The sequence below is a fragment of the Centroberyx gerrardi genome, chromosome 11, assembly GCF_048128805.1.
Source record: "Centroberyx gerrardi isolate f3 chromosome 11, fCenGer3.hap1.cur.20231027, whole genome shotgun sequence".
NCBI lineage: Eukaryota > Metazoa > Chordata > Actinopteri > Beryciformes > Berycidae > Centroberyx > Centroberyx gerrardi.
Genome location: NC_136007.1, coordinates 18,759,825 through 18,823,665, shown reverse-complemented (window position 1 = coordinate 18,823,665; position 63,841 = coordinate 18,759,825). Strand labels below are relative to the sequence as shown.

General features: G+C 39.2%; 2 protein-coding genes across 2 annotated transcripts in view; one reads left to right on the top strand and one right to left on the bottom strand.

The window, feature by feature from the left end:
- Nucleotides 1-4,192: 4,192 nt before the first annotated feature.
- LOC139931817 (protein phosphatase 1D-like) lies at nucleotides 4,193-14,030 on the bottom strand. The gene is made up of 7 exons (XM_071925422.2): nucleotides 13,407-14,030; nucleotides 11,453-11,681; nucleotides 9,782-9,906; nucleotides 9,499-9,680; nucleotides 8,871-9,098; nucleotides 8,410-8,497; nucleotides 4,193-6,666 (listed from the first exon to the last, which is right to left on the bottom strand). The coding sequence occupies exons 1-6, from the start codon at nucleotides 13,918-13,920 to the stop codon at nucleotides 8,414-8,416; spliced, it is 1,362 nt and encodes a 453-aa protein (XP_071781523.1). The 5' UTR covers nucleotides 13,921-14,030; the 3' UTR covers nucleotides 4,193-6,666; nucleotides 8,410-8,413.
- Nucleotides 14,031-49,027: 34,997 nt separating this feature from the next.
- Nucleotides 49,028-63,841, top strand: part of LOC139913266 (roundabout homolog 1-like) — a 92,204-nt gene continuing 77,390 nt past the window's right edge. The window contains exons 1-2 of the mRNA XM_078286412.1: nucleotides 49,028-49,144; nucleotides 51,548-51,634. Coding sequence (XP_078142538.1) covers nucleotides 49,028-49,144; nucleotides 51,548-51,634 — 204 coding nt within the window. The remainder of the gene's footprint in view (nucleotides 49,145-51,547; nucleotides 51,635-63,841) is intronic.

The window sequence follows — 63,841 nt, the reverse complement described above, 5'->3', positions numbered from 1 at the left end:
ACAGTATCCCATCTCATGGAATTCATTAGATCTGATGATTGCTCTGCATGGCCATAGGGACACTGCGGAGTGTGTCATACCTCGAAAGCAGCCAACGAATATGAAGCCATTTTACAGGACAGTGCAAACACTGTTCCCTCATGATGCTCCTCTATTCCAAGACGATGATGCCCCCATACACACTACTAAACAAATTCAAGAGTGGCTTCATGAAGACCAGGATGAAGTCAAAAGCTGTCCATATAAAAACTTACCAGGCCCTCTTTGTTGGACATAAATCAGGTGGACATTATGTCCTCTCCACTCTTAGATGACACTTTCTGGCAGATTACTTTCACTTCATGCACATGTGCTGCAATGAGATGAATAAGTGACTTTGTGCTGCAGGCACTGGGCATGAGTGTGTCTGTGAGTTTTTGTGTGTGAGCAGGACAGTGAATAAGTGAGTGAGAGGAGTGAGAGACCGGGAGAGAGAGAGAAAGAGGTTGTGAAGGGAGGGATTGGACTCTGTGAACAGAGCTGTGAAGGGCGAAGGGAGGGGCGGTGGTTGTGTTAGGGGTGAAGGTGCCGTGGGTCTACATGAGTGACTCTTGTTTGATTAAAAGTGTAGACAGTGGAGCCTGGGAAGTGGCCTGTTCTACCGGGAAGGTCCATGTGACCCTGGACAAGAGCACAGAGCGTCCAGTTTGGAGGCGTCAGTGTGGAGCCAGGCCGCATGCCCCACCACCAAGGGAAGCCATTGTGTTGCAACAAGTCCCTCTATTCAGCGACTGTCGCCAAGATCTGCTAATGAGCATAACTAGAAGCACCCTGATTCATCACAGGATGCCCATTCAGTCCATAAACCAGGCCACTACCACAAAGCAGGGCCAGAGAGAGAGTTGTGAGAGCTTAAATACGACAGGACATTTGTCACAGCAACTTACTATTTTGCTGCTCTGAAGACAAACAATGTTACAGGACAAACTGTTCTTCCAAAACCAGCAAACATCATTCTCTAACAATAGATCAGTGGGTAAAAAGTTCAAGAAAAGGAGGATCACAAGACTTGAAATTCTTGCCAGTATGTTACAATATCAGACTTATATGACATAACATCAAATTAATAATCAAGTTGATAATATCATGCATCAATTTATGATCCCACTGCATTAGGGGATGTGATTAACCTCCCATCAGGAGTATCAATCCAACCACATCCTCTGCTCCCTCCAGTCTTACTTCTCAAATAGACTAGAAAGGAAACCTGCAGTGGCTTCTTGGAACCAGCAGCAAGGGGAGAAAAGGAGGGCATGTCATCTCCCATCATCTAGAGAAGTCTTCTCTCCTCATAGCAGTTACTCCAGAGCCTCCCAAGAGTGGCAGAGGGCAAGCCATTAAAGGCCTGTTGAAACACTACCGATACTGTCAGAGGAGAGGCAGAATTGGAGTTAGACAGGCTCCTCCGATGGCCCAGACACTCTCACGCTCACAGCTCTCACTGCTCCTGTCCACACTAAGAGCCTGAAGGTGCCAGATGAACACCAGTCTAATTTCATCATCAAAATTTCATGGGGCACTCCGAGGGTGAGATGCATGGCTGAAAGCGTATCTACATGTAAATGTTTATGTGTGTGTGTGTGTGTGTTGTAGAGGCAGAGAGATGTGTGAGAGTAGCAGTCAGATCTTTGCTTTGGAGCATGACCTTCACCAACACCTTTTAGGATCCCTTTGTATCTCTTCCAGTACTGTTGGGCAAAACAAGTCCTCTAAAACACTTTAAACACTCTAAAAGAGTATTCTGGGATAGCATCTAACAACAAGCTGGACAAGACTCTACAGGAATTGTCAAAATTCAGACATTATTGTTTTGCATAATATAAGGTCACACTTCATTTGGATAGTCCAATACTGATACTTAAATTGACTGTAATATGTCACTAAAATGTGTCAGGTGATACTCACAATAGTGTGAAAAGTCTATCTACTGTCTATAGATATTTAGGCTAATGTCTGGGTTAGGGTTAATCTTAGGGTTAGGGTTACATAGTCTGTAGAGATGTAGCAAAGTGACCCTTGTCACCTGATAGTTAGTTGCAATAAAGTGCAATAAAATTACACTTTTATGAAATCTATGGGGTATGGGTAAGGAAGTGGAAATGAAACAGAGAAAACGGGGTGAGAAAGGGTTGGATAACTCCAAGCAACAGTAGTTGTGATCTGCTGAGAGTCCCGTCTCACCATGGTTACTTCTGTTTAAAATGTGCTACAAGTGAGGGACAAATAAAAAAAAAAAGTGCAGTGCAGAAAATCACTGTCCTTCCTGTCACAAAGATGTTGCTACTTGTCCCCCATCCCCCTCCTTGACATCACTCTGGATGCAATTGGTTTGTCTTTCAGTTTATTGAAAAGAATAAACATGTTGGAAGTAATTTCTTTCTTTCTCCATCGGCCTTTCACCTGTTTCACCATTTGCCATTGTGAGAAACTCTGAAAGCTTTAGCTCCATGTATGCTGGAAGAACAGCAGTCCTCTTCCTGTTTTGTGCCGTAAAGCAATCTCCCTTTGTGCAAATTTTTTCATGAAAACCAACCTGGGGGCACATAATATAAAATGCAGTGTAGAGGCAGGTAGAGGCTGCCAGTCTTCTCAGTGATGATCTCATTCGCTTACCGTAATTATACTAATATCTCAACATTATCCTCACAGTTTGGCTAAGGCAGAGAAACAAAACCATTAGTAATTCACACACACAAACATGTGCTGCTCATTAGTAATTAATTTTGTTTTTGACATGTAAAAATATGACAGTATTTGTTGTACATTATATGTTTTTTCAATTCATTTTTTGTGTGTGCGCAAAGTATGAATCCATTGTACTGTCAGGGACATAGGGGAGAAGAGAGTTTAAGTATTGTTTGAATGCAAAGAGAGAAGTGTACCTATATTTGTCATGTTCAGTTTCCTAGTCTGCTGTGATGATGCTTATTTGTAGGAAATAAGAGGGGGGTGGGGGGGTGGGGGGACAAGGGCTGGACGTTGTGATGCTCCACTGGCTGATGTGCAGTGACAGACTGTCACTGTCAACAGCATGTCAGGCAGGTCAGCAGATGCTAGGCCGACAGTCAATGAAATATTGAAGTCAAGACACTGCTATCATGGATCTAATGTCTCAGAAACAGGCTGTGGGTCGGAGAAGAAATATGTTCCTATATGTCACAGGGTTGTAAAAGGAGTGTCCAGTCAGTTACAGCCTGTGTCAAGTACAAAAAAACATTTCCTTCAGTTCATCAGACCAATACTGTACTTCTGGACGGTCAGGATGAACATAGACCCTATAATGACACAGATCACATACTCGCTACACAATAAAGGAATGTGCTCTTCTTGCTTTTGTTATGTCCTATTGCAAAAGAGAATAATTCTCTGTTGGTTAGTTTTATCCTCCAGGTGTGGACAGAGGCGTTGCTGAAGCCACTCTAAAGTAACCTAGATCCAGTAATCTAAATCTGACATTCACATAGTGGCAGCCATAGCTGGTTTTAATCTGGGAATTTGATGCACCTCCTGTTAAGCCTCCTATTGCCAAAAATGAAACATGAAAAATGTCAAAGATTAGATTGTAATCAAGACGAGGAACATTTATTTCATGCAATGATTCTTTGAATAAACACAAATTTGTGTTGATTGTGCATCCAACTTGTTACCCCACCTAAGAGGTAAGATGTAAGACTCCACTAGTTTTGTTTTCATAAATAAGACAAAATGGTTGTAGCCATACGTCCCTACTCTATATTTTCTCAGTAGGCAAGTTAATTGCTATTTGTTATATAAGTGGTATAGCTCTATGGATTTAAATTAGACATATGTAAAATTTCCTGATGAATTAAGAAAACATGTAACAAGGTAATGAAGTGTCTAGTCAGTACAAAGATACAGCTATGTTTAATCCCTTTACATTACTGCCATCTACTGGATCAAGTCACAACTCAAAGACTGCCTTAACTGGAAATATATTTTCTGTTACATACATATTCAAACTAGAGTGCAGCTATAGGCAAGATTTTACACAGCACTACATATATATTTGCCATACAGTCAATCAGCAAGTTACCTTAGTAAACAGAAACAAGCTAAAATTACTAATTCATGTAAATCAATTTAAGTAGTCATCCACTCTTGTTCTATAAACATCAACAACATAAACAACACCAATTGAAAAATGAAAACTTTATTACAACACACACAGATATCCAGTCACTTTCAAGGCAGGTAGCTAATACAGTTAGTCCTGAAAACTGGGTGTAGTGGATGTAAAGCCAGAAATAGTGATGAGATTTTCAAAACAACACATATGTCCATTAACATCTATCACCTCTGGACACTTTACAACATACAGAGTAGATCTGAGCATGCCAGACTCAATAAAAACCCAATTACTGTTTTGCATAATAATGTACTGCACAAACTTACTATTGCATAATGATGTACTGTACAAAATCAACAAACTGCCCTTTAAAATAATTGGAAAACATTGACCATATGGAACAGAGTTAATACTCAGCAGTGTCAATGGTACAATGGTGTTGGTGCATGTAAAGCAGAACTGACGGTGCATGATTCATGGTTGATGTTGGGCCACAGCTATTCTTACAGTGGCAGATTTTAGAGATGTTTATTATCCGTTTGGGCTCCCAATCTGAAAACGTGAACAGCACCTCAGACTCGTTTATGCTAAGGCAACCAAGACTGCCTTATGTACAAAGAAGGCAAAAACATCAGCCGGAGCAATAACCGGGCTGCCATATCAATACGAGTTAAAACTTTGCTCACTCACATGGGAATTTCATTATAATTCATAATCTACGACAAATCGGGCACTTTATTTGCCATGGGTACCTCCAGTGTTTATGTGAAGCTATGGATGTAAACAATACAGTGTACAATTGTGAGAACAAAGAGGAAGACATATTTAAATTGCTGTGTTACCGCCCAGTGAATGAGCATAAAATTAACGGAAAGTAACACAAACAAAAAAATCAAGGGAAAAGCCAATTCTAGACCACGTTCCATTGAGGCAAATGTATTGATCTCAGCTTTTATGATCAGTGGACATTTCAGACATTTCTCAAATAAAATATACACCCATTGCAGCTAAAACATGTACCTCTGGTTCTACCATTTAAAACAAATACACTTTTCGAAAGGCCAAGGGTTTAAAAATAATAACATCCAAAGGTTGATGAACGGTAATGCCTGCAAAGGTAGTGACTTGACGAATGAAGATGAAAGTACCATTAACACCTCTTGGCAAGCTAATATACCAGACATACCAATTAGCTGAGTAGTAGCAAACGTGATCATGACAGTACGCAATTGGCCATTAGGAAAGACACATAGGAAACAAATACGATACACTTAAAAACAATACCAGCATTCTTAACATGCCATTCTAACCTCAGACCATTGCTTGTCATATTTTAACGTTCATTTGGCATTTGTTATCCATTTTGGGCTGTATAATCACTACCAAGGCCTTCCACTGCAGCTGAGCATGTAGCTTAAGAATTTAAAAAACAACATCCATGACATGAGATGAAAACACCACACTAACCACCAAAGCATCCTCTTTTTCCATTATACCATAACACATTCTCTGAGAACCGTCTCAGCCAAAGAGAAAGATGCCAAACAACTGGTCTGAGGTATTAACCCAGATCAAGGAAAGACTGACATGTAATGGGACCCACGCTTGTAAAAAAAAAAATCCAGAATAATTATTTATTTTATAAAGATCTAAACTCAAAGATTGCATGCGTCACAACTCTAAACTAACGGGTGACCTGAAGTGATCTCAGATTCTAGTGATTAAAGATCTTGAAAATATGTCCTTTGGATATACTGTACATACTTATAGGTATGAAAATAGATTGCGTAGATCCAATATTTTTTAAAATCTTCATACTTTTCCCCCAAAAACTAATATTTAAAGAGGGGGTGGGGTGGCAAAAAACACCAATCATTATAATGAATTCATGTTAAAGAATTTAAAAAAATTACATTACAGGGACAAAACATTTATATTCTCACATATTTACAAAAAAAAAAAAAAAAACCTTCTATAAAAGTATACATAATCTATGAATAGGCCTGTTGCACACCAGGTACGACATGATGCATTGTTAGGCAAACGGATGCAGATCCTCGTCCTAGTCTCATGGCAATTTCGCCTCTTCTGCAAGACAAGATTCAGCACGCACACAAGGCAGCTTTGTGGTGCTGTGGTAGCATATTGCGTACATCGGAGGAGCTTTTCTGTCTCTTTTGAGCGCGCCTCCGACGGGTTTGTTCACTGTGTGCTCTGCTGTGAGGCGTCCTGCGGCGCAAACTTTTGTTAGGGGACCGGCCGAGGCGACGGCGAGGAGTTCTGAGCTCGGGGGAACTGAGTGGAGAACGACGAGGCCTCTTTAACAGAGGAGTAGGTGCGGCGGAGTCCGTTCGAGTTCTTGAGTCCTCATTTTCTAAAACGTTCACGGGACCCTCTGAGGGGGGCGGCGCGGCCCTCAGAGCGTCAGCGTCAGGTGAGAGCTGTGAGGTGGCACAGGAAGCAGCTCCACACGACCCATTCCTCTGCTCCAGAGTTGCGTTGCATTCACTGAACGGGGAGGGAGCATCCACTGCATGGCTCTGCTGGGGAAAAACAGCAAATCAAACAATTGTTGGGTCTGTTACTTTTTCTTTTGGAATTAAATGAAATAAATTTTGCCAACTTGCCACTGAAACAGTCTAAAGAAATATGACATATACAGATGAAAGCTATAAATATATTACAAATAGGCAAAGCCTCATGATAATAAACAATGGGTTAAAACAATTTCAAATTAAGCAAGACCTAAATAGATCTACAATGGGTTTTGTGCAGGCTGCATGCACACGTGACAATGTGGAGTGAATAGACAGTAAAGACAGATGTGACTGTCAAATCAAAGGAGAAATCTGGGTCATGTAAAACTGATAAACTGGAAACAGACTCAGAGCTGTCTCTCTAGCTGGCCTGTATCTATTCATTGATTTTTTTTTATTATTATTTAAAAGCTTTTTTTTACTACAGCATTATCAAAAGTATCACTACATCACAGAGGCAATAGGAGAAAGATCAAAGAGTCATCTTCTCCTCCCAAAGAAAAATCCCTCTCCTCTTAAAAGGATTATGGAAAAAACGCACCTACTCTTCAGTTACTCTCTCTCTCTAAAGTTAAATTGAAAGACTGAATGCAAGACACTGTGCCATGGGTGTGGTATGTAGAGGGAATTGGTTAGTGTTTTCTCATTGGCAGTGTTAATTAACTTAGCAAAATTAAACAAATGTCCTTTGCAGTATCCGTTTCTCTGGTAACACCCATGGGACAGACTTGGATCAAAACTATTCCAATCCCATTAACGACATGAGACTCTTATGCAATGGAGACTTTACTTCTACTCTAGGAAATAGCACAACCCTTGGTAGAGACCCTGCAACAAAAGTTTTCTAGTCTCATGTCAGCTGTGAGCTAGCTAGTCATTAATGTTGCTATTTTTACATGGTATACACCTTAGCCAGCTGAGCCATCAGGACGCCCAGGACATTTGTTTTTTAATAAGCAATAAACAAGTTAGTAATTTCATTGTCTCAAAAAATGTCAAGAATGTAGAGGTAAGCAACGGTGGAAATATTGATCAATGTTTAAATGCAGAAGGGTTATTTTAATGTGTTGCTACTACTTCAACTGTGGGCACTTTGGCCAGGCATTCGCTCCACCCACCTCCCAGTTGCTGAGAATTTAGTATTCAACTGAGTCATTTTATATAATAAAATTATCCAGTGGGCAAGTGGTTCCCTATACTGGCGCCTGTGACACAGCATCTTGCGTTCAGACTTCTAACTATGAAGTGAGATGAAGGTTTCAGGTGGCACTGATGATAACCAAGTTTAACTTATAAAAGACAGTTATTGAGTTGTGAACAGGTTATCAATCTCTCATAAATTATGTGGATATTACAAGAACAAAATGTTAAACATTTAAAGACAGAAGTCTCCTCCAGCTCAAGTAACTATTATTTAAATCTATATGAGCAAAACTTCCTCAATCAGAATAGAATACCACTACTACAATTACTATTACTACTACTACTGTTCCTCTACTACTACAGCTAATAATATTAACCTGCCTAAATAGAAAAGACTAAGCAGCTGTAATTATCTGTAAAGGTATTTGTTATTTCTGCATTAACCAACTTGATCTCCAAATACCTGAGAATTGTTTTGGCCAACAGGTTCAACAAGAGGAGCCTGGCCTTGTTCAAGTATTCAGATAAACAGTAAATTGGGTTAGTTCATTGGCTGGCTGTGTTACTGACACTTTGATACATTTTCATTTACTGAGCAGTCACCTCACTACCACTCCAGGCATGTCCACTCCTCATGTTCTTCTCCATATATTTCATCTTCTTCATAAAACATGCCATCCTCCTCTTCCGCCTGTTGGCCCCGAAAACAAAAAGTAACTTGGTAAACTCATGGTCCACTAATGTAAATCACTGGTGTGCCCTTCAGTCATACAGCTATTTGTGTCTAAGGAGCTGCTGAAATTGGGCTACATCGCCTTCATAGTCTAACTGGTGAAAAGTATCAAACAAAATAACCACAAATAAAAACTGGACTAATATAAAAGACACATAAAAATACATTGAATAAAACCAAATCAGTTATGTATATTGCTCCATTGCAAGGGTGGTCTTGAGGTATTTAACAGTGACCGACTCCGCATTTGGAAAACATCTGTCATTGTGCTATATGGTCGATCCTGATGATCCACTCCAAAAGGAGGATGCAACAAGGCAGTAGCACTGACCTTTACAACATTACATGTGTTGTAAGGGGTTCCTGGGAAGGGAACGTGATCAATTCCCATAGCCATGTCGACAACAATCTCATCTCGATGCATAGGAATAGGCGGACCCTCGCGATCCTGCAGGGCCAGGACAATAACTGTTGTGTTGTCTGCACGAAGCATGCGCTCTTTCCAAAACAAAAGGGCTGTGCATCCCAACCGGGTGGCACAGGACATTCCCTTTGGTCCCTTGGGAGCAAACAGAGAAATCAAACAGCTGAAGGACAATGATCATTTAATAAAACTTTGTTGGAATTGCAATTCCTGTAAAACCCATCCCATCTAGGCTCAAACAATGGCTGCAAAACCATGGCAAAAATAATACTTCTGTCTATTTTGCTAGAAAAACAAACGTATTTTGTTAGACTTTTTAAAAATCTTTTTGATCAAAATCTTAACTATTTTTGACCTAAATGGGAATTCTAAATGAAATGAAATCTTTCATTATTGCCAGTATCCCACCATTCTGTTTTTAATTGTAGAAACTCAAATTGCGATACAAAAATACATGATGAATTGTGCAACCATTGCTCAAACTCAATTAAGAATGGATGGCATTCTAAAAGGTAGATATTGCAAGATCACATACCACCATTTTGTCATGACTATGACACATATTGACAGCATTCTTAGGAGGCATCATGTTCCATAGCCCGTCACTGCCAAGGATGATGTAGCGATGGTGCTTTGGGTCAAGGGTCACCACGGTGGTATCAGGCTCTGGGGAAACCACAAACTCCCCACTGTAGAAATCATAGCTCCAGAGATCACCTTTCGAGAGAAAAGGAAAAGATATCATTATTGGATGAATAATACAGTATACAGTCTAATTCTGTGCACACCGATCCCAGCGACAGGGCTGCTTTGTTTACCTAATGCTCGGGCCACGGCCAGGAAGGGGATCTGGTCAATGACAGTGCTTCTCCTTACAGGGCCATTGTGGGTCAGCCTGGGTCTCTTCCACACAACACGGTTCACCCCAGACTTCTTCATTACACTACAGTTACACAAGCATGACACGACAAATTTCAGTGCATAGGTACATTTTTAAGTCAGACTGAAAATAAAGCAAAATGTCTCAACAAATCTGCCGTGATGAATCGTCACAGAATTCCAAGGTTCATGCTTAATTTGTGAATTGAGATACCAGCTTTTAAAAACTGTGGAAAGACAAAATGCGGCCCCCGTCTTTTATGTGGTAACAGAGGTGCAGAATGTCTAGCTGCCATGGATGAAACATTATTGCATTATTTGATTTATCTGTCAACAGTGACAGCGCATGAAAAATCATTGTTATGCCTTCCATGTCCTATGGGAATACTCCATTTCACACTAAAGGGTTTGCAACGTTCAAAATGCAGAAATTATCTTTACGATAACGGCTGTACATTATTTTTCTTTCATTTGGGAGGACCTTGTATTATGGTCCTGTCCTCTCCTCATAAGTTTCTTAGGTCCTGTCTCCTGTTTTGTTAATCTGTTTGTTGTTGTGGTATTTTTGTATGTCTGAAAATCTGAAAATAAAGTTTACAAAATGCAGAAATTAACCTCCCAAAAATACTCAGTAAATAATAATATTCTTTTAAATAGATTACTAGACTATTGTCCATTAAAATAACATTTCAGTCAAATTTGAAAGAAAAAAAAACAAAAAAACATGATTAGCTTGTCAGCTGCTCCGTTCACACAGAACCCCGATTATGCTCATGGCTTTTCTCCATGTAATAGGTACTACTCTCTGCTGAATTAAATCCTTACGCATCTCCTTAACAGTTAGGCTAATTGGGGACATACGAGAGAAGCCAAGGATGTTCAAACATTGATTGTGAAGCTGACTGCTGAGATACAGACATCACGATTGTAGCAGTGGATGTGTTTCTTCACAAAACTTTAGCAAATCTGTGTTTTAGTGTTCTGATGGGAAACTGGAATGGAATACAACATTCTACAACATTCAGCAGACACTCGAAATTGACAAGGTTAACTAGAGAGAAAGGTCGGCCAGCCAGAGTGATGCATTTGGAGAGTACTTGTGTTGTTTTAATTGCTCCCACATCATCACTCGACAACTTATCCTCGTTTTGGTTTGCGATGTCTTTTGTACAGTAATCTGTTAACTGTTAGTTCAAAGTAACCAAATAAAGTGCCTCTACGTCAGCTGAGCAAGGAATACAAAGCTAAACAAATACTACAAATACTAGTGCACTTCTGTCATTTTCAAACAGCTCAACAGTACGCACTCCAAGCTCCTGCCAATGCAGGGGCGGGCAGCCTCACATGAGTACTGGGGCTTAGCAGAGGCGCACTTCTCTGATACCGAGCTCATGCATCAGAGCCTGTACGATACTGATCCTGCTACACGCCTGCTGAATACTGCACCCTCTGTATTTTCATATAGTGTTGGAAGAGTGGTATTTTATTTTCTTGTGAATTTGAAAAAGACTTGAATGTAGTCTAATAGTGAAAGACATATTCTACGCTATATGCATGAGTATTGCAATGGAGAGTCCACTTTATATGAAGTTCTTTCCCCCCCAACTCACCTGCCACCCAGTCGCTCAATCCGCTCTTTTTCTTTAGGAAGTTCAGGTTTGTGGTCTTGTGTGACTTCAAGTGCCCGGAGGGTGATATCAGAGTCATTGTCTTGCACCCCAACCACCACTGCTGAATCCCCGACATGTGCAATGTACATGTGAATACCCCGGATCACAATCACGCTGGCTGTGGTGCCTGACGTACTTGGCAGGCCAGTAAGAGTCTTTGGCCACTCAGCTGTAAGAGAAAAAGATGGAAAAATCTTTAAAAATGATTGACATTACTTGCCTTACATTCCCTTTTAAACTTTGAACAAATTAATATTTGTTCAAAGTTTAAAAGGGAATGGTGTTGCAAGTATCAGTGGTGAGAATAATGGGATATGAAAAGCAAAATAGCATAATTTTCAAACTCCTTTAAATGTATCAATCCAACACCCCAAGACTACAACAATATATTAAAGGCAACACCAGTAGAGTGGAGTTTTTTAGATTTTGGTGTGATAAGGTTTCTTAGAATTAAGGCAATGTTTCCCTTGAACTACGCTGGTTCCTGTCCCAACAAAAGCATTGTTTTTGCTTTTTAGAAAGACAAACACTTGGTGAAGAAGGCAGTGAAATGCCCTGCTGGACTCATGTTTAATTTACACTCCACGCCAGTGGGGCACAATTAGATTAAAGAGGTAACCATAAACTAGGGAAACCAGAAATAGCTTAGAAAACTACAATAACGACAAGTGCGATGAAAGAATGACAAAGGTGGCTGAGGGAATATGACTGCTATTTGAACAATCATTAAGGTGCAGATATCCTCTAACAAGCTCAAGCTCACATGTAAACAAAAGCAATGGACCAGAAAAGGAAATGCTTTTCCACAAGGCAACACAACCAATCATGTGATGTTTTAACCAATTGCAGACAGTCGCGCACTGGGGGGCGAAGAATTCGACTAGTTCAATCTAGGCAATCTATGCTCACTGCGGAGTCTGAAACCAATGTGGCACTTTTTTCACAAACGTGTCCTTTTAAACCTGCTGAAATTCATTTCTGCAGCAAGTATTCTGTGGCCTTAAGAGCAACCAGTGACTCACCTGCCGAGAGGCTGTATGATGCTCATTGCAAACTGCAACAGTAATATGTCCTACAAGGTCATTATGTTTTGGATGAGGGTATCAAGCCACTGACATCTTTGCCCTAGATAATGGCCAGGAACCAGGCATTGAATAGAGGCAGCACAGATAGCCTACAATGTGCACATCTAGTATAGTAGTGCAGTCAACTTGGTGATGGAAACTGTGATCATCCTCAGCTGTTGTATCTGGAGGATTTAGAATACAGTATTAAATGTTTGAGGTTCCACAAGTTTCATTCTTTATAATTTTTAAATGGAAAGATACCACGTCATGTTTGCCTCCCCAAATAACCACAATGTTACTGTATAAGTTGTATAATTCTGGTTCAGTGAATCTGTTTAGCTGGTGCTGGTAGGTTATCTCAATTTAGTCCAGCAGAAAGTACAGATGACAGAAACAGGTTTGCCTACCATTGAGCTAGAGGTTTCCACTGAAGGGCGAATGAATAAACCAGGTTACAGTGTCAGTGGCGTTTAGACCTAAAAACTCCTTAATAACCATTTCTGAAATTTCCATAAGGTCCTAAAACATTTCTCTCATTTATCCATTCCTTCTACTGCTATGTCGAAAAGATTTGTCTGAGGAAGATTTGTCTTGAGAGTGAAAAGCTGGGTGTTTAGAAATGAGTATTTTAAGCAGCAGATGCATGGGATGGGACAGCTGGCAGAGGATTGGACGTCGTCATACCGGCTGAGCAGGTTATTACTAGCTGTGACACAGTATACCCTCTATAGACATTTTGGCAGCAAGGATTATGACCAACAAATATGACTTAATATTTGTCCAAGTATGCAAGAAAAGTGCATGTAACCTTAAGTTTGTTGACTTACGTAGCTCTTTCCACATTGCGTGGTGGCAGGCAATGAACCCTTTCCGAAGGGCAGCACACACTTCACTGTGATCCTTCGACCAAAATCCCCTTTGCCTTTTCAGCAAATCCCACAGATTATCTCTTGCAAAATGTGCTGCTTCTCGACCCCCGTGGCCATCAAATACAGCGAAAAACGCCACAGATTTCCGAGTGTCGACTGTATGCTCTGCGACTTTTTCGTTTGATACCGATGTGCCGTTGGTCTCGCTGTTCTCCTCTGATAGACTTTCTACCCACATTGCAGAAACTGGAGCAGGTTCGGGAGTATGACCGAGTGTGTCTTCTGCAGTCTGTTTGGTGGGTTCACTCTCCGCTTTTGCCTCCCCTCCTCCATGTCTCTGCGAATTTAGATAATCTTCCATTGGTGACGGCGTCGGCTCGTACTCGATTTTTATCTCGAGAACATCCTCCATGTATTTCCTCCCTCCTTGCTCGGAAAATGCACTCATACGAAATATTACTGTGTCGTCCATGATTGTGAAAACCTAGCGTTAGCTGCCTAAACAACAATAGGATACATGTAGTTGCTAACCAGTAGCTTGCAGGCTAAATATTTGAACCAATTTTGCCGCGATAGTGTTGCCGAAGGCTTCCTTCCTTTTTTGTTTATCTTCTCCGACGGGTCATAAATGTCCCGCTGTACGTAATGACGTCATGTTTTTCCACCTATCAACCTTGGCAAATGCTGCCTAGCAACTACGCACGGTACGCTTGACGCTTACGCTACCTTCAAGTGCTGTCGGAATTTACGGGTGATATAAACGACCCAACAAAGTAGTAAATAGAAAACCGTTTAATTTCTGATTTTTGCATGCCCCTCGACTTCCCCTTGGCCCTTCCTCTCAGGAGAATCCCCACTGCCATTTTACGTGCCATTCCATTACTCTGATTACTCAAGTGAAGTTTCTAAGTTTGACTCTGAGGACAGAGGGAGCGAGTCACAAATTTTGACCCTCTTTTCAGCTTTTATTCCTGTCTTAAACTGGTCAACCAATATATGGACAAAATGCAGACGGATAAATTCAGAAAGGCAAGAAAATAACACCGCCAGAACAACTTCGAATTTGAATAGAAAAAAGCAATTTTTTAGGAAAAGTCATGAAAACAGAGTGACAATTAAAAACAAAAAACATAAATTCCACTCCTCATATACATTTTCTCCTATTTATTCATGCATTTATTCAACCGTTGCAGCTCAAAGTAGCTCTGTACCACTTGATTTTTAAAATAAAACAACAGCCACCAAAAACTGCTTTCATCACAAGGTCTATTTTCTGGCTCAAGCCGCATGGATGCGCGGCAAGTCGTAGGCTATTTGCGAGTGCCAAACACGGTGAGGAAAGCTTCTGAGCTGAACTTGAAGGCAGCGTTAAGCTTTGCTTGACCTGTGAAATATTCAAGTGCCACTCGCTGCAGCGCACAGAATGGGGCGGGGTCAAATGTCTAATAGGCGGGGTCAAGACACAGCATGGTACACCTTGCCACTTCTGGCAAAATACCACCATCTGCTGGACATTGTGTGTATGTGCATGCTAGCTATTCTTGGTTGTTATTATAGCACTATTTGCTGGACATTGTATGTATGCTATTCTCTATTGTAGTTATGGGAATATAGTAATTTGTATAATTCCATGACTTTTTTGAGGGGACACAAAATAATTAACTCACCATGAAGTGCACGTGTTAACTTATTGTTCATCAGGCACATGTTTGTGGATGAGCCCATTGATGTCTGCAGTTGTGTATCCCCACGGTAAGATATAATGAAGCTGTATACCACACTTACAGCCACACACAAATATATGCAGAGAGTTTCTGTTGTGCGGCAACAGTAAAGTGGATCAGTGCAGGCACACAGACATTGTGTATTAGGAGAATAGAGGAGAGGAATCAGGATCTGTATTCCTGTGTCATTAAATTCATATGTCACTGTCAGCTGATTGGTCTGTCATTTGTGCCTTGTAAACTGGGTTTATAGCCCATATGGTCCCCCCAATTATTTCATTTATTAATAAAACCTGTTATTTAACACCATCAATTAATGCCAAATCATTATGTACAAAGGTGTAAGTCACCACCACTAACTAATGGTGAATGAGGTATGACTCATTCATTTGTTGATGTTGAGCTTCATGAATTCCTTATTATTTCATGCATTGATTCATGTTGATTCATGCATTCATGTATATTTCACATTTCATTAATATTTATTTGTGTACCCTTCTTATAAAGTGTTACCATAGAATTTAAAGTGAATTGATCCCAACCCCTCCCCTCCCCACACAGACTGTATTGCAGGAGCTCTTCATCAAGCAGTGATACAGCAATACCAGATGGAGGCAGTGTTGACCCAGTAAAATAAATATAACTATTTTTTTAATTCCCTAATTTGAATAGAAATTCAGTTTACAATTCAGTTAACTCTGTTTTCATCATCAGATAGATTATGAAATATTTTTTTTTTAACTAATTGACCGGTTTCAACTTGATTTACACAAGGCCATTTCTGAAGAAAGTAAATACAATTGACTTTTTTGAATATCAACAGTTTCCATGTATCACAAGCGTTTGTAATGGGTTTATTGACGGAAGCAAAAAAGATAACAGAGGTCAAACTATCTTCACCTGCCTACTGAGTAACATAACATTTACCGCTCACATAGGGCAGAGCAGGAAGCCACTGGAGGTGATGTAATTATCAGTGTCATCAGATAGCCGATGCCCTTAGGAGAGACACATTTTGACTCTGTCTTCCTCCTCAAGCTCTAAAATGAATGCATTTGATTTAATGCATTTACCTCCCTTAGTTTTGTTTTGTATTTACCATTCCACAGAACTCTTTTGTCATTGTGAAACAGCTGAACAGTTGTTGACTGTGTGCTTTGCCAATGCATGCCAGTGAATTTCGTGTCACGGGAGCTTTGAAGAAACCTGCATTATCACAGGAGAGGGAGACTGCCACTGTTCATTAGAAACTTGGTAATGCTGAAAGCACCCTGGTGGCCAAGTGGTCCTAAATTTAGATCATACCCCAACTGCTTCATGCAACCCCAAAAAGAACTCCTTAAACTGGATGCACCAGGGTATATTAACCAGTAAAGAGGAATACTGGACATAAAACACTGAAATAACATAGATTTTCTGACACCAAGTTTTTATTCGGTTTCTAACATGGGAGAGACAAGAGCATGTGTGTAAATGCAATGCCCACATGCCCTTCTAGTCCTTGCTTTTGAGATGCAGTCATTGTGATTGCACTGAAATAATAATATTGCCTTTGTTCCATGAAAATAGTCCAGAGACCTTTTCAAATCTTTGATTTGCTTTGTGATAAGCACCACAGAGAAATGATTAATGTTTGCAACACGTAGTTGATATATTAAATCTTCCCACTAGCTAAAGTGCATGCATGGTGGATTTTATGCATGTAATTCTATCACTTTCCAATCCTATCTCTGTGTAAAGGAGAAAGCAACACAGTATTCCAATATTCTATATTGCACTCCTGCAGAATCCAGGAACCCACGTTAATTCCATTCAACATGTACTCAGCCGTGTGCTTTGCAGGTGGATTTCCCATCTCATCTCAGGGAAAAGCTGTGCATCTCTCTCTTTCTCTCTCTCTCTCTCTCTCTCTCTCTCTCTCTCTCTCTCTCTCTCTCTCTCTCTCTCTCTCTCTCTCTCTCTCTCTCTCTAATTCTTTATTGGCATGACAGAGAAAGGATCTATGTTGCCAAAGCTTTTGCAAAGGATCAAGTCAAATATATAACAGATAACAGACAAACAATTCTACAGATTCTGCACATATAAACAATAGCGTGTAAAAGCATAGTAGCATATAAAAGCAATTCTACACATTCAATATAATTGAAGCCAATGTATAACAATACAGGACATTGCGAGGGATGGGGGAGCATAGAAAATCATTCTTAATATTTACATTTTCTCCCATATTTGGTGACATTTAGACACAAACTTTGCAGCAAGATTGATAGTTTTTTCCTTTTCTTCCAATAACACCTTGAGCTTTTCTTTCTCAGTTAATAAATGAAATGTTGGTGTATAATAGTAGGTAGGTAGATATCTCTGACCTCTTTGTATCTTATACAAGGATTTCTATTTTTCCTGACTGGGAGCAGATTCTGTCCTTCTGTAGGGTTTAAACATTGTATTTAGGGAGTAGTTTGTATCCACATTATTTTTCAGGGCCAGTTGATGTAAGGGGTCACTCTCTGGGCAGGAGCCATTACACTGAAAGGCTGCATGTTGTAAGGCGTTTGGATCTGATTTGACCAGGTGACACCAGAATTTGCAAGCTGTCTTCTCGATAGCGAGCAGCAGTGGGACTCTGCCAAGCTCTGCCCTCGCTGCGAGGCTCGACAAGCTTCATCTGATCTGCAGGGTGTGCTTGCTGAATTCAAGATGGAGCTGCTCTGTTGGGGTTTTATCCCAGCTTTTGTAATTACACTTTAGTAAGGGGCCCCATACTTCACTGACATAAAGTAGTATTGGCTGGATTACACAGGTATTTTCAAAATGTATATGGGGGATTGAATTTAGAGAGGTTTTTCCAAATTGCATAAAAGGTTCGTTGTGATTTTTCTACCAGTGCAGTGACTGCCATGCTAAACTTTCTGGATGAACTTATAGTCAATCCTAAATATGTATAGGTGGTGCTGTGTGATATTTTTCCCTAAGTGTTCTTCCCTTCACTTCCCTCTCTCTCTCTGTCTTGTGTGTGTGTGTGTTTATGTGCATGTGTGTGTGTGAAAGAGAGAGAGTATGTATGAGTGCAGGAATAGAACTTTCCCACATTATGCTTTCCCTCAACATCTCATTCCCTCCTCCATCCCTTCTCCAACTGCTCTACCCTTGACTTTAACCCTGAAAAGCTCAAGTTTCAGCATCTACACTCTCCTCCATGTGTACTAATGCATTCTGTCTCTTCTTTCTTTCTTTCTTTCTTTCTTTCTCCCTCCCTCCTTTTTTTATGCCCATTAATAGTCTAGCCTTCTGAGAGGTCCTGTCTGCACACAGGCCGCTATCAGAGATAAAGAGGCAAAGTGATTTCCATGTAAATGGTGTCAGAATGTCATTTTCAAGTGAAGCCGCTGAGAAAATGAATTCCAGAAGACGAGAGAGATTACCAAGGGGCAATGACACCTGGATTGCATTCCCACAGATACCCCATGCAGCTCTTGTATAATGGTCCATCCATAAAAATAGCTTTGTTTGGCTTCCCATGTAGATTCTAAAGTGTCAGTCAACCTAACCAAAGCAGAGAAAAGAGAGGGAGGGAGACGGTCTCAGATATTACCATATAAATGTATGGTAATATAACCATTGGTCATGTCAAATATAAGCAAATGACAGTTCAAACGTGTGTGTGTGTGTGTGTGTGTGTGTGTGTGTGTGTGTCTGTGTGTAAGAGAGAGAGAGAGAGAGACAGAAAGAGAGGAATTACAGTTATGTTTGATGTTTTGCAAAAAAAAAAAAAGCTAAAAGTTTTAGATGCAACATTTTTGGACAGCTATTGTTAATTTCCTACATAACTGATATTGTATCTAACACGCACTATGCCCAGTGATGAAGAGTATGGGTTATATTTACAGGATTTCCTTCAGATCTGTTTAAGAAAACTTTTTTTTTCAACTGGATTCCCACACCATCTTATTGAATTTGTTTCCTCATCAAGATATAGGACTAATGATTAATTGGTGAGGGGGATGAGGTGTCCAGGTTAAATAAATCCCACTTGGACCTCAGTGGACCTCAGGTCTGGCCATTAGTCTATGTGACAGGTTCACCATAGAGCTACAGAAACAAAGATGAAGATAAAGATAGAGCAAGAGCAAGGATGCAACAGAGAAAAGAGAGGCCAGCACCGAGGGTTAACAGGTTTCTCAGATCCCATCCCCCAAGATCCTTTTCTTTAGTTATCTGACAGAGGAAGCATCAGGAAAACGACAACATTACCAACATCTTTACAGTGGTTCCCATGAAAGCTTATGCGCTCACTGCTACCATGTTTCATTGGATTGTGAGTAATGGAAGAGATTCTTTAGGAAAGATTCTATAGGTGGACGGCTGAACACCGACATACTGCAAGACATACTAATGAGCTGGGAACAATCGATAAAAGGAACTAAGCATGCTCTGCGTTTACCATGAAAATGAAATCTGTGTAATATACTGTATATACAGGTCATTATGCAGGGATGATCTCTATATACATTTACTTTATTGCTATTTGTATATTATGCTATTTCTGTCCTGAGGAGGTAATTGGATTGTGGATGATGAATGAAATGAAATTCTTTAGGAATGGTTTTATAGGTGGACTGTTGCAATCTGGTCTATTTCAAGATATACTAAAGTGCTGGGAACAATCAATAACTGAACTAAACATGCTCTATGTTTAGCCTTGTAGGAGGGAACCATGACGATTTTGCTGGAAGTTGCAAATTCTACATGTTTTTTTGGAAGTTGTGTTGCAACATGTTATCATGTTGCAATCTCAAATCACAGAATGAAGATCTAATGTTTTATTTTATAGTTTTATGTAAAGACTCATTTGCCCCAGCAATGACTGACTCCTCCACTTCATGGCTGTCCAAAAAAAAAAAAAAAAAATAGTAATGAATTTACATTTTGTAAAGGAGAAAATACACTCACTCTTCGACTGGTAATGCTTTTTGCTGGAGAACTAAGGAGTTTTGATGTAAGGTTTTTCTGTGGAAGGGATCTGCAGCAGAATTTGCTGTATGAGTCATCCCCATATTGATGAAACAATGTTTGTCCTTATCCAAAGTGGCAGTCTGATGTGGATTCATCAGATCCTTTATGGGCCATAGTTGACCAGGGCTCTTATTATTCAATTGTTTGTTCTCTGTAACAGCTTACAGCCATTGTACCAGGGTTTTTTTTTTTTTCTTTGACACATGATATAGAGTATCTGACCATGAAAATTGTATACATGAAATAATGAAAACCATTATTTTGGGGCAAAATTAATAATACAGTAGGAACAAAATGGCAAATAATAGATGCCAACTTTTCTTGGCTGACAAGGTTGTTGACTGTGTGTCCACACATGGGTCTAGTTTCCTTTGTCACTCAATATGAAATGAATGGAGATAAAGTGACTTGTTGATCGTGTTGCTCACAGCGTGAATGTGGTGGTCAGACAATACATTTCAGAGTGAAAAATATATTCAGTTCAATAAATCAGTATAAACTAAGCCATTACTGGGGTGATAGTGTTTCACCAGAGGGTGCCATACTGCAGTCACACACTGGGGCTTTAACAAGCAACTCCACTTGTTCTGTAACTCAAAGCCTGACTTATACAAGCTCCCTATCTACCCCAGTAAGTCTGGCTTTCAGGGTGTTCCTTGGTATACAAAAGGGGTCTTCCCTCCAGTCACTGACATGTGGCCAAGCCAGTGGGACTGACAGTAATTCCAGATAGCCCTTTTTAGCACATGTTGCGTTCCCCAGCCTTTAAAACAACCCAATATGCATATCCACATGGTTAGAACTCAGAATACTGAATGGAAGTTTAACTTTGTCTTCTTTCTTTGTACTAATTCTGCTTGACTGAATATTAGGCTGACATACATGTACAAAATACATTTATATTTCTTGTGTTGCCTGTGTGTAATTGGCTAGTGTTTGAGACTATCTGGCTGATAGTTGCTAATGACCAAAGCCAACTTTCCACATAGTTGCGAACAAAATGGCAGCCACCTGGCTGTGGCAAGCAAGCCTCTAGATTCAGATCCAGATGGATGGCTCTCAAAGAAAAATGAAATGCTCATATTGTTAAGTCAATCAGGACAATCAGTTACTTCCTCTGCAAATGCTACTGTGGAGTCCAGTGGCTAAATTAGCAGACACACCATCACACCAAAGTGCACCATCTATATTTTGAGGCATTATGGAGGGAGGATGATTCATCTTTTCTCTGAAGCCTCAGAAACTGGACTCAGTGTGTAATTGCCAACTATTTATTCCACACTATGCTTGAGTATTATAATCAGAGACCATCCTGCACCTAAAATATGAGTGTTTGAGATTCATGAGATGGACCTACTGGGAGTGTACAACACCAAATGAAATATATGTGGTGGTACATATATACTATCAATCTATAGTATATTTACTGTATATATACTGTATACATACATACATACATACATACATACATACATACATACATATACATAAATATATAAAAAATTACCACCGAAATGAATCAACTGTCTCAACAAAAACTGTACATCGTGAGCTTCACAAAGCACTTATTTATGGCAGGGCTGCCATTTTGAAATCACTTTATCCAAAGCCAACATACAAAGACACCTAACCTGGTGTTAGGAGCACAAAACCTGAACCACTGAGCAATGGAAAAAGGTAATATTGTCTGATGAGTTGTCTTTCACAACATTGCTATGGATCTGTCATGGTAAAGGCAGCCAGGGAGTCATCATGATTGCTCTGTATGGTCGTATAATACCCCAAAACATGATGCCATTTTACAGGACTAGGTACACTGAGTGGTGCAAACACTGTTCCTTCATGATGTTCCCATATCCCAGGATGATAATGCCCCTATACCAAAAAAGAGTGGTTTCATGAACACCAGGATGAAGTCAAATTTCTTCCATGGCGATCATCAGATCTAAACATTGTTAAAACTTTAGAGGAAGTTCTGGAGCGCAGAGTGTGAAGAACATTTTCACCTCCTTCATCCCTCAAACAACTGGAGGATTTTCTGCTTTTCTGCCAATATCCAACAACACACAATTCAGGACTTGTATGAGAGCAATCCAAGGAGGACTGAAGCAGTTCTGAAGGAAAAGGGTGGCCTTCCTCTTTATTAGGTACTTGATATTCATACAATGTTAGGTGTCTCCTTTAGTTTGTTCACTACCTGTATAGATACATGGGAAATACCTGGTATACGCTTTGTAAGCAAGAAGGGCATAGCATGAGAAAAAAACAACAACTGAGAAGGCACTCTAAGCACAAACCTCCACCAATGCTGAACAATTGCTGTCACACCAATAGACATACTGTATTTCCTGTCACTTAAAAGTTAAATTGATTTCTTGACGCTGCAAACATCCCCTTAAGATTTGGAATCAAGTCTCTATCTCTGTCAGTTTCATAGTTATGGCTAAAAACATTTTTTTTATATAGAGATATACTGTATATATAACTGTGCAAGAAACAATAAAAGATGAACATTTCCCAAAGTGACAGAGACATTAAGATGACATAATCATCAAAATCGAATAAATTGTTTCTTGGCTCAAGGCCAATCTGTCCACCAAATTCCATTGAAATCTGTCCATACATTTTTCAGATATCCCGCTGACAGACAGACAAACAAACTAACTAACAGGGGCAAAGACCTCATCGGTGGAGATAACAAGTTCAAGAGCAAGGCTCAAAACATATGATCTGGATCACACCAATGCTAAATAATATCTTGCTAGAAAGGACATAGTTTCCTCTTGGGATGATTATCTCTCCAATGTCAAACCCACAAGTCTACTGCTGCCAGCATGATAGATGATCATGATATTGATCAAGTTAATTCAAAAGCACACTGATGAGTTAGATGGAGGATTTTGATAAGAGGGTGCAATTGAAAAGAAAATTGTTGTGTACCCAAAACTGTGCCTTTCCAAGAGCTAGCATCCTAAAAGATCCCACAGCTGTATGCAAGAGAGAATTGCTTTAATTTGTTTCATTGTTTTTCATTTTTCTGATATAATAATAATAATAGATAAAGCCAAATAACTGTGTTTTCACCTTTAATTTATCTGTTTATAAGTGTTGTTAACCTCTGTGTATTTGGATTTACAGTATGTATCTTAATGCAGGGATCTCACGCTTGCATTAAATGCCTCTGAGTTGGTGTCAAGGACAGACATTCCCAGTCTAGAGCTTAATATGCCTGAACATGGATCGGTTTTTCCGTAAAATAAACCCACAACACAAGAGGCATGAGTTAGGAGACAGGGAGACAGGCTTGTTGTATTCTGTCTTGCCTCTCATGACAGCAGTAATGAACCTAAAGCTCTATTATTTGACTGACCAGACTGAATCTGAATACAAAACAATACCTAGACAAAACGCTTGTGTGTTTGGCATACATTGCTGCATGTGGTAAGGTGAATAGATTAAATGACCGCTGACGATGTTGTGGATCAATTTTCCATTTGTTACACACATCATTACACAGGAGAGGTCGCATTCATCGGTCATTGTGGACATTGTTGTTCGATTAAAAAGAAAAAATCTAAAGTCAATTGTTGGAAAATATTTTGACCATTCATCCAATGTGTTTACAGGTAAACTGAGATATGATCCTAAAATTACACCGAAGCATGGGAGACACATGGGTTGACAACAAATAAACCCATTGCAGGGGCAGGAAAGTGGTTATCATGGACTGATGACCTGTCCAGGATGTTCCCCTGCCCTCTGCCCAATGCATGCTGGGATTGTCTCCAGCCCCCCATGACCCTGAATAGGAATAAAGCGGGTAAAGAAAATGAATGAGTAAAACCCCCTGCGATATCACTCAACTAGCGTTTTTCGCTCAGCATGACCCCTGTGAACGAATGCGTCATCGTGTCATCTTGTTCTCAATGGCGGGGTTACTGATGGTAGTGATACAGATGGAAAGAGAAATAACTTGTTTGCTGTTTGCTATGGAAACAGACAAGATATGAACGCCTCGTCCACCCACTACCACCACCTCCATCACCATACCACCCATGGATTCAAGCTGGACTGGAGCCAGTGGTGTAAAACCCATTTTATGTTGTAATAGATAACAGAGGCTTGAGAAATGTTGCTATATAGTTGCTATCTTCCATACATGGACACACACAAATACACCCATATTCTATAATTTACATAAATGCATTTGCTTTAATCATTAAACTTATCTTTAATGAAAGCATTCAGGATAATTTGTCAATGGATCTTACATTGTAATGACCATGATGAATGAAAAAGGAATCAATGAGAAAAATTGGTTGGAATATAAATTGATGATAGTCTCAAAAAATAAAGTGATAGTTAAAAAAACAGATTCAAATGATAATTCTGTTATTGAAGTTCACTATTGTTCAATGTCCTTGAGAGTATGAGGTGTCAAGTTTCATCTGTGAGAGCAAATTGTGTGAGCGCAGCCTTAGGACCCCGAGGATATTGGAACTAGGCTGCTGCAGAGGTAGGCTTGGTGATTTGTATGCGGTCCATCTGATCGCGTCTCCTGGATCACAGACGGATTATTTAGGCTTCCCCGCTGGCATGGGCGCCTTCTTTTGATTTTTTTTTTTTTACAGGTCCATGTTGTATTGTTCTTTTTTCTTTCTCTTTCTGCTTTCATTGTTCATGCACAAGTACTTGGCTGGCTCAGAAAACACACTGGCAGAGATTTGCCTTTACCAGAGAGAATGGAGGAATTATACTCATCGGAGGAACAATCTAATGGGGTGAGCTGTAAAGTTTTAGTCACTTGTGTTAGTGAGGCTTACTTAGTATCCTTTATGAAAATGATTTACTGTACTTTCGAGTGGAAGTGTTTTTGACAAATCTGTGTGAATGAAAGATGAATAGAACACATGGATAGTCCTGGTGGTTTTATTGTAACAGTGAAGGTTGAAGAGTTAGTTGAGAAAATAATGCTTATTACAATTTGACAGCTGTTCAAGAGGTATGATATTAAACCCAAATGACACCAGTGGCCATCCATGTGCTCCCCTTGCTATTATATTCAGGTTAAATCACAGCATAGCCTATGCCATGGCTGGGGAACTTGTTTAGGTAATACTTAAATTAAACTATGTGCTAATGTGAGACACTGTAGGCTTTGGCAAAGCCTATGTACAGAATAGACAAACAGGTTTGCTATGCAGTGCTATTGCAGTCTGTGGCTTGACATATGACATATAACATATGACATTTGCTGGACACTTTTATCTTCCTTGCAGTACCATGAGTGCATATATTTTTTAGCATAGGTGGCTTCAGAGGGAATTTAATACTTTAACCTGTAGCCATGCTCTACCCACTGAGCTATACAGGACCAGGTGCTGTCCAGGTGCTGTGGTGCTGAAAGTTGCTTAGCATTATTGCTGAATTGTGGGTGCACAGAGCATAGTGAGGGCTATATGTATTCTAAGATGATGATGAATGAGGAAGTAATAATAAACAAGCAATAATCTGATGACAGAGTATACCTCTAATTCTTTAACCTGTTTCCTCCCCTATATCTACATTGACTGAAGATAATTTAACAATTGAGTGTATTTCACAGAATGATCAGGTATTATATTATATGCAACATAATATATACCCAATGCAATATATTAAATCAAGAAATAATGGGGTAAATTCTTACTCCACAGTTCTCATTTCTACAAAATCAAAGATCTTTGGGGTTCTCTCTCCATGGTCTCTCTCCATAGACTGTAAAAAAATATATATTGCTTTTTTGTTCTTGTTTTGTCCTCTGGCTTCTGGTTTTGAAAATGTTTTGAAAACCACTGAAGGTTTTTAGCTGCAGATGTGTTCAAGTAACAGTTGTCATAATGTTATCCTTTCTGTCACCTCACACATTCAAGCAAATCCAAACTCATCTCTAAGATGATCATGTAATCTGGCGGATTTTGTTTATTTAGCTGTACTATCATTCGTTTCACTATATTTAGGAGGTGAAATTTGACAACTTCATCTCTCTCTGCCTTCAAGGACTCTATCACAGACATTTAGAGGCACACATGCAACTGACTACACTAATTGTTGCCATACATTTTGTTGCATGTTTTAATTGCTTTTAGTCATGTCCTTGGTGTTGCTGGTATTATTTGGTGTTGCTTGCTTACTTGATTTCTCCAAGTCATTATGTGTGTCCGTCCAGTTTATGGTACTTTACTGTCTTTTTCAACATTACTGCTTTTATTGTGTTATCTGTTGTCCATCTGCACACTGCTAGCCTTCTTGTCCTTTCTCCCTGTTTTTTTTCCCTTTACCCCAATTCTTCATCAAACGGCCTTTTGTCTTTTGCCAGGCTGTCACTGTAAATTGGAATTTGTCCTTAATTGACTTGCCTGGTTAAATAAGAGTGAGAAGAAATTCTATGGTTCATATTGTGAATGAGTCCACTCAAAAGCTGCAGAATCACTCAACTAAATAATTCCCCATGCAAACCAAAGTTTATTAGATACTGTTTTTTTATTACACCCTATTGAAAAAACACTTTGGGGACATTATTTGTGGATGGAAAGTTCAAACCTAGGTAACAGCCAGGTGTGTTTGGTTGTGTATGGTCAAGTCATATCATCTACTTGCTCGACATTTGAGAGTCACCTACAGGGATCAAATGTCATTCCCCCAGCTGGCCAGTCCATCAGATCATCTGCAGCTCCTCGGGCTAGCTTTTCTCATTCACAATGTCTACTCAGCCTTCTATGACTTCTTATTATAAGCCCTGACAGAGCCCCAGACACACTCCATTGCTTCTCATATCCTTAATATTCTCTGTCTTGCTCTGTTGGCTCCCTTAATGCACAAGAGTGGCAGTGATGAAAGCCTACATTTGTCTCCCCATCCATTTCTCCAAAAGACAGATCCATTCCTCACTGATACTGCCTCAGGTCTCACAGTCAGGTTATTTAATGTTTGGTAAGAACTCTTCAGTCTTATATGAGGTGACAGTGAGCCTCGTCTGAGGTGTAATGGGCTCTTATGTTAAAGCATGTGATATATGACTTCACTTAATTGACAGCAATATATGCTGGTAGCATCTATGTGTGTATGTGTGTGTTGTGTGCACATCAGATATGTGACTTTGCCTTTTATTTTCCAGTGGAGGCTCAATAACACAAGCTTCTCCTTCCAGATACCTCCCACTGTGGCACTGATTTAGACTCCAGTTCCTGTGCAGAAAATAGCCAGTGAAACACACTTCCTGTGTGTACCCCCTGCTTTCACTCAGCCCCTTGGTGCTGTCACCACAGAGCTGATGAATAGCCATCACACCCTAATCTACCACAAGCATGAAGACACACACAAATTAAAATAAATATGACCTAAAACATGACCATGTACAGAAAAAAAAATACACAATACTATGTTGCATTTACATTGAGTTACAGTCCCTTTTGAAAGTGGGAATATCCATCAACATGATTAAAGGTGCTGTAAATGTTTAGCACCAATGCTATCATGTGAAAATAACTATCTTAGAAAGCAGAATAATATAGGTTAACAGGTTTTATGGGGAAACACAGTGGATGGGTTGGAGCTGTATTTCTGCAAATGCTACAGGTGTGTTGAGCTGTATCTGCTTTCACTTCCATTGAGTATGTGAAGGTATAGTATTGTTTTGTTACCGCTAAATCCTGGGATCTTGACCGTATCATAGTGTAACATGTATTACACACTGTATATTGCATTGCATGTATCTGCCTCTACAAGAGATGGAGCTAAGGAGATATGGGGGGGAGGGGGGGGGGGGGGGGCAGTATAAGAGACAGCAAAGGGAACAGTGGAGGTGAAAGCTGATTCTGTTCACGCTCCGAGGCTTCCTATGTGATATGAGCTCCTGCTCTCTTTTACAATATGTTAGATGGTAAGAGGCGATACTTCCCGTTGTCATGAGACAGGTAGAGGGAAGGAAAGTCAGCAGTCCCATCTCAGTCCCATCTGCAAACTCTCTCTCCATTAGCATAGAGTTGGTATACAGAACAGTGTAACCAAGATTTTATTGTCTCTCTTTTTATTATGGGCAACTGTGTGTTTGTGTGTGTGCCTGTATATAAGCATGCCGACATGTGTGTAGTGTCTTAAGGACAGCATCTCTATGACGCAGAGTGTGATGTATTCACTGTGTGGGTGCAGGTTACTTCCATTATCCTAATGAGCAACAGGACTAATGTGCTGCTAAAGTGAAATGTTTCATTCACACCTGTCAATTGTCTGGGCAATTGCGTCCCTGAACTTAAACTTAGCATGCAGCTCACACCTGCATGCCCCAAACTGTGCTGTCTACACAAACGCTATACAGCAAATTCCTCTCCTCCTCTCGTCTCCTCTCCTCCCCTCTCCTCTTTTCCACTCTTCTCTCATCTCCTCTCCTCCTCCCCTCTTCTCCTCTCCCCTTCTTTCCTCTCCTCTCCTCCTCTTCTCTCATCTCCTCTCCTCCCCTTTTCTCTTCTTCTATTCCCATTCCTAGTCATGCGTTTTTCAGCAACTCTACGAGGCACAAAAGAGTACTATACTGTAGTTTTGTGCTGACCACACATACTGCTAATCTCTGCACACTGCAGCTCTCACCTGGTTTCCCGTTGTTTTCACTATAACCATCCTGCTATCAGTCTCTTCATTTTAGATTTTACTTATCTTACCATGAAATTTTCATTTTCCCATTTGAAATGAATAATCTGCATATTACGCATACAGTTTAGGTACACTCCTGTTTCTCTCATATCTTCTTTCCCCCACCGGCATAATTTCCAAATTATGACTTGGATTTATTAACTTTCATTTTTCATTTTTTTCCAAATACACCCGCTTTCCTGCATTCTCATTTTCTGTGAAGTCTGTTGTCCCTATAAGATTTGAAAGATAAATCTAAACAATGCAGCATTATTATCACCCACATTCAATATTCAGCGCTCTACAAAATGTAATCTTCCTCGCCCATTAGATTAGTAATATATCCATGTGAAGAGTTTTATAACAACATCAGATTTCAATATGAGATGGAAATCCTGCTCTGACTGTTGGTATGAAAGTAACACTCACTATGGAATATTATTATTGTTAGCTGTCATAGATTCTGAAACAAACTGCTTCTTAATAAATCTGTATTGGATTGGTCTCAGCCAAAAAAAATAAATATAAGAAGTATAAATCTTCAGTCCATGCTTCCATGCTTGCCATAAATCATCTATCTTTTGTGAATATACTGAGCAATGAGATCAAACTGTTCATACCTCATCACATATTCAATAGTTAGAAGTGAACTGCTGGCACTACTAGCAGCCTTTCTTAAATTGATAGGTTGGGGTGCTGGTCCTAGGGTAAAGTCAACTTGTCCACCACTTATGGAATTTAAATATTTATTTATTTTGCAGAGCAATGCTTCCGCATTCCGGAAGACATAGCAAAATAAATAAATATTGAAATTCCATTTCAAGTGGTGGACCATTTTGTTGGGAGTTGCAGACCATGTTACACATGTCTATCCCTCAATAGCATTTACACACCAAATGAATATAATCTATCCTTCTCCCATAGCAAACAGAAAAAAATCAACAATGGGATCGTATTACTAGAATGTATCTTAAAAAAAATCGTAAAACTGTAAAAAAGAAAACATCGGTGGATTATACACTATTATGCACCCTCTTCCCCTCTCATCACTTTTTGCACAGTTCATGCACGTTTTGCACACGTTTTGGCATGGTTTTAACATTGGCTGTTTGTGTGCATTTTACAGAACACCAATTAAAGTCAGGCATGGACTCATTGGCCACAGGGTGCCAAGACATCCCAGGAATCTGGCTGTCCATGAGACAACCGGGATGAGTTGCGAGCCATTTGTACCACAGATGGCTGATCAGTAGAACTGACTGCGTATTTCTCTCCCACCGCCTGGCGTTGTCACTGCGACTCATCATGATGCCCACTTGCGAGCGAGGAAGCTGGTGTGTGTGTGTGTGTGTGTTGGGGGTAGAGTGGGAGGTCAAGTTTGGATGTTTGCCAGTAAAATGTAAGCATGTTTGTATGATGAGTGTCTACTTGTTTGAATACATAAAATGTAGATGGTGCACTTACTTTATGTATTCATGCACACAAGCATGTACACACACAAACACGCACACACACACACACAGCCAGCAAGGATAACATAGGCCTACAGAAGCTCACTCGTGTGTTAAGATACAGTAGGAAAAGTGACATTGAACTCATACTAATCTGAATTTCCTCCCTGTGCATGGATTGGATCGGACTGAAATGGACAGATTTAGAATGTTCCGATGGCTGTGTGTTGGGTGGGCTTCACAGGAAAGCCCATCTGTCTGCCTCTTGTTTTTGTAGTGGATTTTCAGACAGTGCCTCTCTATGGCGGGGCCTAGAACATCATGGAGTCAGACTGTAGGTGGTGCACCGGGAGTTTGTATGATTTTTCTTTATTAAAGGGTTTCAGAAAATAACTACAGAAAACAATATGCATCCCATTATAGTGCACTAATTATGCTCATATGATGTGAGGTAATACTGTTGAGTCTATAAATTGGTTTGTACAGATGTACAGTGAGTACAGAGGGCACAATAATATATTTTTTGTTATTTTGGCTTCATACTTTTATGCCCACTGTGGAATGATACAATAAACAGTGATTATGAAGTTAAACTTCAGACTGTCATCTGTAATTTGACAGTAATTTCTAGCCATATCTGATGGATAGTTAAATAATTCAATAAAGTAGAAATGACTACTTTATGAATAAAATCTTTAACTCTCCAAATACTTTTGTGCACCCTGAAATGGAAAACCACGGACAAAGAGTGCCATGGATCTTAATATTGTCATACGGAAGTGGCTGAAAATAACCTGAAACTGAAGCTGAAAGTCAATTCTTTAAAAGTATGCTGCTGTCTGTATAACTTTGGAGCACAATGTATGGTGATCATCGCATTCCTCAAGTATTTCTCAGCTTCAACCCACATTTCAACTGTACTTGGTATCTTAATACGTCATGATTTAACAAATGTTTACCCTATGTCTCTGTCCCAGGATTATTAATAAAGCTTCCTGAGAGGCATGCTGCGACATTAGGAACCATGCAGGTTATGCGGTCACCCGTCGGTACTTTCCTGCTCATCAACCTGCTCTGTCTCCACCAGGGCCACAGCAAGGCCATTTTTTCAGGTCAGAAACTCTTCATTTAATAACAGATACTCAAACAAAAGAGAAACATCAAGAGTGCTTATATTCTTATTTTACTGTGTTTTACTGATTTCTTGCTTTGTCTGTCTCTGATTTCTCACTGTCTGTCAATTCCAAGCTTGTCAGGCAACATATTAATTTGGTGCTCTGCTATAATCAGTTTAGTGTTTAGATGACATTGGGCCTTTAAAGGGGGGGTATCCTAGGATGTGGCAATTCTTAGTATTTCTGGTGATTTTGGTACTTGGAGGTGTGAAGTAATCACAGTAAAAAAATTGAATCATGTTACTATGGCATTTCCCCACAGTCACTAACTATAAAACACGCCCCCTTGTACAAGCCAGTCAGATTTTGCTCCAGTTTCTATGTAGACCCTGGACTGTCTGAGATCGACCAATCAGCGCTACGGAGGGCGGGCCTTCCAGAATGGCCAGCCAATCAGAGCAGTAGCTCATTAGCATAAGAAGCTGCTTATGTAAAACGACCTGTTTTCTTGTAGGTGGGAAACAAACACTAGGAAGTGAATAGCTAAAGCTATAACTAAACTTTTTTTACTGAAAAAAACTTCACAGATGTATTTTATAGACACCAGGTAATTATATAAAATTGCTGAAAAAATGATACCCCTCCTTTAAATCTGTTGTTGGATTCATGAAGGTTGTGTTGTGTGGGCTGACTATGCAGCTCTTTGTTCCTCAGGTGGTCAAGCTAATTGACAAAGTTTCCATGTTATTCACTAAGAAACTTAAGCAAATCAAATTGTGGTGTAAATATGATAGCCCTGCTTGATCACCAGTTACAAGGACACACTGCACACGGCATCCTTGAGTTTAATCCAAGGGCTGGCAGGGTTTAAGACATTTAACAACAGCAGGATTGAATAACTATTCATGGAGTATTTTTGAATAATTTCTCTCTGAATGTTGGAAGAGAGATGTTCTTAGACAGAATACCGTCTCCCTTATTTGCCTTATGTTTTTTTTTTTTTTTTCATCTTTATTTATTCTGGGGGAGTTTCACTGAGAGCAATGCTCTCTTTTTCAGTAATTCAGTAACACATTCACACCTGGAAGCTGACCAGTACAACCACAGTCTGATCTGCTGGCCACTGAGCAGCTCCACTGGAGCGGTTGGGGTTAAGGGCCTTGCTCAAGGGCACCTCAGTGATGGTAATGAGGGAGGGGCAAGCGCTGCTTTTCACTTTTCCCCACCCAGATTTATCCTGCCGGTCTGGGGGATTGAACCGACGACCTTCCGGTCACAAGCTCGCTTCTCTAACCTTTAGGCCACCACTACCCACAAATGTGGGCTGATGTCTGTATCTGGCAGGACTGATGACAGCTATTCTGAACTATAACACAACAGTAATATGTGATCTATACTGATGTATACAATGTTGTTATGAGTTTAGTGTTTATTTTGTGTTAGTATATGTCAAAGTACCTTGTGGGTAGCACTTTACATTACTGTGCACAAATTACCGGGTAATAACTATGTAATTACATAGAAATTAACAAAAAGTAATGAAGCATCACGTTAGTTCAGGCAGGACACGGAAGTCACACGTTGCTAGTCATCTACCAGCTGATCGCCACACACACCAATCATAATCCATTCTCATAACAAGGCGGTCTATTTAAATCAGTGTTTCCCAAACTTTTTTTCTGGGGACCCACTTTTTAAAAATGACAAACCATCGTGACCCAATTCACAATAGGCCTTATCTATAAATCGTGAGAAGAGCGAATTTGTGCATAAATGAACGTTCCTGACCATTTTTACTGCCATCACCTTATATTATCTTGAATAGGTAAATCAGCCATTTCGAAGAGATATACATTTGATAAATCACAACTTTGTTTTATGCACGTGTTATTGAAAACATATACACATGTTAAATACTTCATAAATGAGACCAAACAAATGCATTTAGGCAGAGTTAACAGGCTATCTCATTGTTTTTATTTCCTCTTATCAGTAAAACAATATACACATTTTAACTTTATAAATGAGACAAAATAAGTGCATTTAGGCGGAGTTAACAGACTCTCGTTTTTTTCCTCTCATCAGTAAAACAAACAGAATGTACGCTAGCCTTTCATATTAGATTCAATGTTAAGTACAATTATCAGAACAATACGAACATTCAGTACTATCAAAAACATACTTCTTGTTGAAAGTTTTTTGAAATGCTCATGCCTATTATCAGAACAAGTAGGCTTGTGTTTAAGTGCAGCTATTGTTATCAAACAGTCAATCAATCAATTCGAACAGTCAACAATCAATTCGTTAACCACATCAGGTCTATTCCACGTCAAATCTCATTAGGCCCATTATGTGCTATTTACCTTGCTAATGTGATAGGTGGGCCTGCTTGCTTTTTAGTATTGCATTCCAGTCTGGTGTACAAGAGGAGAGCGCAACGCGCATATAGGGTGCAGCGTTCAGTCTATTTCTGTCATCAGCGGGTTGAATGTGACCGGTAGCAGGGGTCGGTTCACGTCCATCCTCATGCTGGCTTCCCTCACAGACGGTAGTTTGGCTAACGTTAGCTGTAGTCTGGTCTTTAGCTGGGCCTTTCTTTTTTATTAGCCAAGCATCCATTTCTTGTGGCTGGCTGCAGAATCTGGCGGAAACCGTGAGTGTGGTAGAAATACCAACGAGCTCCCTCATGTGGCTCAAAGGTGTACTGCAGATATAAATCTTAAATAAAAGACTATGGAAGAAATTCTGCAAATTTATTTGGCGACCCAAATAAAATGACTCAGTCTTTGGGAATGACTGATTTAAATGGCCTCCCCCTACACTGATTCTTGCTTCTCAAATACTGTACACTCTCCTGCTCGGTAAAGCTTTACCTCCACCTCCCCAGCCGCCACCTGTTATAGTCTACGCAGTTGAGCCCACTGTGGCTCTTAAAGTGTCAACACTGCTGAGTGTTGCTGCTCTGGCTCTGCTCTGTCTACTCCCATGGGGGGATTTGCATGGCGCCCCTGCTATACCTTCAGCATGCTTGCTGGGTAAGCAGGGCACTGCTAGAGCAGAGCCATAATCGCCAAACATAACTATATCACCATTTGTTGTAATAATTGGTTTTATCTTGTGACTAAAGTGTTCCTGATTTTCTCAGTTAAATGTTTTGTGATAACTTCTGATTATTATCTGTCCTATATACTGTAATTATTATCATGATAACAGTACTACATGAATGCAGTAATTGTGCAATTTTTACTGAATAATTACCATGTAATACTTTGGAAACATTTGCTTACCAGCCCTTCCTTGTCTCTTATATGGAACTTCAATCAGAAGAGACTAGGTTGAATGATCAAATGAAAACTTTATTCAGAAGCGAAGCATGATGGAAACTTTGGCATAAGCTCCATGGAGAAACACCGCCCATTCATTGATGGATTACAGAACGGGCCAACCGGGCACAGGCCCAGTGAGTCCCTAACCCTAACCTACCATACTTACTTGATTAATAGCTGTGAAAGCAAAATGGGTATAGACATACCTAACATACTTACTTGATTAATAGTTGTGAAAGCAAAATGAGCATAGACTTACCAGACATACTTACATGATTAATAGCTGTGAAAGCAAAATGGGTACACACTTACCTGACATACTTTCCTGATTAATAGCTGTGAAAGCAAAAGGGGTATACACTTACCTGTCATACTCAACTGATTAATAGCTGTGAAAGCAAAATGGGCAGACTTACCAAACATACTTACCTGATCAATAGCTGTGACAGCAAAATAGGTACACGCTTACCTGACATACTTACCTGATTAATAGCTGTGAAAGCAAAATGGGTACACACTTACCTGACATACTCAACTGATTAATAGCTGTGAAAGCAAAATGGGCAGACTTACCAGACATACTTACCTGATAAATAGCTGTTAAAGGAAAACACGTATACACTTACCTGACATACTTACTTGATGAAAAGCTGTGAAAGCAAAATGGGTACACACTTACCTGACATACTTACTTGATGAATAGCTGTGAAAGCAAAATGGGTACACACTTACCTGAAATACTTACCTGATGAATAGCTGTGAAAGCAAAACGGGTATACACTTACCTGCCATACTAATCTGATGAATAGCTGTGGAAGCAAAACATGTATACACTTACCTGACATACTTACCTGATGAATAGCTGTGAAAGCAAAATGGGTACATACTTACCTGAAATACTTACCTGATTAATAGCTGTGAAAGCAAAATGCGTATCCACTTACCTGACATACTTACCTGATGAAAAGCTGTGAAAGCAAAACGGGTATACACTTACCTGCCATACAGTACTTACCTGATTAATAGCTGTGAAAGCAAAACGTGTATACACTTACCTGATATACTTACCTAATAGCTGTGAAAGCAAAACAAGTATACACTTACCTGACATACTTACCTGATTTCTAGCTGTGAAAGCAAAACGTGTATACACTTACCTGATTAATAGCTGTGAAAGCAAAATGGGTACACTTACCTGACATACTTACCTGATTAATAGCTGTGAAGGCAAAACGCGTATAGATTTACCTGATAAATTTACCTGATTAATAGCTGTGTAGGCAAAACACATATACATTTACCTGATAAACTTACCTGATGAATATCTGTGAAAGCAAATGGGTACACTTACCTGAAATACTTACCTGATTAATAGCTGTGAAGGCAAAACGCGTATACACTTACCTGACATACTTACTTTATTAATAGCTGTGAAAGCGAAACGCGTATACACTTACCTGACACACTTACCTGATGAATAGCTGTGAAAGCAAAACGGGTACACACTTACCTGACACACTTACCTGATTAATAGCTGTGAAAGCAAAATGTAAATAGACTTAGCTGACATACTTACCTGATTAATAGCTGTGAAAGCAAAAGAGGTACACACTTACCTGACATACTTACCTGATTAATAGCTGTGTAAGCAAAATGCGTATCCACTTACCTGAGATACTTACCTGATGAATAGCTGTGAAAGCAAAATGCGTATCCACTTACCTGAGATACTTACCTGATGAATAGCTGTGAAAGCAAAACGGGTACACACTTACCTGCCATACAGTACTTACCTGATTAATAGCTGTGAAAGCAAAACACATATACACTTACCTGGCACACTTACCTGATGAATAGCTGTGAAAGCAAAATGGGTACACACTTACCTGACCTATTACCTGATTAATAGCTGTGAAAGCAAAACATGTATACACTTACCTGACATATAGTACTTACCTGATTAACAGCTGTGAAAGCAAAACGTGTATACACTTACCTGACATACTTAGCTGATTAATAGCTGCGAAAGCAAAAGGGATACACAATTACCTGACATATTTACCTGATTAATAGCTGTGAAAGCAAAATAGGTATCCACTTACCTGAGATACTTACCTGATGAATAGCTGTGAAAGCAAAACGGGTATACACATACCTGCCATACAGTACTTACCTGATTAATAGCTGTGAAAGCAAAACGTGTATACACTTACCTGATATACTTACCTAATAGCTGTGAAAGCAAAACAAGTATACACTTACCTGACATACCTGATTAATAGCTGCGAAAGCAAAACAAGTACACACTTACCTGACATACTTACCTGATTAATAGCTGTGAAAGCAAAACATGTATACACTTACCTGACATATAGTACTTACCTGATTAATAGCTGTGAAAGCAAAAGGTGTGTACACTTACCTGATATACTTACCTAATACCTGTGAAAGCAAAACAAGTATACAGTTACCTGACATACTTACCTGATTAATAGCTGTGAAAGCAGAAGGGGTACACACTTACCTGACATACTTACCTTATTAATAGCTGTGAAAGCAAAATGGGTACACTTACCTGACATACTTATCTGATTAATAGCTGTGAAAGCAAAACTCATATATACTTACCTGCCATATAGTACTTACCTGATCAATAGCTGTGAAAGCAAAATAGGTACACACTTACCTGACATACTTACCTGATGAATAGCTGCGAAAGCAAAATGGGTACACATTTAACTGACATACTTACCTGATGAATAGTTGTGAAAGCAAAATGGGTACACATTTACCTAAAATACTTACCTGATTAATAGCTGTGAAGGCAAAATGCATATCCACTTACCTGAGATACTTACCTGATTAATAGCTGTGAATGCAAAAGAGGTACACAATTACCTGACATACTTACCTGATTAATAGCTGTGAAAGCAAAATAGGTATCCACTTACCTGATATACTTACCTGATGAATAGCTGTGAAAGCAAAACGGGTATACACATACCTGCCATACAGTACTTACCTGATTAATAGCTGTGAAAGCAAAACGTGTATACACTTACCTGATATACTTACCTAATAGCTGTGAAAGCAAAACAAGTATACACTTACCTGACATACTTACCTGATTAATAGCTGTGAAAGCAAAACATGTATACACTTACCTGACATATAGTACTTACCTGATTAATAGCTGTGAAAGCAAAACGTGTATACACTTACCTGACATACTTACCTGATTAATAGCTGCGAAAGCAAAATGGGTACACACTTACCTAACATACTTACCTGATTAATAGCTGCGAAAGCAAAAGGGGTACACACTTACCTGACATACTTAGCTGATTAATAGCTGTGAAAGCAAAACGTGTATACACTTACCTGACATACTTACTTGATTAATAGCTGTGAAAGCAAAATGGGAACACACTTACCTGACATACTTATCTGATTAATAGCTGTGAAAGCAAAAGGGGTACACACTTACCTGCCATATAGTACTTACCTGATCAATAGCTGTGAAAGCAAAATAGGTACACACTTACCTGACATACTTACCTGATCAATAGCTGTGAAAGCAAAATGGGTACACACGTACCTGAAATACTTACCTGATTAATAGCTGTGAAGGCAAAATGCATATCCACTTACCTGGCACACTTACCTGATGAATAGCTGTGAAAGCAAAACATGTATACACTTACCTGACACATAGTACTTACCTGATTAATAGCTGTGAAAGCAAAACGTGTATACACTTACCTGATATACTTACCTAATAGCTGTGAAAGCAAAACAAGTATACACTTACCTGACATACTTACCTGATTAATAGCTGCGAAAGCAAAACAAGTACACACTTACCTGACATACTTACCTGATTAATAGCTGTGAAAGCAAAACTTGTATATACTTACCTGACATACTTACCTGATTAATAGCTGTGAAAGCAAAATGGGTACACACTTACCTGACATACTTACCTTATTAATAGCTGTGAAAGCAAAATGGGTACACACTTACCTGACATACTTATCTGATTAATAGCTGTGAAAGCAAAACTCATATATACTTACCTGCCATATAGTACTTACCTGATCAATAGCTGTGAAAGCAAAATAGGTACACACTTACCTGACATATTTACCTGATGAATAGCTGCGAAAGCAAAATGGGTACACACTTACCTGACATACTTACCTGATGAATAGCTGTGAAAGCAAAATGGGTACACATTTACCTGAAATACTTACCTGATTAATAGCTGTGAAGGCAAAATGCATATCCACTTACCTGCCATACTTACCTGATTAATAGCTGTGAAAGCAAAAGAGGTACACAATTACCTGACATACTTACCTGATTAATAGCTGTGAAAGCAAAACGGGAATACACATAGCTGCCATACAGTACTTACCTGATTAATAGCTGTGAAAGCAAAACGTGTACACACTTACCTGACATACTTACCTGATGAATAGCTGCGAAAGCAAAATGGGTACACATTTAACTGACATACTTACCTGATGAATAGTTGTGAAAGCAAAATGGGTACACATTTACCTAAAATACTTACCTGATTAATAGCTGTGAAGGCAAAATGCATATCCACTTACCTGAGATACTTACCTGATTAATAGCTGTGAATGCAAAAGAGGTACACAATTACCTGACATACTTACCTGATTAATAGCTGTGAAAGCAAAATAGGTATCCACTTACCTGAGATACTTACCTGATGAATAGCTGTGAAAGCAAAACGGGTATACACATACCTGCCATACAGTACTTACCTGATTAATAGCTGTGAAAGCAAAACGTGTATACACTTACCTGATATACTTACCTAATAGCTGTGAAAGCAAAACAAGTATACACTTACCTGACATACTTACCTGATTAATAGCTGTGAAAGCAAAACATGTATACACTTACCTGACATATAGTACTTACCTGATTAATAGCTGTGAAAGCAAAACGTGTATACACTTACCTGACATACTTACCTGATTAATAGCTGCGAAAGCAAAATGGGTACACACTTACCTAACATACTTACCTGATTAATAGCTGCGAAAGCAAAAGGGGTACACACTTACCTGACATACTTAGCTGATTAATAGCTGTGAAAGCAAAACGTGTATACACTTACCTGACATACTTACTTGATTAATAGCTGTGAAAGCAAAATGGGAACACACTTACCTGACATACTTATCTGATTAATAGCTGTGAAAGCAAAAGGGGTACACACTTACCTGCCATATAGTACTTACCTGATCAATAGCTGTGAAAGCAAAATAGGTACACACTTACCTGACATACTTACCTGATCAATAGCTGTGAAAGCAAAATGGGTACACACGTACCTGAAATACTTACCTGATTAATAGCTGTGAAGGCAAAATGCATATCCACTTACCTGGCACACTTACCTGATGAATAGCTGTGAAAGCAAAACATGTATACACTTACCTGACACATAGTACTTACCTGATTAATAGCTGTGAAAGCAAAACGTGTATACACTTACCTGATATACTTACCTAATAGCTGTGAAAGCAAAACAAGTATACACTTACCTGACATACTTACCTGATTAATAGCTGCGAAAGCAAAACAAGTACACACTTACCTGACATACTTACCTGATTAATAGCTGTGAAAGCAAAACTTGTATATACTTACCTGACATACTTACCTGATTAATAGCTGTGAAAGCAAAATGGGTACACACTTACCTGACATACTTACCTTATTAATAGCTGTGAAAGCAAAATGGGTACACACTTACCTGACATACTTATCTGATTAATAGCTGTGAAAGCAAAACTCATATATACTTACCTGCCATATAGTACTTACCTGATCAATAGCTGTGAAAGCAAAATAGGTACACACTTACCTGACATATTTACCTGATGAATAGCTGCGAAAGCAAAATGGGTACACACTTACCTGACATACTTACCTGATGAATAGCTGTGAAAGCAAAATGGGTACACATTTACCTGAAATACTTACCTGATTAATAGCTGTGAAGGCAAAATGCATATCCACTTACCTGCCATACTTACCTGATTAATAGCTGTGAAAGCAAAAGAGGTACACAATTACCTGACATACTTACCTGATTAATAGCTGTGAAAGCAAAACGGGAATACACATAGCTGCCATACAGTACTTACCTGATTAATAGCTGTGAAAGCAAAACGTGTATACACTTACCTGATATACTTACCTAATAGCTGTGAAAGCAAAACAAGTATACACTTACATGACATACTTACCTGATTTCTAGCTGTGAAAACAAAACGTGTATACACTTACCTGACATACTTACCTGATTAATAGCTGTGAAAGCAAAATGGGTACACTTACCTGACATACTTACCTGATTAATAGCTGTGAAGGCAAAATGCGTATACATTTACCTGATAAACTTACCTGATGAATATCTGCGAAAGCAAAATGGGTACACACTTACCTGCCATATTCATCTGATCAATAGCTGTGAAAGCAAAACGGGTACACACTTACCTGATTAATAGCTGTGAAAGCAAAATGTAAATAGACTTACCTGACATACTTACCTGATTAATAGCTGTCAAAGCAAAAGAGGTACACACTTACCTGCCATACAGTACTTACCTGATTAATAGCTGTGAAAGCAAAATGCGTATCCACTTACCTGAGATACTTACCTGATGAATAGCTGTGAAAGCAAAACTGGTATACACTTACCTGCCATACAGTACTTACCTGATTAATAGCTGTGAAAGCAAAACACATATACACTTACCTGGCACACTTACCTGATGAATAGCCGTGAAAGCAAAATGGATACACACTTACCTGACCTACTTACCTGATTAATAGCTGTGAAAGCAAAATGGGTACACTTACCTGACATACTTACCTGATTAATAGCTGTGAATGCAAAACGCGTATAGATTTACCTGATAAACTTACCTGATGAATATCTGTGAAAGCAAATGGGTACACTTACCTGAAATACTTACCTGATTAATAGCTGTGAAGGCAAAACGCATATACACTTACCTGACATACTTACTTTATTAATAGCTGTGAAAGCGAAACACGTATACACTTACCTGACACACTTACCTGATGAATAGCTGTGAAAGCAAAACGGGTACACACTTACCTGACATACTTACCTGATTAATAGTTGTGAAAGCAAAACGGGTACACACTTACCTGATTAATAGCTGTGAAAGCAAAATGTAAATAGACTTACCTGACATACTTACCTGATTAATAGCTGTGAAAGCAAAAGAGGTACACACTTACCTGACATACTTACCTGATTAATAGCTGTGTAAGCAAAAGGCGTATCCACTTACCTGAGATACTTACCTGATGAATAGCTGTGAAAGCAAAACGGGTATACACTTACCTGCCATACAGTACTTACCTGATTAATAGCTGTGAAAGCAAAACACATATACACTTACCTGGCACACTTACCTGATGAATAGCTGTGAAAGCAAAATGGGTACACACTTACCTGACCTACTTACCTTATTAATAGCTGTGAAAGCAAAATGGGTACACTTACCTGACATACTTATCTGATTAATAGCTGTGAAAGCAAAACTCATATACACTTACCTGCCATACAGTACTTACCTGATTAATAGCTGTGAAAGCAAAACACATATACACATACCTGGCACACTTACCTGATGAATAGCTGTAAAAGCAAAATGGGTACACTTACCTGACATACTTACCTGATTAATAGCTGTGAAGGCAAAACGCGTATAGATTTACCTGATGAACTTACCTGATGAATATCTGTGAAAGCAAATGGGTACACTTACCTGAAATACTTACCTGATTAATAGCTGTGAAGGCAAAACGCATATCCACTTACCTGACATACTTACTTTATTAAAAGCTGTGAAAGCGAAACACTTATACACTTACCTGACACAATTACCTGATGAATAGCTGTGAAAGCAAAACGGGTACACACTTACCTGACATACTTACCTGATTAATAGCTGTGAAAGCAAAACGGGTACACACTTACCTGATTAATAGCTGTGAAAGCAAAATGTAAATAGACTTACCTGACATACTTGCCTGATTAATAGCTGTGAAAGCAAAATGCGTATCCACTTACCTGAGATACTTACCTGATGAATAGCTGTGAAAGCAAAACGGGTATACACTTACCTGCCATACAGTACTTACCTGATTAATAGCTGTGAAAGCAAAACACATATACACTTACCTGGCACACTTACCTGATGAATAGCTGTGAAAGCAAAATGGGTACACACTTACCTGACCTACTTACCTGATTAATAGCTGTGAAAGCAAAATGGGTACACTTACCTGACATACTTACCTGATTAATAGCTGTGAAGGCAAAACGCGTATACATTTACCTGATAAACTTACCTGATGAATATCTGTGAAAGCAAATGGGTACACTTACCTGAAATACTTACCTGATTAATAGCTGTGAAGACAAAACGCGTATACACTTACCTGACATACTTACTTTATTAATAGCTGTGAAAGCGAAACACGTATACACTTACCTGACACACTTACCTGATGAATAGCTGTGAAAGCAAAACGGGTACACACTTACCTGACATACTTACCTGATTAATAGCTGTGAAAGCAAAACGGGTACACACTTACCTGATTAATAGCTGTGAAAGCAAAATGCAAATAGACTTACCTGACATACTTACCTGATTAATAGCTGTGAAAGCAAAAGAGGTACACATTTACCTGACATACTTACCTGATTAATAGCTGTGAAAACAAAATGGGTACACACTTACCTGACCTACTTACCTGATTAATAGCTGTGAAAGCAAAACATGTATACACTTACCTGACATATAGTACTTACCTGATTAATAGCTGTGAAAGCAAAACGTGTATACACTTACCTGACATACTTACCTGATTAATAGCTGCGAAAGCAAAATGGGTACACACTTACCTGACATACTTACCTGATTAATAGCTGCGAAAGCAAAAGGGGTACACACTTACCTGACATACTTAGCTGATTAATAGCTGTGAAAGCAAAACGTGTATACACTTACCTGACATACTTACTTGATTAATAGCTGTGAAAGCAAAATGGGTACACACTTACCTGACATACTTATCTGATTAATAGCTGTGAAAGCAAAAGGGGTACACACTTACCTGCCATATAGTACTTACCTGATCAATAGCTGTGAAAGCAAAATAGGTACACACTTACCTGACATACTTACCTGATGAATAGCTGTGAAAGCAAAATGGGTACACACTTACCTGAAATACTTACCTGATTAATAGCTGTGAAGGCAAAATGCATATCCACTTACCTGACATACTTACCTGATTAATAGCTGTGAAAGCAAAAGAGGTATCCACTTACCTGAGATACTTACCTGATGAATAGCTGTGAAAGCAAAATAGGTATACACTTACCTGCCATACAGTACTTACCTGATTAATAGCTGTGAAAGCAAAACACATATACACTTACCTGGCACACTTACCTGATGAATAGCTGTGAAAGCAAAATGGGTACACACTTACCTGATTAATAGCTGTGAAAGCAAAACATGTATACACTTACCTGACATATAGTACTTACCTGATTAATAGCTGTGAAAGCAAAACGTGTATACACTTACCTGATATACTTACCTAATAGCTGTGAAAGCAAAACAAGTACACACTTACCTGACATACTTACCTCATTAATAGCTGCGAAAGCAAAAGGGTAAACACTTACCTGACATACTTACCTGATTAATAGCTGTGAAAGCAAAACATGAATACACTTACCTGACATAGTTACCTGATTAATAGCTGCCAAAGCAAAATGGGTACACACTTACCTGACATACTCATCTGATTAATAACTGTTAAAGCAAAACACGTATACACTTACCTGACATACTTACTTGATTAATAGCTGTTAAAGGAAAACACGTATACACTTACCTGCCATATAGTACTTACCTGATCAATAGCTGTGAAAGCAAAATAGGTACACACTTACCTGACATACTTACCTGATGAATAGCTGCGAAAGCAAAATGGGTACACACTAACCTGACATACTCATCTGATTAATAGCTGTTAAAGCAAAACACATATACACTTACCTGACATACTTACTTGATTAATAGCTGTGAAAGCAAAATGGGCAGACTTACCAGACATACTTACCTGATCAATAGCTGTGAAAGAGACTGGGTACACACTTACCTGACATACTTACTTGATGAATAGCTGTGAAAGCAAAATGTGTACACACTTACCTGAAATACTTACCTGATTAAAAGCTGTGAAGGCAAAATGCATATCCACTTACCTGACATACTTACCTGATGAATAGCTGTGAAAGCAAAACGGGTATACACTTACCTGACATACAGTACATACCTGATTAATAGCTGTGAAAGCAAAACACATATACACTTACCTGACACACTTACCTGATGAATAGCTGTGAAAACAAAATGGGTACACACTTACCTGACATACTTACCTGATTAATAGCTGTGAAAGCAAAACATGTATACAATTACCTGAAATATAGTACTTACCTGATTAATAGCTGTGAAAGCAAAACATGTATACACTTACCTGATATACTTACCTAATAGCTGTGAAAGCTAAACAAGTATACACTTACCTGACATACTTACCTGATTAATAGCTGCGAAAGCAAAAGAGGTACACACTTACCTGACATACTTACCTGATTAATAGCTGTGAAAGCAAAAGAGGTACACACTTACCTGACATACTTACCTGATTAATAGCTGTGAAAGCACAACGTGTATACACTTACGTGACATACTTACCTGATTAATAGCTGCGATTGCAAAATGGGTAAACACTTACCTGACATACTTACCTGATTAATAGCTGTGAAAGCAAAATGGGTACACACTTACCTGACATACTTATCTGATTAATAGTTGTGAAAGCAAAACGTATATACACTTACCTGCCATATAGTACTTACCTGATCAATAGCTGTGAAAGCAAAATAGGTACACACTTACCTGACATACTTACCTGATGAATAGCTGCGAAAGCAAAATGGGTACACACTTACCTGACATACTCATCTGATTAATAACTGTTAAAGCAAAACACGTATACACTTACCTGACATACTTACTTGATTAATAGCTGTTAAAGGAAAACATGTACACACTTACCTGACATACTTACCTGATTAATAGCTGTGAAAGCAAAAGAGGTACACACTTACCTGACATACTTACCTGATTAATAGCTGTGAAAGCAAAATGTGTATCCACTTACCTGAGATACTTAACTGATGAATAGCTGTGAAAGCAAAACGGGTATACACATACCTGCCATACAGTACTTACCTGATTAATAGCTGTGAAAGCAAAACACATATACACTTACCTGGCACACTTACCTGATGAATAGCTGTGAAAGCAAAATGGGTACACTCTTACCTGACCTACTTACCTGATTAATAGCTGTGAAAGCAAAACATGTATACACTTACCTGACATATAGTACTTACCTGATTAATAGCTGTGAAAGCAAAACGTGTATACACTTACCTGATATACTTACCTAATAGCTGTGAAAGCAAAACAAGTATACACTTACCTGACATATAGTACTTACCTGATTAATAGCTGTGAAAGCAAAACGTGTATACACTTACCTGATATACTTACCTAATAGCTGTGAAAGCAAAACAAGTATACACTTACCTGACATACTTACCTGATTAATAGCTGCGAAAGCAAAACAAGTACACACTTACCTGACATACTTACCTGATTAATAGCTGTGAAAGCAAGACATGTATACACTTACCTGACATATAGTACTTACCTGATTAATAGCTGTGAAGGCAAAATGCATATCCACTTACCTGACATACTTACCTGATTAATAGCTGTGAAAGGAAAATGCGTATCCACTTACCTGAGATACTTACCTGATAAATAGCTGTGAAAGCTAAACAAGTATACACTTACCTGACATACTTACCTGATTAATAGTTGCGAAAGCAAAATGGGTACACACTTACCTGACATACTTACCTGATTAATAGCTGTGAAAGCAAAACATGTAGACACTTACCTGACATACTTACCTGATTAATAGCTGTGAAAGCAAAATGGGTACACACTTACCTGCCATATAGTACTTACCTGATCAATAGCTGTGAAAGCAAAACGTATATACACTTACCTGCCATATAGTACTTACCTGATCAATAGCTGTGAAAGAAAAATAGGTACACACTTACCTGACATACTTACCTGATGAATAGCTGCGAAAGCAAAATGGGTACACACTTACCTGACATACTCATCTGATTAATAACTTTTAAAGCAAAACACGTATACACTTACCTGACATACTTACTTGATTAATAGCTGTTAAAGGAAAACATGTATACACTTACCTGACATACTTACCTGATTAATAGCTGTGAAAGCAAAATGGACAGACTTACCAGACATACTTACCTGATGAATAGATGTGAAAGCAAAACGGGTATACAATTACCTGGCACACTTACCTGATGAATTGCTGTAAAAGCAAAATGGGTACACACTTACCTGACATACTTACCTGATTAACAGCTGTGAAAGCAAAACATGTACACACTTACCTGACATATAGTACTTACCTGATTAATAGCTGTGAAAGCAAAATGTGTATACACTTACCTGATATACTTACCTAATAGCTGTGAAAGGAAAACAAGTATACACTTACCTGACATACTTACCTGATTAATAGCTGCGAAAGCAAAATAGGTACACACTTACCTGACATACTTACCTGATTAATAGCTGTGAAAGCAAAACGTGTATACACTTACCTGACATACTTACCTGATTAATAGCTGCCAAAGCAAAATGGGTACACACTTACCTGACATCCTCATCTGATTAATAACTGTTAAAGCAAAACACGTATACACTTACCTGACATACTTACTTGATTAATAGCTATGAAAGCAAAATGGGCAGACTTACCAGACATACTTACCTGATCAATAGCTGTGAAAGAAAATGGGTACACACTTACCTGACATACTTACCTGATGAATAGCTGTGAAAGCAAAATGGGTATACACTTACCTGACATACTTACCTGAGTAATAGCTGTGAAAGCAAAATATATATAGACTTACCTGACATACTTACCTGATTAATAGCTGTGAAAGCAAACTGGTATAGACTTACCTGACATACTTACCTGATTAATAGCTGTGAAAGCAAAGACACGGTTAAATTACCTAATTCCACTAACATTATTTAAATACCACAAGGTAACGTTAAAGTCTGAAGGGCAGCGAAGACAAGTTACTGTCCACAAATCCCCGTTACTGGCTGTGGAATGTTAAGTTTCACTTTTGTTTTTACATGGGAGACTCTGTGGATTGAATGCAATGCTGCTGGTCTGCTGTCTGTACATCTCCAAATTACAAACATGACGTGACACGCACATCAGGTGCATTAGAGATCGATTTAGATCAATTCCCCTACGTTAACAGATGTTTGGGGGATCGCTGTCGTTGTGGACATAACATTTACTATTCTGATCCTATGAGCTGCAGCTAATGGAAAATGCTACCGCTAACAAACTTGACTAAACACAAATCAAGTAACATAATCGGAGTATGGAGTTGTATTAAATGTGGCGATTACGGCTGATCAAGCTGGCAGAAGGCAGGACACTGAACAGGACGGACGTCGGAACCAGACGCCAAATGCGGACTAAACGACGCGATTACAACCTGCACACACACTGGATATGAGGAACGCCATGGTCTGCTGACAAATGTAAGTCACTATGATAGTTTTGTTCCCTTCTGTAGCCCCACTCTCTGTCGGCAGCCGGCTATGTACCGACAAAGTGAAGCTAATTTGCTAGGCTAGGTTACATAGTTTAGTAACTGATACAGGTAGCTGACTACTCAAATAAACTAACCTTATGCCATTACACATAACCGCAGTTATAAACCACACTGGTCCTAAAAAAATAGTTAAACGCTTCGGTAACACAATTTGAGACCCTTATTGGTATTTCACTTACATGTGTAGGAGAAAGAAAGCCAGCACTGTGTCGGTCTTAAACCCCTTCAGCTCCCGTAGTTCTCCGACGAGTGAACGCCGTCCGCGGTTAACTCTGGTCGGTCTGACCCCGTGCTTTGTCGCACTCCTTCGTAGCTCTTTTAGCCTCTTATAGAGCTAGTGCTCGGCGCCGATGGGTCCGTCGGGTTCCCGGGGTTTGGTGACCGGAGTCTCCGGTCTGCCGTGTTGCAGGGGGCCGGGGAACGGGAACTTAAAGCCGATCGATCCGCGGGGCTCCCGGGAGCTCCGGGTGTCGCGCTCCCCTCCTCTCCCTCTTAGCTCTTTTAGCCTCTTCTGTTATAGGCTTCTTGTTTTGTTTTGGTGCAGAAGGTCCAACAGTCAGAGTCCTGTCTTCCATGTTACCACTATCTACCATACTAGCTTCACGCTCTTCAATCTATGAAAATGGTCTGCTTTCAAACTGCGTCTGTTTTTATTTCTGTTTTCCAGCACATGACATCACAAATGCTGCACTGATTGTGACCTCACCAGTGGCAAACTACAAACAGAAACACTGAAGTTTAAAACAAAACAAAACACTGTAGCATCAACTTTTCAATGTACTTTTAATTAATCTAGTAGTAATATGTTTATATAATATGTTAATATTTTTTTCTGTTACATTTACAGTGCCTGTAATTTTGTACATTTGTCTAGTCTAGTTGTCTAGTAGTTAAACTTGCAGTCTATCACAGTATGTGTTTTTGTGATATTAAATTCCTTTATGAAAAGTTAATGATTCAAACTTTCATGGAGGCTATGCTTGACAACACACTTTTCAAAGTTATGAATCAGTAATGACTCAATTCATGAACTCTGTGGCTATTCAATGAGGCTCTACTGTTTTTTCTACTGCAGATGTGTGTTTTACAATCTCCCAGTGCAGTAGCCATCGCTGATTTGAGTAAGGTGGCAGGGCGTGACACAGGGAAAGAGACAATTTACAGCAGACTACTAATAGAACATAGTGCACTAAATAAAATAACAGTAGGAAAACATGCCATAGGAATATGTGATTTCTGTCAGGAGTTGGAGACAGTTGATCATGTATTAATGCAATGTGAAGAGACATTAAGACAGAAGAGAGTTTATCTTTTTTTATTGTATCTGCTTACTTCCCCCCTCCTCACCAACCCTTCCTTTCCTACCCCCATCCACCATGTACTGCAGTGCTGTATGCTTGCATTAATATTCCATACTTCTTCTTGAAATGCAATACACATAAAAAGAGGGGAGTTTGAGAAAACTAGGAATTCGGGAGATGAGTACCTAGATTTAACTGCAGGGATCATCATCAATTGTACTATCAAGGATAACTATTCAGGATAACTAAATATAGATGAGATAATTAAATGTACATTCTGACCATTCCAATCTGTAAATGACATGAGTGGTTTTAAATTTGATCAAATGTAATCAATGCAATTATTATTTCATAGGCCTATACAAATTACCAACAGTCACCATGGTCTCTGAAAGTAAAACATTTTAAAACATGTACTCCAACATGACAGTAGCAACTGGATTAAGACGTTTGCCTTTGCTTTTTTGTCCCCCCCAACAACATGAAGTGGTGGCACCCTCTAGTGGTATATTTTCAAACAGTACCCATGCTCCTCAGCCATACTATGGCAGCCAAGCATGTAGCCATACTGGTAAATAAAGGGAAGGTGGTGATGCATTCACTTTATTGAGTTTGGCACATGTAAGCATCCACTAGACCTGCAAATATTGTGCAAGATATGTATATTTCAGATTGTTAGCACCAATAATTTAATAATAATTTGACTCATCTAAACTTCACAAAGAAAAACACAAGGCAGTTAGAAAGGTTTTCTGGTTGCTCAACTGAATTCTCATTTGCAGTGTGTATATTCAGTAAGGTCTTGCATTAGATTTAGTTGATTCTTACTGAAGAGGTAAGAGGTCTTCTGGTGACTTGGATCACACACTGGAGATTATTAGTTTAATTGATCTATTCCCTAGCCACCTCACAGATACTGGATGCATTTCTAAAAGGAATCTGTCAGTTCTACCTTTGTCTTTGTAGAAGTTTCTTATGTTGCTGAAGTCGGTGTTTATATAAGTGTACATATGGCGAGTGTATATGCTTGCTTGGATGGATACGTGGATATGTATGTGTATATACATGGAGTATATTTGTGTGTAGATTATAGATATGTGTTTCTGTTAATATGTGTTACTACGTATGGCATATGGTTTATGGTGTGTATATTGTATGTTTTTCATTAGTAAAGTTTTTCATTGCATTGGAATGCACTGCTTTTTTAATGCATATGACAATAAACTACTTGAACTTGAACTTGAAGTTAAAAAAGACAGTGAATGGAAATGAATGACCCTAAGTCATTGAATCTGCCAAACCAACTGATGATCATCGAGCAGCCCTTAAAGTAGGCCTGTTGTAGAATAAAATGTTTTCTGCAACTCCTAGGAATCAAATGCCCCCATAACCTTATTGCTCTTCAGCATAGCTTGCCCTTTGAAATTCCCATGACATCCATCCATTAGTGCAGTCAGTTTCCTGTTCAGTACTAAACAAAGGCCAGAGAGAGAAGATTATATTGCAAAGTCACAGCTGAAGTGATATCATACAGTGTCTGATCACTGTCTGTGTCCTCCTTGCCAACAGACACAGACAAACAGGAAGGGACCAGTGAGAGCATCAGCCCCACACCTGCATCTGAACATGGAGAAGACAACAGCCTTGGATACACAGGTATGGTCCAGCTCCTAGATATGATTTGTATAAGTCATCAAACTGAATACTGTAAACAGACTCCTTAGAGTGGGTCATTATACAAAAAGATGCAGTGAGTTCGAGACAGGATACCATAGAATGCTTCAGCAAAAATGATTAATCTGTTTGCACAATAATTACTGAGCTTGTTATTTTACAAGGTTATAGAGGCTTTTAATGGTGGTCTACAGAAAATTCTACAGTAATCTGGTTTGCATTTATACTTTCCTACCAACCTATGGAAATGTGCAGTGGGGATTCCAAGCCTATAGGAACTTCATCTATGATCTTAGAAACACTACTGACCCCCCAAAAAACCGAAGAAGAGCTATGACATGTTGATGAACCTTAGCACTTATAGTCTATTCACACCCACGTAGTTACTAGGTGTGAGTCAAACAACATATCCCTGCCATTCTTCACCCTCTTGTCATACACTGTGTTCTTCTTATAGTTAAGTGTCAGTCACATTGTATACTCTTGTCATTATAGTAGGTCTCAGTAATACATCAATCAATGGTGCACTTGCACCTGAATCAAGGCAAAAAATGCACTTGCACATTACCTATTAAACTTTCAAAACACCAGCCTCAGCAAACTCAAGGCCCTGTACTCTCTTATATCTTGGCTTTTTGTCATTGATAAAAACAACAAATCCCTTTTTGTCAAACATCTTGTCTTATTTTAAAGCTGTCTGGTTTTCATCTTGTAAAAAGGGCTGCAAAGAAAAGTTGGAAATAAACCTCAACAAAGCCTTTAGCGTAGTAAAGTAGTGCTCCAGGTTGTGCTCATTCTGGATTGGCCCATTAAAAGCCATAATGGTGAACCAAATTCCCAGCTAAAGGACTATGTTCCTTCTTGCTGACAAAGACTGTAATACCACTTAATGCCAGTTCAGCAGCCGTAGACCTCAAGTGCTCTATCCAAAGACAACGCAATTCAATCTCCTCTCCCTTTCCTCTGAGATTTTATTGTAAGGGCTCTGTCTTGGGAAGTGCTGGGATAGAACAAATAAGCCAAATGTTTAAGAGTTCTTCTGCCCTAGCTCCTGTGGCTTTGGAGAATAACAAAACATTGCTTATATACTGCAAAGTCCTGACACAATGTAAGATGCCTGAGGGAAATTAAGTTTAATATGAAAAAGATAATTCAGATGCTAAAAGTATGTTTTTTTTTGCCTTTTATCTCTAATGGGCACTGTAAGGATTTTTTTATTTTATGGGCTCTAAATTGGAGCCTTTGCCGGCTTACATCTGATGTACTTTATATGGAGCTAATGGGGGAAAGAGGGACTCTTGATCTGACTGTTTTCTCTCTCAAGATAAGAAGCCTATTTTTCTTTCATACTTGGAATCTTTCTTGGCCCATTGAAAAAAAAAAAGAAAAGAAAGTGAGATTGTGAGCAGTTGAAAGGATGTCCAACAGTCTTAACTATAGATAGGACCATTGTGGTGGCTGCCAGTTTGCCAATTTGAAAGGAGACAGAGGAAGAGGAGAGGCAGAGCTATTGCATCAGCTTTCCCAACTGTGCTGGGGATGGTGAATACGAAGGTTGTCTGTCATATTGCTTCAGCACGTTGCATGACCCTGAGCAACTGCAGTGCTGTGCTGTGAGAGGCTCCGACAAATAGGCGAAGAAAAAAACGAGCAGAGGAAAATGAAAGAGCCAGAGGACGCGCTGTTACAGATAATAGGAGACGGAGAGAGTGGGGGATCAGCATAAGAACACATAAAAACTTTGGATGTGAAAAATAGGGGAATGAAAGCAGCAGCTGACGGTGCTCCTGTCAGGCACTGTGTGACATACCAGGGTTTATACACAGCTATTGTATATCCGCTGCATATATACATGTATGTCTTCAAGGGAATATGATTCCACTGACGACACTATACAATAGTAGTATGTATCAACACATTTCTCCAGTCCATACAGACAGAAAATAAGTCAGCCTTCTTGTCCTTCATTTCACTCCTGATAGCGGGTCAGGAGAGATCATTTCCATGACAATTATCATGATGTTGATTTTGAATGGAGCTGGAAGACGAGAAAACACTCAATGGTGACTAATCAAGGACTAGCCAGGCCAAATGTGTTGCTGACAATATCTGTGGAGGTTTCCAAATGATTTGTCCCTTCATAAATATTTTTGGGATGTTGGTCTGTGTTTTGTGTAGCAATTTTCTTCCCTGGCTCAAACCCAACTGTATTCTTTGGAGTGCAGAATTTTTTTTTTAAATAAATAAATAAGTAGCTCTCAGTACTTGGCGCTGTCTCGTTGGAATTCTTGCCATTTTATATGCTGTGTTGCCATGAAAACGTGCATGTCTTTGTGTCCATTTTCCACCATCTGTTCCTGGGAATATTGGTCTGGGAGATGCATTGGATTGTGACCAGTTGTGAAATGCACTATAGCAATGATAAACCCTGCACTCAGCTGTGTGTACTGCACCTGTTGTTATGTTTGAGGCCACACATAGCTCCACTAGCAAACCTCTAGATCTCCTCTTTATTTCTGCTATGCCAGTACCTATAGTGGTGACAGCCATCTTATTCCTATTGAGCTTATGAAATGAGACAACAATACAACAATAATACAACAATACAATACAAAAATGACATGTCCAAGACCATACCATGTTATGACTATTGTACGGGAAAATGACAAATACATATGGTAAATAAGTGGCAGGGTAAAAAGAATGGAAAAAAAATGAATTGATGTTTTATAAAGGCAGAAATGTGCTTGTGGTGAGACCGTGATTCCCCATATTTTACTGGTTGTTTACCAGCCGCATTGTATTCTACTGTTTTCTGCTGTGTTGGCTCGGCTTAGAGAGCTGGCTCCATTCAGCGGAGCCACCAGTGGTCTACAATGGGCAATTAAGGGATTTGAGGCAAAGCGGCAAGGATGGCTGAGTAAGTAAACTTAATTTTGTCCAATCCGAGGTGACTCATAAGGCCAGGAGCACAACTCCTGGTTCGAGAGAAAGAGAGAGAATTAAACACATAATCTCTCTACAGCACACTTGGAATGAATGTACTGATATTTACCTTTCTTTCCATGGACATAATTTTAATGTGTTGTGAAGATGTGGCAAATTCATATCTCTCATCTTTCTCATCTATTTTACATTTTTTTTTAGATCCTTAAGATAGTACACAAGATACTCAAGCATTTTGAAAATTATTGTTGTGATACGTTCGTTCATTCATTCATTCATTCATTCATTCATTCATTCATACCCACTTGTTCCTATTCAGGGTCACTTGGGCTGGAGCCTATCCCAGCATGCATTGGGCGCAGAGAAATGCCCCGGACAGGTTGCCATTCCATAACAGGGCTAACACAGATAGGCAGTCATTCACACTGATACAGTACCTGGTCATACATTATGCATAGAATTTTGAATATTATAAATTACATTAGAAAAAAAAAAATCATAGCACCGATTAGTAAAGATTAGGTTGAGAGCATAATATGCATATGGATGTGGATGACATTTGTTGAAGTTGGAGAGAATGTTATCTCTACAGTGTGTGTATTGTACATATAATATAACACTTACCTGTGTATATACTGTGTAAAGTATTATATTTTAATATAATATTTTAATATAATAATATAATAGTATAAAATATACTAATTTAATATTAACAAGAGATCTACGTGGATCAAGCAGTGATTTTGACTGCTGCGCATGTATTTGATAACTGATATTAACAAAAAATTGCACAGAAGCCTATGAATACAGCAATTTATCTAATCTAATATTAATGCATTTATTCTGTTGGATAAGTTTGCCTTTAATGTTGCTCTTATTTTGTAAAAATAGCAGAAGAATTTGGACAAAATCTAATTTTTGAAAGAATGTCCATTCAGGCTGAATGTAAGCTAACACTACAATCCTAATATCTCTGGTTTGGATATTCAGATTTTTTTTTCCACCTAGCTATTCTGAAGATCTTCTAAGGGGGCCACAGTCACCTGTGAATGCCCCATTTTCTATATACACAATGCATTAGTTTTCTTAGGCCAAGTTATCCTTGTTCATAATATATACAATTAAAATGATCACAATATCCAGTGTGACTCATTTCACTGTATTTGACCTTTGAACCTTTGGCACTGACCTATAAAGGCAGCAGTAAGGCCTTGTGGTTAGTGAGGTCGTCCCCCAACTGGAGGGCCAGGGTTTCATTCCCATGAGCAAGATACACTATATCAATGGAAAAAAAATAAAAAATAAATAATAATAATAATAATCAACATAGAAGATATTACACACATCCTCATTGGCCATCTTTTAATTGTGATGGTCACTGATGACAAAATATACCCAAAAGTGGGCAACATCATGAACAGGCCTTATGGTACGTCTGCTAGAAAGAAATTCAGTATGTTACACAAAATGAAAAACAAAGCTTTGAACAATATCATGGACTCCTCCCTCAGACACGCACATACAGTACAGTACAGTGCTTCATACTGGACTGCACTGTAGTACTGTAGCCAGCAGAGGGAGCGCTTGATCTGGTAAGACAACAATAATGGAATAACTTCTCTGGGGTCTACAGGTCAGAGGTAAACCCACACCAACTATTAAAAGAAGCAACTTGATTGTTTCTCAGTTCGAAATAACCTTTATTTAAATAAATAAAGTATGTTCGATATCAAGTCATCTTGCATAAGCTGACACTGTGTTCAGCTGATAGATGATGCACTTAAAATGTCATCTGATTTGCTACTGGTATATGGTGAGAGGTCGCTGGGTCGAAATTTGATCGATTTATGTCTTATCGATATAATCTTTATTAGAAGAAGCAACACAGCTCCTGGCTAATCTGGGTGAAGCCACATTGTAATTGGCTCATTAAGAAGGCAATATTTTTCCTAAAGCCTAGCCTTGATGCTGATCCCTTTTACTTTTCAATAAAATACACAATAAAGAACCTATATAAATGTTTTAGTTACAACATAGGAGATAAAACAATACCATAAACCATAGCCAACGTCAAGGTCATTATAAACTCACCATTCAGTACCACAGGCACACTATAAACCTATTATAGGAATATTATAGTGATTCTTCGTTTGGGGATGCTTCTTTAGTTCAAACAGGGCTCCCCTTTTTACATTTGATATATGATTGACACCAATTTAAATGCAATGCAATATTGATTATTAGACGTGATTTGTAGACTATGATTCATGCACAGTCTACTGCGGTCAACTGTCGTTTAATAAGTAATTTGAAACAGACACGCCATTTCTAGGGACTGTAGGCTACTGTGTTTAGAGTACTCAATAGTAAGTTTATATAGTGACATTATTGTAATTTATAGTATTTTTAATCTCCTATGGTATCACTATAATATCCATATGAAATGCATAATATTCCAGCAAGGACGTAGCCTATACTTTTGCTGTACGTATACTTTAGTACAGTAGCCAATCTTTCTCAGATTTATTATAGGATTAGGCTACTGTAGTTCTTTTTGGGACGGTCCTCACGCAAAAGCCCAGCCTTGCTTGTGTTGTGAATGTATCCTTATGTGGTTAAATGGTGCCTGACATGTAGGAATCTCCACAGCACAACAGAAAACCCTCTGGCTGGGTAGAAAAACCAAACCAACACTGAGCGCAGAGACGCACGGCGCCTCATCCAACCAGCGCCAGTCCCACGAAACCGGGTCGGCGTAAAGGGGGAAAACTACACATTTAAACCATTAAAGTGACTGGAGTTGGACGCTTCTACACTTTGGGTTCATGCTTTGTACTTCAGCCCCGGAAAGCTTCTCTGAAGTGGAAATAATATCTGATCACCGATGAATCCCGCGAAGTTATCAGCATTTGGAATTGAGGAGTTCGCCAGGACCAGAGAATATCCAAGTGGAGTTAGGTGGATTATTTCTTGAAGAACCCGCAATGATGCCTCCGACTGGTTTGAACTTTAAGATTAATTAGAAAATCACCTTCTGAGGAGTAGTTGTGAACAATAATTATCTGTGTTATAGCCTGCGGAGTTGTTCAGGGACTCTCCTCACCATCAGCGCCCTGCGGTAGAAGTTGTATTTTAGAGGGGCAAATAGAAAACAAAGCGCATTCAAACTGTGGATTCTACAGTTTTCAGCTGCTCTGGAATGATGCCTGCCTGTTTCATGGGAATTTACTATCTACTGGCATTTCTTCCGATTTGTTCAGGTATGGAGGATTTTATGCAAAACATGGCTTTCCTTATGTTGGGGGATTAAAAGTTTCCAAATAATAAGGTTCTGTCTGTGTGTATGGAAAAAGAGAAAAGCAGTGCGATAAAGAAAGAGAGAGGGGGATAGAGAGAGAGAAGAGGGAGGGGAAGATGAATGGGCGAAGTTTCTGACCTGTCATTCCCATACTGCGGGTATTTCGGTCATCTTTTCTCTGTGTGCCAGCCAAGATATAGCAGTAAGTGGCCCTTGACCCATGCTGCCTGCTGCCTGGTGTCTGACATTGCATGTTAAAGTGGCCCATCTCTCTATAATCCCCTGTGATAGTCCAATGAAACACAGCCTTTTTATTGTTATATAGCTCTCATTCACCTTGATGGCAGTCAATTGCCACAATAAGCGTTTGAGAAAAGAACAAAAAGATCATGCAGTTGATGTCAGATGAAGGAGCACGTGAAGAGTCCAAGTGCGACCAGGCTTCACCCTATATATCAGCTGAGCTGCAGGTTAATGAGTAACACAGAGATGTCACTTGCAGAGGCATGTTGAAGCCCCATTGCACCAGTCACACCAGTGAAAGTGTGTTGGTTGAATTTGTTTTCTCTATAGATCAAATATTGCCTTTGAATGGAAATAATAGACTATGTATCCATGCATTGATATTGTGCTGATAGCTGATGGGCACTCTCTTCACTTCTTTCTTCTGTTCTCGGGGCTAAAAACTGAAAGAATTTGTGTTAAGTTTATTTTGTCAATTTTGAGAGGAAAGATTTCCATTAACTTCAGTTGTTATTTCAGTTTACTAAATTGTTTTTGTGGCTAGTTTTTGGCTTACTTTTAGTAGTTTTAGTTTTTGTTAACTAAAACAAACTTGATTCTCAGGTGTGCCACAGCATGACATTTATGTTGGGGAATGAGCCACAATCAAACATCATGCTTAATGGGTGAAATCTGAAAAAACAGAGACATTCAGCAAAGCCTTGTGCATTGTATGCTGCACTTCTGTTGGAAGGTCAAGGTTCATTCCAGGAAAATTAACTCGTAACATCAACATTGATATTGGCCACTCTGTCCCGATCCAGCAGCAGACGTTACATATTAGGTGAATCCTTAAAAGCAAGATAGACTCCACAACACGAGCAGGCATCACCTGTTCCAGCCAGCAGCACTTTAAAGGTATACTATATAACATTTATATTAAATAGCTCCCCCTGCAGGCGCAAAGAGAAATTAATCTAAATCAAAACAAAGACTAAACCTGCCTCCACCCCTCTTTCCAAAGAGTGCTGCATACATTTAAATTATCAAATGGTTCAACACTAATGACACAAGTCAGTTAAAAGTACTATATTTATGATAGGTACTGCAGAAATTTCTCATGGCCATGTGGCATGACTTCTAGAATAACATGACTACAAACATGGTGCAAAGCAACACAGCTAAAAGTTAAACACAGTAGGCCTAATTGCTGGAGATCAGCATGGGTTACACTCTAATGCTTGTGAACTCTAGATTATTACCATCAAGACTAATAATTTTGCTATGGCAGATCAAAACAGACCACATTGACCAATCATTGATGTGTGTTAGCAAGGCTTTTGCCAAAAGACCAGATGATCATCATAAATAGAGCTGATGGGTGATGTTATCTCTCTCCTATGTGCTGATAGTTAGCTCTGCTCTGTATATAATGAACAGAATACAGATGGCAACCTAAACTACACCAAATCAAAGTCCTCGGTGCTTAATTTCTCAGCGAATTGGTCGGCTAAATTTATCCACACTTAGCAAAACAGACAAACAGCTTACAACTTTAGCAGTATCCTGCCACTACAGCAGCACAGCAACAAACATAACATTAGCCTGGTTAGCTCTGTATAATGGAAACACGTATAGATTAGAGGTTCATCCCTCCACCATATCATTTGACCTACTGAGAAGATTGTAGGCTAGACTGTGAAGTGAACATTTTACATGGACTGCCTTTAAATTGAAACCAACATTTATATATAAAAAAAAAAACAATCTGAAAAAGTACAGGAACTAAGCTGAAATTCAAATCAAAATGGAAAACAATATTACAATAAAAACTGATAATGCAAAACTATAATCTTTCTATTAGTATTCATCAATACTCTCATAAAAGTACAGCTGTAGGCTATCTCCTCTTTGCACCACAGGCAAAGGGACACAAGTCGTCACAAATGTTTTACAAAATTTCAAGACTCACTCAAATTCCCTGCTGGTGCTGGGCATGTTTGACCTTCCTCACTCTCAAACACAAAGACAGCTGTCAGCAACATTAGCAGTGGCCACAGGCTGTGTTTTTTCTAAGAAGGACAAAACGTTTTCAGCCTCAGGCCTTTATCAGTGTCAGACACTGATGAAGACTGGAAGGCTGAAAGCATTTTGTCCTTCTCAATAAATACTGCTTCAACATATCCTCGCTCTCGAGTGCGACACCGCTCTTTCAAGGGAACATTTGACCAGTTTTTTCCCCAACTCCTCTGTCTGATCACTGCAAAAGAGGTACGGTTTTAATATGTTGATATGCCATAGCCTTGTGTTCTTTTTGCAGTCCACTGTGGCATTGAGATAATCCACAATACCAACTCTTTTCTTGAACTGCTTTGGTGACTCAAAAAAGGAAAAAAAAAAAAAAGCCACCCACATCAAAAGTATAAATTCCTGCCTTAAGATTTTGTCTTCTCTCTTTAAGTAAGCTCATTGGACCTTCAAGATGATGTCCAAATACAAGTTAATTTGTGCTGAAACTGAGAGAATTTTGCCCTGCAACGAGCACCAGAGGCCCCATTCCATCCCCATCCTTCTCAAACTGCAAGCAGTAGGCTGGCCTGAAGATCTCTGATATGAAACTGTAACCCCTATTTATGGAAGCCCAAATGTTGAGAATAAGGCAACACTGGGAGCTTTTTTCCGTATTATGGTCTTAGGTAAATAAGCGATATCTTACATGTTGGCTAGTTCAGAGATGTTTCTTGCCACTCTTTTTTTGGGCAAAGGACCAATGCAGTGCACCAGAAATCAGTTGAACGCCTCACTGAATAGCTCAGCACTGCAGTCATCAGCAAAATGTGTGTGTCACAGACCTTGGAAGGGTTGATAACAGGGAAATGTACACAACAATTCCCATTTAGGCACTGTTTGAGCTTGTGAGTGTGTGTGTGTGTGTGTGTGTGTGTGTGTGTGCTTGCGCGGCCTTATCCTTATCACACCAGAGATTACAAGGATTTTATAATGTTAGATGTATGCCGCTCCTTGAAATGTATCCCTGTTTAACAAATTACAGTCAATATGATTGCATGTTTTTTTCCCATCCTACTTGTGTTTAAAATATACCACCTCATCCCCTTGTCTTGCCTCCTCAACTGTAGCATAAAAACAGACAATGGTCCATTTAGCAATACAATGAGCTCTTATAGGTGTGCTGTTCAGTGAGTTCATGGCACAGAACACTTTGTAAGGCAACCTGGAACTACCCCCATATGAGAGTTTCATCTCTGCATAATAAATCTGCCAACTGTAATTGGATGATATGTAATAATCTAAATGATGGCCATTAAAAACATATGCTCATGTAGAAAGGGCTTTGTCCCTTTGTTCATCCCACAGATCCTTATTATGCATCCCCAGGGTGATGCTGTGACTTGCCAAGCCGCTCAACCTGCTTTGTTTGATGGTCTATAAACAGTGTTTAAAACAAGAATCAAGGGACAATAAAGAATTATTCATCCAGTACTACCTTGTCGAGACGGTTGTTTCTCACACATAACTATGCTTTCAAGTAGAGCACATGATTTTGAAATTACTTAAGTAATAGCTCTAGCTAAGCTAATTGCTTAAGCATTAACTAATGGAGGTCCTCTGAGGGCTAGTTTAGCTTGAGACCATCTCATCCATGTGTTGTGTTGCCAGTGGAGAAGTAAGTACAAGAGAGACTCGGAGAGACTAGTGGACCACAGCCTCATTCCATCACCGGTGTATGCAACAACTCCACAGGGAACCGTTTGATTGAGACACCTGGCTGGCCTGCTGGGGTTAGCTGAATACAGGTCAGGGTTCACATGTACTTAATCATGCTGCTTAGCTAACACTCACGGCTGCAAGAGGCGGACTGCTGTTGTGACCCAAAATAATGTATGGTGGATGTTACAGCACTAATGCGGCTTGATTGGGGGAATCTGGCCTGCTATGTCATCCCCGAAGCTAACGAGGCTCCCTGTAGTCTTCGTGATGCTGACAGTGATGAGCTGAGTTCTGCTACTAATGAGGGATTCTCCGCCATGGATGATGGGGTTGATGGGACATCTTGTGCGCAAAAGAGGCTTCCTTTGATAACCCTCCTTCGATGGACTTGTCAGATTCCTTCTGTTCTTCCCAAGAAACAAGGCAACTAATGAGCTTGAATCATTGGAGACCATTTTGGTTGGAAAGCATCTGCAATGTATATCGTTTATTTGTTGGAAAACACTAACATGTGGTATAGGAAGAAGAGACAGAGAATAGTGTAGGGACAGTGTGCCCTCTCTCCACCAACCCCCTTCCTGCGTCTTTCTTTCACAGCTCTTGTATCTGCCTTGTGGCGGTTAACTTGCTGCCTCATTCACGCTGACTGAGAGTCTGTCGAAATTGCTCTGTTTGTTTTAAAGGAAAGGTGCACTGCTTGAGCTAATTGTAGCATGTGTTCCCTCATTCTTTACTGCTGGCAGCGATTCTGCCACAGCTCACTTTCTCAGTCGCGCTATAATGGCTTTAAAGCAATTTATCTTTTTCTCACCCACTCCTTTCCATACATCAAACCTGATTTGTGATTTATGTTTGGACTGCATAGGCTGTAGATCATGAATTACTCTTACAGAGACTAAATTATATTGCTCTCAGTGAGGAAGCATTAGGCTGGTTCCAAAATTATCTGTCAGACAGAATGCAGTGTGTCTATGCTGAGAACCACAACTCTGAATATCTAGAGATCACTAAAGGTGTTCCTCAAGGCTCTATTTTAGCACCTATTTTATTCTCTATTTTTATAGGATATTCAGCCAGCGAAGATTCAGTCATTCACAGATAACACGGTCATCTATACAGTTGCTTCCTCCCTTAATCGAGCTGCTACAGACCTCCAAATTGCTTTTCAGACACGTCAATCTAGACTTTTCCAGTTGAAGTTAGTATTAAATGGACATAAAACTAAACTCATGACATTTACCAGAGGTCATAGACAGCTTGCACAAAATGTCACCGTCCTGACATTAGGGGGGACCGAATTAGAAAAGGTCTAATACCTTGGCATATGGTTGGATGAAAAGCTATCCTTTAATGTACAGTACGTATTGAAAACCTTGTGAAGAATGTTAAGCTTAAACTGGGTTTTTACATTAAATTTAAGAAATGTTTTTCCTTTGAGGCAAGAAAGAAGTTAGTCCAATCCACATTTTTGTCTGTGTTAGACTACAGTGACATCCTGTATATGCATGCATCCTGCACATTGTTACAAAAGCTCGATTCGATTTATCATGCATCTCTGCTCTTCATTCTGAATGCTAAATTGCGCACTCATCACTGTAGTCTTTATGATTTGATTGGTTGGACTTTACTGTCGCTACATAGGAAGCTTCACATGTATCTTTTTATCTGCAAAACTATTCTTGGTAAGCTTCCTTCCTACCTCTGTAACATGTTATCCCTTGCCTAAAACAGCTAACACACTAGATCCATTAGGTGGTTTCTCTATAATGTGCCTAGGTTCAACTCTGATTTTGGCAACACTGCCTTCTCTCATTATGCACCCTGGGCATGGAATAATCAACAGGATAGCATTGGATTGGAGACACTGTCCCCAATTAAGGATTTTAAACATCTTATTCAGGAATCTTTCCAGGAACATTGTAACTGCAGAGACAGACAGGGCTGCTCTATGTGTCCTATGTGACTTACTGTAATGCACATCATCTGTGTTTTAT

Coding starts and splice junctions, on each gene's coding strand:
- LOC139931817 (XM_071925422.2), bottom strand. CDS start 13,920: ATGGACGACACAGTAATATTTCGTATGAGTGCATTTTCCGAGCAAGGA. Junction 9,681..9,781: donor GGCCGTGGCCCGAGCATTAG/GTAAACAAAGCA, acceptor TTCTCTCGAAAG/GTGATCTCTGGAGCTATGAT. Junction 9,099..9,498: donor ATAGTCATGACAAAATGGTG/GTATGTGATCTT, acceptor TTTGCTCCCAAG/GGACCAAAGGGAATGTCCTG.